Below are 72,089 nucleotides of genomic sequence, written 5' to 3'. Positions count from 1 at the left end.
TCTCAGAAAATATTGACAATGATAACTTATTATCTTCTACAGTGTTAATATCTTTACAATGCGTTGATATTCCTCGTATCATATTTATATTGTCAAATGTTTTGGAGAAACTGTAGTCTTATTGAAATCAATACTCTTTTGCTTCTACGGAAACGTGCAGTACAATACTAGGTGTTACAAAAACATTTCCAACTTTTGATCCTTACATTCATATAGTTTAATACTATACATCAGATAACACTGTCATTGATATGAGCAACAGCTAAACAGCGTACAATTTAGTTGGAGGTGATTTGAATATGAGAGCATGAATCAGTTTCGTTAAATCCGTAATTAATCTTAAAGTTAAGTTCCAGATTTTGGTCAATTTTGAACACTTTGTACCAAACTGAACTTTACACAAGGACCAATGATGTGTATGTGCGTGTGTGCTCACAATGACCCTGAACAATAGACATGAATACCATGAATACCGCCTTTTCAGAGCTCTGCTGACTAGGCTTGGACTCTTGCTTCCAGGTGCATCAATGCTGTATTAATAATTCATGATGCATTGCCCTGAGTACTGCTGGTCTGAGTTCATGGTAAAGGGTAAAATGCATGCACATGAAAAAATAAGCAAATGCTTTCATGCGCTTGCATGCACTACATTTCAGGACGAATAAAGACAAGCTGTGATATTGGAATTTCTGATGGATATGCAATAGAGCATTCCATTCCTCGTTATTGTTCAGGACCATTGTCAAGGCGTTAACCACACACTTCCATACACACCAATTGATCCCTGCAAAATCTGAAACCTATAACTTAAAAATAAATATTGAATTCAATGAAACTGATTTATGCTATCATTTTTATATTACCTCCAACAAGATTGTACACTATTCGGCTATTGCTCATATCAATGTCAGTGTTATCTGATATGTAGTTTTTGAACTATTAAGGATGAAAAGTGGGAAATGTTTTTGTAACACCTAGTACTTATTAAGGATTCACACCACTACGCACCCACCAAATCCCCATTTCACGACTTATTAACACTCTCAAAGTCATCTGTTTACACATAGGCAAAGTACAATATTGATGTACGGATATACGTGTACCTACAATCAGCTATCTGCAATGTTTGAAGATTAATTTATCTCAAACTCCAGCGTCTATTCATATCCAACCCTTCACGCAAAAAAAAAAAAAAAATCGCACAAAAGCTAAAAGACATAATAGGCGTTTTCACATCAGCCCGATAATCCAAGCTCGAGATATTTTCCTATTTCCCAAGTCAGAAAATAGCGCGCTATTTCGAAACATCGGGCTGATGTGAAAACGCCTTGTATGACCGGTTGTGTGGAACTCGAGATATGAGAATCATTGACGTAATGTTTCTCTTCAGCTGGTTTGTCAATGGAAATGAATTCAATTGAAAAGTCCTTTATTACCAATGGGACAGGAGACTAAAGGTCAAATATTGCACAAATGTACATAATCATAGAATATTTTCATTGATATAAGAAGAGAAATGTCATATACATCAATTGAAATTAACAATCAACACATTGAAAACTGCATGCAAATAATACAAATCTTATATAAAAAAAAAAACAACCTTTATTTGACACTGTATCATTCCAACAATAATCCCGGTCACTAAATTATTTCATATCTCAAATTTTTCAACTGTTTTGACTAATTTATCATATTTCAATTTCAATTTTTCAATTTCAATTTATTTTCGTATTTCTCGATGGAAAATACATGGTATATAACAAAATATAATACAGAATGTCCAGCTTGGATATATACATGAAGAAATAGGAATACAAAAGTAATACATAACGGTCGATGTGTCATTTTCAATCAAAGTAAAAGCTGCGAAGAGAAATACGATGGAACCTACTAAAAAGCAAAGCTTGTTGAGTGTAGGTCCCAACAAAAGCCTAGTAAGGGGAACAGGATGAGGAGCACGGGTACAATTAAGACCAAAAGTAATGATAAACAAAAGAGAATGACTATTACTCGGGGCTCAGAATATTCTTCTCACATGCATTTATGTGTGTGATAAAATGAGAACAAGTAACCACATGCTGCACACTATAGCAGTTGCTCTCATAGCAATTTAGACATGGGAGTGATAATGACGTGAATACTTAAGTACTATTAGGGTTTAAACATTCCGGCTTCCATAGACACGGGGAAAGATTTAAAAAATGGAGAACATGAATCAATTGCAATTCCTATATGTGATATACCAGCCAGCTGCAATGATGCATAAAAGAAAGTAAAGAAAGAAAGGAGGGGAAACTATGCGACACGACCAAGGTCTTACTAGAAGTGGAAGGAAAAACAACGATGGGAAGGAATTTGAGAGAGCATGCAACTAAAATGTGTATGCATGAGTCTGTTCACATGGCAACAACCGAGTAGTATAACAGAGCAGCCATCAGCATAATAAAAAGGAATTTTAGTGCACTTGTGTGTTGTAGCTATTCAATACATGCTGTCTGAGTTTACGCTTAAAGGATGATAATGACAAGCAGCTTTTAACCTCTGTTGGGAGATCATTCCAATATTTAGGACCTGTATACATAATTGTGTTTTTAGCGAAAACTGTTCGAGTTCGTGGAAGGTGATAAGCGTCACTCTGGCGAGTTGGATAGTGGTGGACAGAATTGTTTCTTATGAACATCTGTAAAAAGACACCAGGAAGATCTTTTGAGGAAAGTTTATACATAAAAATACCTAAATTATAACCAAACAAATCTATCAGTTTTAAAATCTTATTTTTCTGAAATAAGGCGTTAGTGTGAGATAAATACCCAGCATGGTTAATAATTCTGATCGCTCGCTTTTGAAGAAATATAGGTTCGTAGGCTCAAAAACTGAATTTGCAAGTAACATTAGTTTTGCATAATGTTGAATGTAGCTCTAAACCTTCGAGTACTGCTAACATCACCTTTTCTATTCTCTCTATTTTCTCGATCATGAAATTGTTGTGATCTTGTTGAATATCAAAACATAATTTCTATTCAAATTTTATTTCATGTTTAAAAAATTTTGTCGTATTCAGGGGGAGAAAACATTACCATAAGTAATGAATTACATTTCGTAGGAATAGTTCATACAAAAAACTCACCACGCAGTGTGCATAGTAAAGAGAACCATTTCCAGACCGGTAAGATCCCCATCTTTTTGTCCAGATAAGGTTGGCACGGAAAAGAACCACTTCACCTGTGGAATAGAACTTACTGCCGATATACGTCGATGCCAACTTTAAGCGCTTAAGGCGTGCAGGAGCAAGACTGTTTCAGACTAATGATTTACTGCATGGGTGAGGCTGGGTAGGGAAACTTTTCAACACATGGTTGCACATCATTTTAGTGGTAATGAAAAATAGTGACGGTAGACGGAAATGGCCATACCAAACTACACAGAAAGGTTCGTCATGAAAATTAACATAATTGCCTTACAAGTCAGACATGAAAAAAGAAATACATTTGCGCATGTCAACTATACCTCAGCCATTAATTTTCATATGCCAATATCAATTTAGTTAATTTCACGTGCTATTGGCTTATCGCATGGCTTGTCACATCCCAGCAGCAAATAGGTATTTCTCCTATCTTGACGAGTGCTGTTCGTTGTTCCAAAAGTTTGTTAATCCGAAAATGAAATAGGATCTGATATTCCATAGGCTCATTACTCCGAGACACACAAGTTAAGTATATCCATGTTTCGTTGTTACGGAATGAAATAAGGTTGTTTTTTTTTTTTTTAGCTGGAAAGCAAAGATGTCTGAAGAATGTCTGAATCTGAAGAATAAGTACTCTGCGGCGAAAAAGGGAGCGACGGGGGGGGGGGGGGGGGGGGTCACGGCGTATGGCTTGGAGAGGCTAATCAGGGAATAAGCAGCAGATACAAGAATGTTTTTTTTATCTGCCTTTGAGTGGCCTCCTATCATATGATAATCATTTTCAACGCCATGCGTGGCTCATCGTGATGTTGTTGAAGAGAAGCAAAGAGGAGAAATACTTTTTTTCACAAACAAATAATACAATGTCAAATTTCGATTGTAATTCACCAATAGGTGTGCATATCTCGTGCGTGCAAGTTTTTTGTTGTGTGTGTGTATGTGTTAAGGGAGTAGGTATTCATGCATCTCCCATGTCAAAAATAAACTTGTCTTCATATTCGGGATTAATAAGCCTTCGGAATAACGAACATTATTTCACTTTGGGACTAACGAACATCAAGTACATGGAATGTGTGTTTCGAAACTTAACAAGCCTTCGGAATAATAAACCTTATTTCATTTTCGGATTAATGAACCCTTTCTTAGTTTTTTTGACTTATGACCTTTACTTCATTTTCAGACTATGAACAAACCTTTGAAATGATGAACCTTATTCCATTATCGAGTGAACCTTCACGGTCTTGCTTCTTAAAAATCTACTTTGGTTCTACCTTTTGATCATCCATATTCATTCTCATTCATTCATCTCATTCATTCATCGAACAAAATCAATTACAATCAGGCTATAAGTGATAATGAGCACAGAAGTTTTTGATCGGCACGGTCAGGGTTTGTTTACATTGTAGCCAGTCGACTATCTGTGTGCATTTGATATTGTGACGTGGATAGGCCGATTTAAGACAGACCGGATTGGCTGCGTACAAAGAGAGACTAGCAAACCAATGAAAGGTCTGCTTCTCCCAAAATAAGACTATGGAGAGTAGTATTAGAAAATGTGTGTATGTAAAGAATTATCATTACATTATTTCGCTATTGACTATAATTTGCAGTATTCCCAAACTAGAAATATGCCTATTTCGGACAGACCAAAAAAGAAATAACTGTAAATATCGTATAATGATATGCACATAATTATGTTTTTTAATGCGACAAAATGGCGCCGGTTGCCTGTCTGTCCGTCATGATCATAAATTAGTCGATTTGTGGAAGACGTAACTTAAGAACTGATCCAGGTATATATCAAAATAAATTTTCTGTATGTGGTGTTGGGGTTTCAGTTGTGCATGGTACCGTCTAATAGACATGATGTAGTGTACAAATCCTAACTTCTTCAGTATATAAATTATCATGTCAGACAAACGCCTTTCTCGACAAATACGAGCTTGCCCCTAACATGGAATCTTCGTCATCGAAATCCTTTGAGCACGTTATTTTCAGGCATCCTCCATTAAGCTTAAAAACAGGTCGTATATTCGGGATTGGGTGTATGTAGAATGTTATGGTAACTTTATAAATGAAGGCTAATTGCCCAGAATTGCCAAGGTGCCAACCTACCTATAAATATACTTTTATTGCCTATACAATTCACAAATCAAAATGAATTTCTTCCAGGTAATAAATATTGATAGAATGTCACCATATATGGAACATGTACATATGCAAATATTCTCATTATGCTATCTAGAAATCTACGACAAACACACACACACACACACACACACACACATACACACACACACACACACAAACATGCACGCATTCGATGCTTATATAGCAAACTTCAAATCACAACTCAAAACACATGTTTTCATTTAACTGTCTATTTTCATTAGGTACATCAGAATATTTTGCAGTGCAGAATATTATGTTTATACGTTTTGCGCTTAATAAGTTGATATGTTATCATTATTGTTAATTATACACATTTAACATACAATGATAACGCAATTATTTTGAATAATTAGTTCCATAAGTGTATATGCATGCTTTGAGTAGATACGACCAATATGACAAAAAAAAAAAAAAAAAGAACCGTCAGAATGACTGGTCCTTGTGTATATCACTGCTCTTAGGATTGCAAATCCTAAAAAAAAGAATGCTACACGAACGGTACATGGAATATAATTGAAAAGATTAATTTTGAAGTATACTTCATAACGATATAAAATCGACGATGAATAGTCAAATTGGTACTGAGTGATGTGGTACTGGTGAGTATTTGCAATTATAACTGCAATGACACAGAGTTCTAGACAGAGTATCTATTTCATTCTGGCTCGATAAAGTTGCGTTTACAGTTGCTTTTTTGATAAGAATCCTTTTGGTGTCATATCCAAGAGGTAGGATGCAATAAGCAATTCAATTCAATTCAATTCATTTATTTTCATACTTCTCATTTATCAATATTACATCAGAAATAATAGTACAAGTTCTTTTACCTTGTCAACAATGTGCAAAAACAAACAATTGAGCATTTCAGCAGAATTGCAAGTACGAAATAAGATCTGCAGACACACAGATATCATGCCATCAAATCTGTACAATTTATAATGTAGTTTGCAAATTCTCTTCGATGCCACTCACACGTTAAAAATATACACGTAAAATTACGAATCACATCCTCTTATTGAATCTATGTAAAGACAAAATATGTAGCTCTGCCCAGGATTAGTAAATAGTCAGGAGAGCCGTCTGCCATCATTTCATCCGATTTAAAACTACCAAACATTAGACATACAGTAACACACTCTATTTGTGACAGTGCACCTCAAAACGAACATAAAGTCGCACACACTGATTTTGCGTGAGGACTAAAAATAAGTGAAATGGGTCAACCCAACCGAAATTGACTTTTTCATATTTTCTGAAAGAGCGGGTCTTCTTTTACATTATGCTAAAATTTGGGATCATAAAACGGGCAGGAAAGTGTGTTTTTTAGCAGTTTATATCGAACATTTTTGATAGAATAGTGTGATTAGGTGTGTCTTTAGAATCCCTTTTTCATTTTTGAAAAACCTTGTCCACACTCTTCACTTTTAACTCTAATAACTTTTGAAAGGATTGTGCTACTGCTTTGAAAGTTGGGATTGATTATGGACAGAATGTGTTAATGATGCATGTTTAATTTCAGTTTAATCTGATAATCCCTTCATTGTTGTTACTCTGGTAGTTTACTTCCTGTTTTTGTCCCATTCATCGCACAGCCAGCGCGGTTTGGTAAAGATTAAGCGCTTGAATAGACACTGTACTTCAGAGCCTCTTTTCTCAGTTCACACTTTTCCTGAGTTTGTGCTTTCTTTCCAATATTTAGATAGGTTAGGAGAGTCCATTTGATTTGAGTTATACATCATTTTAAAGCTTAAAGTCTGCTCTTTGAGAATATGGTCTTAACTAAAATTTCATGTCTGGCGACTTTTTGTTTGTTTTGAGGTGCAGGGTCACATTTGTTCGTGCTAAAAACAGAATGACAGCAAATAGGAACACACTGTATTTGCAATATCTAGTTACTTGTTTCGCCCATAAGACTGATAGAGATATTGAACCAAGAAGCATCTGCCTTTAACTGGCAAGCAACCAAAAATTGCCTTGTACATTCACTACAGTATGAATAACAAACAATCTCCTATTAATGAGAGCTGTACTTAACTAAAATACATTCAGTGTTTATACTAGATCAAGATTTTGGAATAGCTTCGACGACATTTCAAAAGAATCCGTTAAGTTAACTTAATTTGAATATAAACTAAGAAAAAAAAATCTTCCTTCCGCATACATCATATAATTACAATGTTGATGTTATCATTCTTAATTTTTATCAACCTGTCCTTGAGAATGAGTAGTCTCTTCACAGACCCTATTTTCTTTCTTCTTCGCTCCTCTTTCCTCGTTCTCCGTTGTGCAGTATTGCGTATTTTGTTTATGTGTGCATTTTTGTTACGTCTGTATTGTTTTTGTTGCTGCTGTTGATCTTCAGTATATTCATGGTACAACACACGGTCCAATATATAGGGTCTATGTCGAAACATATAACGCTACCTTCAGTTATTATTTCATTTGCATTCTGAAGTTACGTACTGTTAATAGTATGCTCTGTGTTATCAGCATTATCATTTTATCAATGATCAAATCATCTGATGGTACATAGACCAATTTAGCATAAACATGATGTATTCGTATATTGATGTCGTTATTTTTTTCTATGATTGATCTAAGTCCCATAAGCGTTGTTTTTTAGTGGAACACTCTTTTCGATCTCCATAATTACATTTTGCTGTTTTGATACAGTGAGAAAAGTGTGCATTTTTTTTTTGTCACTATAAAACAGGTTCAATTTATTCAATTCAATTTATACACTAACAGTATGGATGTAACATTTAGGAATGGCCATATCTCAGAATTGTTTTTATCTCCACATCCATATTTACATGCTCTTATTACAATCCTACCTTCCTCGTGTTCATAATTATCATCAGTTACCACAATCGGTTCAGCTGTCAACCTGAATGATCTAGTCTTGTAAGTTGTCAATGGTTTTTACCCACTAATTTTGTCCGTACTCAAAATAGGAGAAATGAGTTAACCATAGTCCACGAGTCAATCTAGTCAATCTTGAGTTTTTCATATGTGACTGTGTATCACAATGCCAAGAAAAAGTCGCACGCACTTATTTCCGGTTAGGACTGAAAATAAGTGAAATGGGTCAACCCAGCCAATCTTGAGTTTTTCATATTCATTTGTATTTTGAAAGATCAAGTCTAGATTATACTAAAGTTTGGGGTCATGAAATAAACAGGAACTTGTGTTTTTAGCAGTTTTTCTCGACCACGTTTTGGTGGAATAGTGTGACTAGGTGTTTCTTGCAGGGTTTTGTTTTCATTTGTTAAAAACTCTGTCCATACTCTTGCTTTGAAAGTTTGCATTAGTCATCTACAGAATGTGTGAATAAAGCATGCCCATTCAGCTTAATCTGATAATCTCTTCATTTTTGTTGCTTCGGCAGTTAACATCCTGTTTTTTGTTCCATTCATCGCACAGCGGGCACGGCTTGGTGAAGATTAAGCCCTTGAATAGACCATGTACTTCAGAGCCTCTTTTCTCATTTTACACTCTCCAGAGTGTGTACTTTCTTTTCAATAATAGGATAGTTTTGGAGAGCGCATTTTAATTTAGCGACATCATAAGAAAACTTAAAGTCTGCTCTTTCAGAATCTGCTCTTAAACTAAAAATCAATGTATGGCGACCATTTGTTGGTTTTGTGATGCAGATGCAGGGTCACATATTTTCCGAAAGAGCAATTCTTTAAAGTTTTGAGTCATAAAGCGAATGGGAATTGTGTTTTCAGCATTTTTCTTTTTGAACACTTATTTTGGAGAGTAGTTGATAAGGTATGTCTGAGAGACCCCTTTTCATTTCTTAAACAAATCCTTTAAACATACTCTTCACTTTGAAATCTAATTATAACCTTTGCAAAATAATGCTACTGCCTTGAACGTTGGTAGGCTAATAAGTTGTGGATATAATATGTTGGCAGAGCATGCCCAAGTTCAGGTCACTACAAGTATCAATCATCAGAAAGGGCTGCAGGCAAATTATTAATAGCAACGCTTAAGCTGTGGCCTTTCTGTGTTATTTGCTGTAGTTCTTATTCACGCAGGGCTGCCAACTCTCACTCATTGAGAGTGAGACTCACTCATTTTGGTCCTTTCTCACTCTCAAACTTTATTTCATTTGCATGCATTTCTATTGATCTCACTCATTTTGACTCCTAAATTAGAACATTGGCCTATGGGAGTCTCACTCTCAACTAGTTTCCAATGTTGGCAGCTCTGTTCATGTTAGTTACACAGTGTGAATCCAACGGATAAAAACATGCTTTGTAAGCACATAGATGCCAAGTTAACAAAATTTTTATGAGTGAGATTTTCATGACCCAGCATCTTTGCGCGCGCACATGTGCATGAGCGAGGGAGCGAAGCGACTGAGCAAGGGAAGGGTGTGGGAGGATGTGTCCGCCCTCCCATGGTAGGGAGCTTTTTCAATTTTTAGCTCTTAATGGTGCAAGCTGGTGCATACTTAGGAGACTATTTTTTTTTTACGTATTTTGAAAGACAAAATGGAAATATGCCTTCAATTGCAACTCTCACTTTAATCCTTTAAGCTATGCTCCCAATGCGTGAGAAAAATGGGTGTCATGCGTGAGATCGTGAGACAGACCCTAAATGCTTGAGTCTCACTCACAATACGTGAGACTTGGTAGCTCTGTAAGCATCTTATGCATATGCTACTAATATGCGTGAATGCGCAATGGTAATGCAGGGCCCAAAGAGGTGGATCTCTTTCCATCTTGCAGACACCTTCAAAACAAATATTTTATCAAATGAATTATATCAGAAGGCTTGTCTAATATCAAGTGTCCACGATGGACAGTGACCTCTACTTCTTCTTCTTCTTTTACACACATGGTCAAAAGTTGGCAAATAAAAACGATTGGTGTTCATTTCTGTGTTGTTTTAAACGTACCGAAGATGGGTTTAAGCTTATCCAGAAAAAGCAGTATGATGGCACTGTATCTGAATTTGTTTTATTTCCACTGTTATCATTATGATTGCTATCAGTAATCTTTATCATTATGATCGCGATTATCAACATTGTCATTGTTAGCATTATTTCAATTTCCATTCTTATTTTTCAATTACTAACTGTCATTATCATGTTTCGTTATCTAATTGTCAGGTAACAATGTTACCACCTCAGGATGATCGGAAACATTCTCGAGGGAATGATAAGTGATATTGTCAAAACCTGTTCGGGGAGCCCAGCGAGCGACCCTTTTCAGAGTTGGCTCTGCCCAAACCAGCCAGCCGGACTCAAAGAACATGCTGAAGGGTGTGACATCGAGAGCAATTGGTACGTCGACCTCTTGACTCGTTCCTTCGATGTTGATCATCTTCAACATTCCAACGCCGACGGAGAAGAAAAGCGTTCTACCTGTACAGATGACACGAAACAAAAACAATTACGATCATTATGTTACGTCACTAAATACTAGTAAGTGAACCAATTAGTAATACTAAATACTAGTAAGTGAACCAATTGAACCTTAAAGGGGAAGGCTAGTAACTGATCAGTGGGAATCAGTGGAAATGCTGGGAGATGATTGTTCCAATCCTTATGGGATTCATTCAAGAGTTCATTGTATATCTATTGTTGTGTGAAAATGATTTGCTTCAGAATGGTCTCATATTCAAGTAATGTGAAGTTTAATGCTTCCAGGTTAGCGTCCCTGGTCAGTGACGGAGCATTAATCTGCACAATACTTGAATATGAGACCGTTCTGAAGCGAATCATTTTCACGCAACAATAGATATACAATGAACTCTTGAATGAATCCCATAAGGATTGGAACAATCATCTCCCAGCATTTCCACTGATTCCCACTGATCAGTTACTTGCCTTCCCCTTTAAGTTCGATTCAATTCACTTCAAAGCAAGTCAAACCACTGCCAGTTTCAAAGTTGGTGCTGCAGTATGCGGGGCAATAAAAAGGGGAGGTGTCAAGGGCCAATACATAATGCTTATAATGTTATATATATGGCATAGTGCACAATACAATGGAATATTGCACATTCTTCTAAATCAGCATTTCCGTTTTTAACATAATTATGTTATGCTTGGTGACATGACGCTATGTAGTCCAATCAGCGAACAGAGCAGATTATCATTAGCAAGGAGTATTGTACAGATCGTCTTTAAGAGGAATCCAGTAAAACAACTTGATCAATATAATTGTTGTATTACTGTCTGGCAGCAAGCTGATAATGCTGATAACGTCAGAGGCAAAGATCTGGAGGCCTTGGCGAACCTGGATTATCGGGTAAGGAGTTCCAGACATAAGGTCCATGATATCTTAAAGATCTTTGTTCCAGGACAATTCTTGGATTTGCTGAATGATAGTCAGGCAAACGGCGAGTTGGGTCGTAAGATAATAATGTATGAGTTTGACTTACCCACTTCGTCCAGTGCAAGTCCCCGGACAGAGGATCGACTGTGTGGGTCTGCGAAGGCATGTAAGACTCTCTCGGACTGACGTGGAAGATCCCCGGTGACGATACCGGTCTTTCTCAGGATGTAATATGTCCTGCAAGATGAAAATACTTATATAATATTGACTGGCCTTGAGGGAGATACCAGAAAATATTGGCCAAACTAAAAGAATATTGCCCGAGTCGAAGATCGTAATTAATACCTATCCCCCAGGTAAATTAGGAAAATATGTGAATACAGCTATACACTATAATATAGATCAAGCCACTTTTATTTTGACTACCTGTCGATCATCACCAACATGTAGAATAATTGCAAAATCGTTCATCAATGTACATATTCAACTTCAACTTCCAAGATACATTATGTAGTTGTAGCAGGCGAATTTCAATTATCTGAACGTATTTACACTTTGTGTTTGCTTCTGTTTATATTTGGAGAGTTGTAATAACTGATGGCCACTGTGCAGTTATTGAGCACAAATGGACTGTAGTCATTGTTTGACACGTAGTGCTGCTGGAAGTGGTCGACCTTGTATGAGTTGATTTATTAGCGTTCTACTGCGGTGCGTGTGTCCCGGATTTGTGAATGTCTCCTCCTTGTAATTGACCGGAATGTTTACACGTAAGGTGAATGGCGAGACCTGGATGGAGGGTGATACGCACTAATATCGCCCGCTGACCTCGACGACCGGTCAAAATACCAACTCCAATTGCCCCGCAAAACTACCTCATATAGGTAATAATACGTAATATCAATCTCTTTTACTGAAAATACATTCTCACTAATTCACGTATATAATGCATTCTCCTCATTCGATGCGAATGTTTCGCTGTGTGTGTGTGTTTTTTTTAAGGTGAAAAAAAAAATCAGTCATGGTATGCTAACAAATATGTTAAGAGCCAACCTTCTGCTCTGATTGTTTTTTTTTTTTTTGTTGCACGTAATAGACTACTATAAAATCTTCTAGAAAGATATTTCTTGGGGCATGATTTGTTCTGTAATTCAATATCTCTCCAACATATGTATTATTATCATATTTCATGGCATATGTCAATGATTGACCAACAAGTCTTTGAAATTCATCATAAAAATTCCCACCTCTGAGACTGACGAATAACTAGGCTCCTTGGATATACAGTTTGGTTGTAGTTATGTAAGAGCTCCTTCCCACTTCCTAGCTTAGGGTCTCGCCGGTAGAAATTCCCATTGCTAGCGGTCCAATAGGCATACCCGTCTGTCTCATCCACTGCCAAGGAATTGTACCCTGGAGAGAGAAAATGAACACACACACACACACACACACACACACTGTAACTGTTTGTATGTTTGTCTGTGTATAAGAGCTCTTTGGATTAATTCGACATCTACCACAAACCTCTGGAAACATTTTCAAGAAAACAACAAATCAGGTACACAAATGCACACACTACCTCGTACTTATGCGTGTATAATTATCAATTGGCCAAGAAATCACTTGACATATACTTGATTTATTACCTTTACGTATAATTTTTAACTACATTATGATAAAAGGGCGATGCTGAAGTGATGGCGATGCGTTTAGTTCACATTTTATCATTCACAAGAAACCATTTCCTCCATAGCAATACTTTAATAATGCAAGCCACATTCAACAAGCTTGACTGAGAAAAACAAAGCAAAAACAAAAACGTGGAACATCGAAAAACAGAAAAGCTGCGGATGATGTTTAATTGTTTGTACGTGTGTTTATATGTATTTGTGTGTGTGTGTGTGTGTGTGTGTGTGTGTGTGTGTGTGTCTGTATAAGTTGATTGTTAGATTTCTGAAACATTCTACTTAACTTGTGAAGGAGAGAACAGAACAAGGCCTTTTATTTATCGATCGATATATCGCGTTACAATCAAAGTCGTTATAATCACAGACGGCTTGTATCTTTTGTGATACCTACCAATTTCACTTTGATATAAGATGGAAAACATGTGAAAATCATATTTTTAATTTCTGTATCTCTGTGTGAAAATTCAATACAATTTTTTGTCAACGCTATGTTGAACAATTGATTGGTAATAATATTTTCAGTTATTAACGTCAAAGTTTGATCCACTGGTCTCAGGCGTTTCCATTTCCCTTCCCCTGCCCTTCCTCCTCCCCCCCCCCCCCCCCCCCCACCCCGGAACTCTTTAGTCATAATTTTCTCACTTCCCTCCAACAACGGAATTACTATAGAACAATGTAATGCGATATTCCTTTGTTTCTCCAAAGAATGGAAATATTGAATATATCAACATTCATACATATCAAATATTGAACTAAAGAAATGTATCATGCTGTTTATACCACGGGGAATTTGACGAAAATACAGATTTTCTGGCTCCCTACCCTTTGTAAAAATGATTTTAATTCCGAGGGAACAATGGCAGGTCTATTCGCTTTACCAAGGACGCGCGCTTAAACGCACAGATGCTTTGTTGTTGTTATTATTATCATTTTTTTTTCTTCTTCTCTTTTTTGTTGTTGTTTAGTTTATGCCATGATGTTGCTGCAAAATACGAGCTCCTGCAAGGAAGAGTGCTCCTACCTTGTATGGTTGCGTGTATAATACCCATTATCCACACCAGCACTGAAACGAAAATCGTGTTGTCGCACGTCTGAATACCGCGGATTACGATCCATGATGATCATAATAAATTTATCCGTGGACGTGTAAAAGGGGCTTAAGAGGCTTAAAGGCATAATTCATCATTTGCAGATAAAGCAAAAACCCAACATTAGTGCTTCAAAATGGTACTAAAATGTGACTTAGGGATAGAAACAACCAATGTAAGAATTTGAATCAGTATAATCAATGTTAACTATGGTGAAATATACAAAATGTGAACAATAGTTATAATAAAAAAAGATTAATGCTTCAGGACTAAACCCTCTAGAGTTTTGGTAAATTAATAGAATAAAAAGTGATATCTTCTCAAATCTTATAATATATTGCGGAAATATGAGGTAGGATGTTTTGTGATACAGTTTACTGGCCTACACATACAGTTGTATGTAACAAATGTGATATCTTGAACATTTTCTAAATCACTGCTCCATAAGGTAAACAGGACCTTTAAATGTGAAACCCTCTTAATTTCAATACACACACACATGCACACACACACACACACACACACACACACACACACAGTTGACGAGTGTTTTTGTGACGAGATAGACTACCTTCTTACCGTTGCAGATCGGGAAATGGACAACGCCTTCCACCTATTACTTCCAAGTTCGCGTCGAAAAACTCTGCACTTGCTGCCAGTTCCTACTTTTGCCAAAGCGTAGAGCCAACCTCGCACTGAGTCAAAGTCGACAGAATACACCTTGCCCTCTATGGATCCAAATGTCTCAAAGCTGTTCTTGGACACTTCAGAGATGAATAATGAAGATTCGGTGCCAATTCTCTCAGCAACAAGAATTCGTCCTTTATAATAAAAAAAGAAAACAAATTATAACGTAAACACACATTTCACTTTTGAATGAGAATTCCGGTCTCTGGTCAAAAAGATAAGAAAGTTGATTCGGACAGAATGGTAGACACTTAATCAGATCGGACCAGAAGTGAGAAGCTTCCTAATGTTTGGCTTTGGCTTTTTTTTTTTTCGTCGTTAAGTAGGTCTACGATAGGTCACAACCAACAATACCAAGTTTCCCAAAGGTAGCCAGTACCTTTCCTCTAGTCAAAGGTTGTTAAGAATTTAAGTGTTCATCTTTGCATTTTGTTTCTTTGGTTGAATGGATGGGAAAGCTTTCTTTAGTTGGGGCAACGTATGTTCTTTGCTTTTCGTCTGTGTTTCGATTTGTCTGTCTGTCTGTCTGTCTCTTTTTTGTGGGGGGGGGGGGGGGGGAGGTTGTATACGATCAGCGATTGTGATCGATATCACTATTTTAGGAAAAGGCATGAAAATTCAAAGTTCCACATTATATTGAACACTAGGCCTACTTCAATGCCGGTTACGTGGTTGATATGTAGCAATGGAAATATAGACTTAACATTATTTCATTTTATGGATCTTTTTCCATATCTCAATCGTAAAAATTACAAGCAGAGTACCAGAAATGATTTGCTAAATATAGGGTGAAATGCCACAAAGTAATTACGAATGCAAACAATGACGTTATGTAAGTACAATACTTTTTGCAGCTGCACCTACAAACACAATAGACACACGTGATTTATATCATGAGTTCACTGTGAGTTGAAAATTATAGGATAAAAAGGTGAAATTCTTGAAAACTATGCCGAATTTCAGAAAAAAAAAAACTAGTAGTAAATGTAAGCTGAGAAACGATGAAATGACTGAACCTTTGAGATCGCACACCACCCCTGCGTCTTGGCCGTGATCACAGGAGTTCACACCGATCGGACTTTTGCGGCATCTGTAGAGGGACTCCTCGGCGCCCGAGCACACGGTATTGTCAAGCCAGATCCGCCCCGTGCCCTCCTCGTACATCAATGCACTCGGCCAAGCTACAGCCTTGGCGTGGCCAAGCTCCTTGCAAACAATTTGGGCAGCCTTTCATTCCGAATTGTACAGATTTGAGGGAGTAAAAACGCTTATAAACTGCTATCAACTATGATTGCAATATGTATGTAGTATATCATTATGTCACAAACGAAACAATAATTGGTTGTTAAAGGGATTGTATAGTTTTGGTTGAGACCTAATTTCAGGTTTCTAACATTGTTTGGTGAGATAATGAGAAACCTCTTATGAAATGTGAAAGAGCATGTAATTCTATGAGGAATTCAACGCTTATTTGATGAAAATTGGTTTTGAAATGGCTGAGATATCCAAAAAAGAGCGATTCTAATAAAGTGTGGGACCCACACTTTATTACGATCGCTTTGTTTTACTTTGTTTTTGGATGTATCAGTCATTCCAAACGCGATTTTCATCAAATAAACTTTGAATTTCTCTTAAAATGGTATGCTCTGTACTATTTCATAAGTGTTTGCTTGGTATCTCGCAAAAAGTTAAAAGCCCAATTGTCATCTCCACCAATACTGTACCACCCCTTTAACTATCAAGCTATATCTTCAAAGCGCCTACTTTTTGCAAAATCGATTGATGCATAACTTTGACTTGAACCAAATTGATGATAATAAGTGTTTGTCACATGAGTTCTACTTTCTTGTTAGTTAGTCAGCGAGTCTACGAAAAGTGGTTATGCAGACATCGAACCTTATCTGCTTAATGTCACTGATACAATTAGACAATCAAGGCATTAAAACAAAAATCGCCAGCTAGTTGAATGCCACTGGTTAGAAAAAGAAAACATATACCTATTCAGCTTAATGAGCCTAGATTGATATAGTTACATGCTCCCCGATTAATTTCAAAACATAGAATGCCGATCGCTAGCTTGCCACAGAGCAAGAAAAACATTATCCCTACATTCAGCTTAGAGGGCTTAGATTTGTATACTTGCGCTGGACTGTAATACTCCATAAACTATTTTAAGTCTTCCGAATCCCCCCCCCCCAAAAAAAAAAAAAAATAAATAAATAAATAAATAAATAAACAAATAAATGAAAATAAAATAAAAATTGAATTTGATAATAATACGAATAGAGATCCACTCGACTATTTGATTTCATTGAAAGTAACAGAGAAATGATGATATTCGACAAGTTTCAAAAGTTTTCACCAGGCCTAAGCTTTGACAACAATAACACATGCAATAATGTCATGAATGTGACGATGTTATATCGCCAGTTTCCGAGCTGAATACTATTCTCTGTAGTCCCTTTGAAAGAATTTTTATTGGCAAAATGTACATTTCGCAACAGATCTAAAGAAGTCATACCTCCAAATCAAGAAGAAGAATTTTGAATTTGTTGATTTGTTGACAAACTGGAAAATTCCTTTTCTTTTATTTGGAAGTTAGTAATTGTAAAGAAACGCCGCAAAATTCTAATAGTGCCTAATTTGTGTCCTGCTTACTAAAGTATAACTCCTTTTCTTGCCTGCTTTTTGTTGTCAACTGGAATACAGAATGGGGAATCTTTTAGCGCCTAAAAAAATAGAACTTATCATAGATGACTTACATTACTATTCCATGAGGTGTTACACACGGTGCCCCATTCCTTGAAGTAGTAGATTTCAACTCTTCTTTCTCCATTTGAAGATAGTCGAACAGCTAAAATGGAAAATTGATATAAGTACATATCTCCTTCTTCCATTGCATATTTTTTCTTAACACTGGAAACAAACAAGTATAGATTATCAAGTCACACTCACGTAAACACGCCTACGAATACCTACAGTAACGTGTACTTACATTGATATGCAGCAGAGGATATATTATGCAGTAATGACACCGTTGTATGCATTGGTGAATGAGAGTGTTTGTTTAAAAGGGCATTGTACCGGTTTTTTATTTCTTTATATGTTGTTCTTTTAATTCTAAAAGACCCAGCGGTGCAAACAGAATCAGAATTTCATAACGATTTAGTCCGTAATTTCATGTTGAAAATGGAATTTTTTTGGCGAGAATTATGCTAATGAGCTGACGAACCCGGATGTCGTGATGTCACAGGTGCCAAATGTTTCACTGATTACAAGCCCTCGCATACGCGTGCGTTAAATCGTGCCGAGTAGCAGACGACGCTTAGGCCCAATTTAGCTAGGAGGCGGCACTTGTGTACTGTCCTATCCATGCAGCTGTCTCAAATTTCGCTGAACCAAATCGCACCAAAATTACAGGATATACTTCTAAGCATATTTCAAAATACCGTATTATATTTGATTGAAATCGGTAATCGAGAAGTATCAATATTGACGCCGAATTTCAAGTTGTCACTAAAAAAAACCTCACACTTCGCGAGAGATCTTGGTAAACGCGATATGCACAATCTAGAACTGAAGTTAGCCGACTAGTGCTGTGCGAACGGGGAATTTACGCGGGAACTAGATTTAAAAATGTCATGATTTTAGCGATTTATGTGATTTACGAACTTTATTTTTCATTCAACTTAGCTCAAATAATTTATAAATTGATTTCTTGCTCCCGATTACTTGAAAGATTTGTCTCATGATATTAGATGGCTAACTTCAGTCTGTGCGTGCGCAGGCAAGTAGGGCTACTACGCCGCGATCACTCTTGTTTAGTCGTACAGAGCAGATTGTTTTTAGCGACGACAGGAAAGTCGACAACTTCACTTACGCTTCTCAACTTGCGATTTGGTTCCAATTAGCTTGAGCAAGTGGACATGAGTCATAAAATACTTCTTGTGATTTTGGTGCAATTTGGTTGGGTGAATTTTGAGATATCTACATGGATACGGAAGTACTCTAGTACTTCTATGCCTACACCAGCGTTTGGATCGCGAAGCGGTGGCACTGTTTGTATCTACGTGGTCGGGCCACTCTTCCGAGGTATGGGTCCTACTAAAACTAGATCTAAGTTAGTCCTTGGTGTTAATACGACCACCATGAGATTTATCTCGACCACAAAAACATTGAAAATCCATAAAGCAGATACCTTACCTGCAAAATTCAGCACAGAAACAACAGGGCCTGCAGCACAAGGGCCTCTAGCGGCAACGCTAGACCTTGGAGTCTGGACTTTCGTCTGGACTTTCTTCAAGTTCTGGCAGCAGGGCCATTCGGGGTATGTATTGCATACAAATTGCATACGAGGCGTTCACGCTGTGCCTATTATTAGCGCTGTGCACGTACAGCTGTCGACGGAGCGGCGAGAGTAGAATCTTCTCGGTCCTTGACTGCTCACTAGTCCTAGTCCTAGTTCTAGTCTAGAGTCTATATGTAGTGAGTGCCGTTTTCTTCTAACTAGGCGTAAACCGTGATTGCTGTTGACTATTTTTTTTTTTGATTTAGATTTTAAGAATCACTCAGTCCTCATCTTCGTTAGATAGTTTGAACTGTGATGTCGAACCATTATCGCTCATCATCAATGCATAGTTAGTGCAACGTTACTTTTTTTTACACATAGTTTTCTATGGGCAGCACGTTCGGACAATGATGCCAATTTCATTTTGCATATCTGGAATATTCCCCACAAATTTGGTCTAAATAAAAAGCTTTTGAAGAGATTCCTTTTAAAAATTAATAAATATTGTTTAACATGTTTATTTCAGCTCCATATTGCAATTTTACTAAATAACAGTTTTTGCAGTACTTCGTGTGAGATTTCATCAGTAAATTGACATGGTGTAGAACCTTTCTAGGTCGTTTTGCTAAATTCGGAGGTTGGCACCTGTGACGTATGCCAAATTGTGTGGATCGTTCCTTGGCTTGCTCGTTTCCATTTTTTTCAAAAATCATTACAGGCTTATCCTGGGTTTCAGAATCCTCTCTTTCCCCTTGTAGGCATCAAAAAATGTAGATTAGAATTATCAGACAAGTAGAAAATGTCAGTACAGGTTTCTTTTAAGGCTTCTGACTGTCTTTAATTCCCATTACACATATTATTTCTTCACTCCCCAAATCCCTCTCTCCACTTATCCAAATCATCAACAGATATGAGTGAGTGACTATCAAGTGAGGGTTTTGAAGCAAATTACTTACTTACATGTGTAGCAACATTTACATGACAGTCCGAAGATATTCTTAATTATTATTATATTAAGAATTATAATTGTTGCATATGATTATAGCTGTTGTTTTGTATGCTGAATGAACATGGATTAAAAAAGAAGAAGCAAAAAACTACATAGCACTTCAGAGTAAGCTTGTAATTACCGTACGAGTGGGTAAATAATTACCTGAGATATACCACAAATATGTTTTGCTTCAATAGTTTACCAAGACCCTGTTTACAGCCCGACCTCAATTGCGCGACCGAGCCCCGTAATTTTGTCCGTTTACACTGCTGGGCTCGGCCGCGCTTTCGATTCAAACCTTTCAATATTTTGTCGTAGTGGCGCTCTGCTTGTAAACAAATGCAATTTGGTATTGTCTGGTTTTCAGACCCTTTGCCAAATGAATTCCGTGGCGACGAAGTCGCCGTTCGGGCAAAGGCCTTTGCCGAAGGAAAGAATGCTTTGCAGGACAAAACCACCTTAAAGGTATTAGCCCACATGTGTAAACCTGCAGCAATTGGTCTCATAGTTAGCATGGAGTTTGGGTATGATTGCAGTAACACCTGTGCAAAATTTCGTTTCAATTAGTCCATTACTTTCATAAAAATAAATGAAAATACACCGTATGCATGCGTATAACGCTCGCTAGCTCCGGTCCACGTACGTACTACTTGCATGCGATACAAGTGTAAGTTACATGTACGAACTAGTAGCTAGCCCCGGAGACCGCGCCGCAAGGCGCGGTCTTGGCGGCTACCTCGCAGCTGAGCGGGAGCAAAAATCACTGCCACATTTACGGCGACTTCACAAATAAAGCACGGCTAAATTTCTATCATAAACACAGTGACAATTAATACATTACCTTTTCGACTTGGTTTTTCTCACCCATTTATCTAGAAACTGCAAAATTTTCTACATATTTTTAGGAGTAATAAGCGGCCTACCCTAGTGCAACAGTGGAGAAGACTGCTGCTATATCCATTAGTACGCATTACGCATGCTCTCAATGCACTGCACTGCATGCATGCTGTGCGCCTGTGCAAGTGATTGTGAGTTTCAGTGAGCATCGGTGAGCTGAAGATATTCGCGTTATAAGACAAAATTTTCTGCATCATAAGCAATGAAATGCATCAAACAGTCGCCGAAATTAATCATTTAGGTTTAATCGACCCATGTAAGTATTCCTAGTAGTTTTTGTTGAAAAATTAAGGAAATATAGCGCCGAAACGGCACCCGTTTTGTACAACTCCTCGATCTGAATGCGAAAACGGCACAGCCCCAACGCTGCACGTTGGGGCTGGTCGCAGTTAGTACGTAGCTAGCCCGCGCTCGTAATTCGATTTTGGGTCGGGTTGACCCGGTTTGAAAATTGATTTTAAAACGATGATTTTCTCTCTTTTATCGAATGGTATAGACAAAGAGCAACAGGTAAGGTATGTTACTGTTATAACTTGTACTTGAAGTCATATTGGACCTGTTTTATGCAGTTTTGATTTTCGTGGGTTTGCAAATGTGGGCTAGTACCTTTAAACTATACTAGTTTTCGACGTTGAGGGGGTTAATATCCTGAATAGCGAAAGATACAGGCAGAGGGTTTGGAAGCCAGACTAAAATTGGCCGCGCAATTGGCCGCGCATTTGGCCCAGTTTGCGTTTACACCAAAGAGATTATACCTATAAGCCGGGTTCACACGTGCACCAATTAGCGGGATACAAATCTCGAGATTTGCATCGCGATCGTCATCCCGAGTTTTTTGCACGTGTGGACAGAAAAAACCCGAAAATTAGCGGGATAAGCATCGCGATGCTAATCCCAAGAAATCTTGCGCTGGTTCGTCAATTAGCGGGATAATTGGCCCCGCGCTGGTACGTGTGAACGGTCGGGATTAGAATCTCGAGTTTTTACATCCCATCATGCAATGCGCACATCACAACAGCGAGGCCCCTGCGAAGAGGTCCTTCACCTCTTTGGAACACAACAACAACAGCGCGCGAACCACACCACTGACGCGTAAAAGACAATGGACAAAGGTAAGTGCGCGCAGGCAGTGATAGAGAAGGGCGCTGTGTGACCCAGTTTGCAGGCTTTGCTGTTATCTCTATCGGCAATTAGCGGGATAATTCGGTACGTGTGGACGCTCGCCAAATTAGCGGGATACCGATCGCGATCGCTATCCCGTTAATTTGGTACGTGTGGACGCTCGCAAAAAAACTCGGGATGTGCATCGCGATCGTCATCCCGCTATTTTGTACGAGTGAACCCGGCTATAGAGTAGCCGGGTTCACACGCAATTTGGTATTGTCTGGTTTTCAGACCCTTTGCCAAATGAATTCCATGGCGACGAAGTCGCCGTTCGGGCAAAGACCTTCGCCGAAGGAAAGAATCCTTTGCAGGACTACCACCTTAAACTATACTAGTTTTCGACGTTGAGGGGGTTAATATTCTGAATAGCAAAAGATACAGGCAGAGGGTTTGGAAGCCAGACTATAATTGGCCGCGCAATTGGCCGCGCATTTGGCCCAGTTTGCGTTTACACCAAGAAAAGGCCGAGACCACGTCCAGAGCGAGGCCAAATGCGAGGCCAATTTGGGCCTCGCATTTGGCCTTTTGCGCGTTTTCACTGAAGCGGGGCTGGGCACGGCCGCGAAAACGCGCAAAAGGCCAAATGCGAGGCCCAAATTGGCCTCGCATTTGGCCTCGCTCTGGAGGTGGTCTCGGCCACGGCCGAGCCCGGCCTTTTCTTGGTGTAAACGCAAACTGGGCCAAATGCGCGGCCAATTGCGCGGCCAATTTTAGTCTGGCTTCCAAACCCTCTGCCTGTATCTTTCGCTATTCAGGATATTGACCCCCCTCAACGTCGAAAACTAGTATAGTTTAAGGTGGTTTTGTCCTGCAAAGGAATAGACATTTTGATCGAAATGAAAAAAAAAAAATCAAAAGTGGACTCAAAGGGCGAAAAAATGCACGATACAAAACAAAATAAAGACCCTTCGTGAACAGGGAGCCCCTGTTTAATGTTTTTTCTCTATTAGCATGTTATTATCAATAACTATTATCATTGATTCATTGCACTTCCGTAATAAATCGGGAAAAGTGGATCAAAAGTGCTTAGAAAGTAGCATCAGAGCTATGTGTGTATATTTGTGTATGAGTGAGTGTGTGTGTGCGTGTGTGTGTGTGTGTGTGTGTGTGAATGAGTGTGTGTGTGTGTCATTTTGTCACATTGCTTTACTTGTACCTCTTCTTTTTACTTTTGCATCGTAATGTCACTCGTTTATGTACGCACGTTTGCCAAGGAAGCCTTCTCAATTTCTCGAACCCGAAAAGGTCGAGATGACGAGATCTCACAAGCCACCTCCTTGCCTTCTCAAACCAGTCCTGTAAAGGTCAACATGACTCGTACCTCGTAGAAGTTAAAAAGACAACATCTCAGATTTTGCCGAGATGAGCAGAAGAGGTCGAAATGACGAGATCAAACAAATCGACCTCTTGCCTTCTCGAACCCAAAAAGGTCGAAATGACGACATAACTCACAAACCACTTCCTTGCTTTCTCGAACACAAACAGGTCGAAATGACGATATATAACAAATCGCCCTCTCGCCTTCTCGATTCCGAAAAGGTCGGAATGACGAGATTTCACAACTTGCCACTCGTTCATGTCGTTTACTTGGACCTGACAAGTTAAAAAAAAAAACAACATCTCGGATTTTGCCGAGATTTTTTTAATCGATACTTTTTAATTCACGTTCCATATTCCACATTTCGTACAAGTTTTATATTCCATTTGATTTGAAGCAGAAATGTTTTTCACACAATGGTCAGTTTGAACCAATAATGCACAAATGTATAAGGACATATAATTAACGTGTAATATGAGGAACCCACTAAAAAGCAAAGCTTGTAGGATGTGGGTTCCAAAAATATAACATAGGGTTTTAGTACAGTATATCAAAGTCAGAAGTGACGTAACATGCAAAATTCAAAATATCGAGAATATTACAATGTTTACGGGATGTACAAAGTATAGCATATAATGTTTTATGATTAACTTCTGGTATAAATGCTTAAAAAAGTAGCAAGTTAATCAAACTGGTGAGGTCATCCGAGCGAGGCATCATTTAAGTATATGCAAAAAAAAAAATTAAGCGATTACGGCAAAATAATTACACATAGGATTTTAGAAAATTGGCTTTGAGATTTTTCTTAAAGGAGCATAAAGAACTTGAGTGCAACCGAACCGAATCTAACTCATTCCAGAAAGAAGGGCCGGCAGATGTAATTGTCTTAAGGGCTAAAACTGTACGAACAGGAGAAAAATAATAGGATTCCCTGTGTCTTGTAGGGTAAGTATGAATATCACTGTTTTTCACAAACAATGAGGAAAATATACCAGGAAGGTCACCAGTATTCAACTTATTACATACATGAAAATTCCAACATGATATAAATACAAATCAGAAATTTTTAACAATTTACTTGAAACAAACAATTCATCAGTATGATCAAAAAATTGTGCTCGATTTATAATCCGCAAGACCTTTTTCTGAACCAAAAATAACGAATCAATTTTAGTCTTTGAGCAATTCCCCTAGGCTAATATTCCGTAATTCAAGTAAGGTAATAATAAAGTTGTATAAAGAGAATGCAATATTGGCTTTGGGAAGAGATATTTCAGTTTGTGAATAATTCCAACATTCTTGCACAACAATTTACATAAATAATCAACATGTACCTTCCATGAAAGGTTACTGTCAATATAAATACCTAAAAATTGTGTTGAATCTATTTGATTTAACTGTAAACCGTTCATTAAAACTAAACCTGGAAGAGATTTTATTGTGTTACTGAAAACCATATAATTGGTCTTATTTATGTTAAGCGACAATTTATTTGCCTGAATCCACTCAAACACCAACTTAAGTTCATTATTTAGAGAATCGAGCAAAACATAAGGATCTGAGTGAGAATAAAAGAGACTTGTATCATCTGCGAACAGAAGAAAAGACAGCAGAGAGGATGAGTTACGGAAGTCATTGATGTATAAATGAATAAAAGAGGACCTAAGAGGGAGCCCTGTGGAACACGACAACAAATCGAGTTTATATCAGATTCAGGATGTTATTTACGGAAACAAATTGAGATCGACCGGTAAGATAACTTCTGAACTACTCCAAGGCCTTTCCACGAATACCGTAATGATTTAGTTTATACAAAAGAATTTCGTGATCTATTGTGTCAAAGGCCTTGGAGTAGTCCAGAAACAGACCGACTGTATGCGACTTTGTGTCTATAGCTCTTACAACTTTCTCAACCAGTAGTAATATAGCATGGGTGGTTGCATGTTTTTTCCGGAACCCGAATTGATTATCAGCTAAAATATCACAATCGTTTACAAATTTGATTAAACGATTATAAATCACCTTCTCAAGTTATTTAGAAAAGGATGACAGAAGCGATATTGGTCGATAATTTCCTAACTCATCCTCTCTGCCTTTCTTATAGACTGGGATAACTTTAGCAATTTTCATTTTAATTGGCACAATACCAGTCAATAAAGATAAATTCAAAATGTGAACTAAGGGTGATAGTATTTCGTTTACAATACATTTCATGAGGTGATTAGAAATCCCATCATGACCTGTACTCTTCTTGGGCTAAAAGAATTGACAATATCTACGACCTCTGCTTCAAGTACTGGGAGAAAAAATAAGGACTGTTGAATTGACCGAAAAGGTCGAAATGACGAGATCTCACAAGTCACTCACTTACCTAAACTTAAACCTGAAAAAGTCGACATGACGACATCTCACAAGGTTAGTCACCCCCTTACCTTCTCGAACCTGAAGAGGTCGAAATGATGAGATCGAAAAAAAAAATCGCCCTCTCGCCTTCTCATCGAAATGTTGAGATCTCACAAGTAACTTACTTGCCTTCTCGGATCCAAGAAGTTAAAAAGACAAGATCCTTTCCCCTTCTCGCCTTCTCGAGCCCGAACTATGAAGATTACGAGGTCTCATATTTCAACTGCTCGGACCAGAGAAGCCGAGATGATGAGATCTCGGATTTCGTTTTCGAGGAGAGGAAGTAATCTCGTCTTCTATCGGCCCTTGAACTTATCTGCGTCCGTATTTACAAGAGCTTGGATGGTCAAAATCTTATGGTGTTATATTTTACCTTCACGAGGTCTCACACACTGCCAGTGGGTCAAGCTGCTGGGAATCCCGAATTCTTCAAGGGACTTGATTGGCGGTCGCTCTATTTGCTGCAGTTCCAGTTGGATTTCGTCTCCAGCGACTTCGTCCCGCATGGTCGGACACATAAAGGCAGGACAATTGGAGCCAGCACAGACACCTTCGGATCCCGCCGAAAGGGGCAATACTGTCGGTAGAAGGCACAGAAAGATTATAAATGTATAGCATCTGCACAATACTAGTGTCCATTCTTGTTTCTTCTTAATCTCTAACACCTACCTGATCTTGATATCATCTTTAGATCTCTTTTGAATCTATTACATCCAGCGCAAGATTGCTTGATGATCCCGAGTGTTTATTTTTGTCTTTTCAAATTCTTCCAAACTACCCTATTTTTTTTTTTTTTTGGTTTCACCACTGAATTGACCCCCGTTTACCGCCTCTACATAACTATAACGCTGCCACTGAACATTGTGGGCTCTGCAATGGAATACTTCAACTCTAATGTTCACAATCAAAGTCTTATTCTTTACTGTACTATTTCGTGATTCGTGTTCACTTTTCAACTGTTGAGGAATGAATTGATGGGATATGCGTTCCATATTTCTTTTTTTGTTTGTTTCGCTGCTGACTGTAGATTTAGTCAAAAACAAGTTACACCTTTTTCTTTCTATAATACCAAGGAGGTTCAAGAGATGGAGTAACAACAGTGTTATTCCCTTTTATCCCATGTTTGATGCCGCCACTAAGAAATATTTGAAGTATGTGCTGAACCGGAGCTGCCTCACAGATAGGAAGACAATTGATTCATGTGGCATTGCATCATGGACTCGTCACTCTCAATGGAAGATATGTCTTTATGATGGTAATTACTTTTCGCTGTTCCTTCTTATGAAACATGAGCAGTACATAAATGTACAGACATAGGGATGCGCGAATAAAAATTCCACAAAAATTGATGAAATAAGAATTAAAATTACCAAACTTTACATGTTTTTATACTAATCTAACATAAGTATAACTTAATCAAGAACTACACTTGAAGATTATACCATACCAGTTTCATTTGTCGGAAGTGATCGGAAAGATGATAAAATCGACTTTCCAGTAAGGGTGCAGTTCAAATATTTTCACAACGTACGGCTCAGATTTATACTTTTTGACATAATCCTGGACAGGAGTTACTTTCTTTTTCATATGTCTTATCATTAGCTGAAATTTAATTTCTCTTCATACAAAAACAAACAAAATGTGACCGTTCACCTCAAAACGAACATAAAGTCGCACACACTGATTTCGCGTGAGGACTGAAAATAAGTGAAATGGGTCAACCTAGCCGAACTTGACTTTTTCATATTTTCTGAAAGAGCGGATCTTCTTTTACATTATGCTCAAATTTGGTATCATAAAACGGGCAGGAAAGTGTGTTTTTTAGCAGTTTATCTCGAACATTCTTGGAAGAATAGTGTGATTAGGTGTGTCTTTAGAATCCCTTTTTCATTTCTGAAAAACCTTGTCCACATGCACTCTTCACTTTCAACTCCAATAACTTTTGAAAAGATAATGCTACTGCTTTGAAAGTTGGCATTAATTATGGAGAGAATGTGTTAATGAGGCAATCCTAATTTCAGTTCAATCAGATTATCCCTTCATTGTTGTTACTGTGGTGGTTTACTTCCTGTTTTTTGTCCCATTCATCGCACAGCCAGCACGGACTGGTAAAGATTAAGCACTTGAATAGACACTGTACTTCAGAGCCTCTTTTCTCAGTTCACACTTTTCCTGAGTTTGTGCTTTCTTTCCAATATTTAGATAGGTTAGGAGAGTCCATTTGATTTGGGTTATACATAATCTTAAAGCTTAAAGTCTGCTCTTTCAGAATATGGTCTTAACTAAAAATTCATGTCTGGCGACTTTTTGTTTGTTTTGAGGTGCAGGGTCACAAATATAGCCAACATTATGTTAGCGTTTCAAATGAATCATCTCTTTGCTCGGAAAGACGGCGACATTGACCCCCGATCATCAAAGTCACAAATGCACCAGTGCAATTCCTTTGAAAAGAAAAAAGAAAACTGACAGCTGTTTGAATGTTTAAAGCCAGTTGGAACTCCATTTTTCAAACCTCCTTGATAATACCTAACCCGGCTGTTTTGCCATTTGCAGCAGAAGAACGTTACTTTAATGCAGGTTCTATATGTTTGTCTATTCAAAATGTTAATTAATAGTAACATTGCAGTTGACCTTATTGGTTGCTATTTAAAAAAGACGTATATCTCATTTGTTTACCTCCTAATTGGTTTTCTGGTTTTTTTTCGTAACAAACACAAATAAATAGAGCGAAAATGTTCGTCATAAGTATTGAATCTTTTCGTATGGAAAAGAGCGAATGGAATAGCTCATAACAAGGACTCACCGCGCACTGCACATAGTAAAAAGAACAATTTCAAGACCGGTAGGATCCCCATTCTTCTTTTCGAGACAATGTTAGTACAGAAGAGTACAACTTCACCCTGTGAACACACTGCAATATGCCGCTGCCAACTTCACAGAGCTTTATGAAGGCATCAGTGACGGGAGCAAACGTGAGTTGTCAAGGTGGCGCGTTCATTCAAACTAATACTTTACCACTGATACACCTTTTCAGTGTGCGTGGTTGCACATTTATTGAGGCCATCCTACGAGCCCGTCACCCACGAGTCATACAGCTCACAAGCTCGAAATTGAAAAAAAAAGTTACATGAATCATACAGCCCGTGAGCTCGACACTATGGGCAAATCATGCCCATGAGTTCGACAATAGGCAAAAGGGCCCATAAGTCCGACAACAGACAAACAAGTCCCACGAGCAAGGGAGAAAAGCCACATTATCAGTGAGTGGGACACACCCGCAGCTGCAATCCCGTTAGACGTATAAGATGTTGAATACCCTCACGATTCTAGTGTTAGTATGCTGACCAGGCATGAGCACAGGGAGCTGAGAACTGCCGCATTTTTATTCCAGGGCCCTTAGGAAATCAAGTTGTGAGGGGATGACATCATCGTTTCACTATTTCCATATTTCTATTGAATGGTCAAGAGCTCTTTCATGAAGATTAGCGACACTTCAAATTTTGTAAGTTCTATGATTTTTATCCGATTTTGCTTGAAATGTTTAATCTTGTGCTTTTGAAATATTATTTCATTTTCATTTCAAGCTACCTTTCAGCTGCTTCGGAATTTCCCTTTAACTCATTCGACTGAATAATTCAGCACTGATTAGTTAGACTCGTCTATCAGCCGTCATTACGAAAATTAATGTATTATGCGTGAGCTTCTTGGCATATCGGTCTGCTGATTGGTTGGTATTTTCGCAAGCAAACACTGGTAGCGAAATTCACTAGTAAATTCAAAGTCGTCCCGTAATGATTGGCACTGATATCTTCCATGAAGCCATTAGTGCATTATAGTGATGACGTGAACAAAGAAAGTTATTAATAATTGGTAACTTATTATGGGTAGAGTGTAGATTCCCGTGTACTCTTCTGTTTGATAGATTTTTCAAGCTTTAATTATGTGAGCCTCGCCGTCGAAAGGGAGCGATTATGACCTTCAAAGTCAGAAGGCTTTTGATTTCAATCTATCTCTCTATCTCTGTTTCCCCAGAGACTCTAGCGCAGAAATCAAACACTGTTTATTTACATGTACCTATGAGCACGAACAGACACATAAGCCGACGTTTACAACATTTTTGATTTGGCGGCCAACGACAAGTCAGGTGTACACTAACAACTTTGATCTTTGCAACTGATTGTGACAAATTGTCAGGGCCGGCGCAGCGTTTTCAAAGGTGTGGGGGCCCACTTCCGGGTTTCATGAGCTAACAAGCCAAAAAAAAAAAAAAAAAAAAAAAAAAAAAATCCTCAGCTCATTCTCTCCCCTTCCATTTTCCGGGTGTTTTTACCTGACAAGCAAAAAAAAAAAAAAAACAAAAAAAAAACAAAAAAAAAAAACAAAAAAAAAAAACAAAAAAGAGTGTTCAGAGAAAAAATATAACCTTACCGCTGCCATACTTCAAGATCTCCATCTATTTCTATTTTAGTGCCACTTACAACGTACTTCCGGGTTAAAAAAAGTGTGGGGGCCCAAAGTGATGACACCTTATGTGTTCCTTTGTATGGTGCACAAAAAGTGTGGGGACCCGAGCCCCCACGGCCCCCATGGCTGCGCCGGCCATGGCCCTGCATAGACGGAAATTTACATTTACGTCGATGTAGGGCACATTGTACGTGGATGTAAATGTAAATGTAAATTTAAAATTATATACGTCGTTAATTCGTCCTAAACGCTGAAATTGACTTAAATATACGTCGTTAATACGTCGCTTATATTATCATGAATACGTCGGAAAAACTGACGTAAACTTCACGGTATCAATACGTCAGGTAAATGACATCTAATAAAACTGGTAAATATCTACAGGTAATACCATAAAATTAATATTACCTAACTTACCCTATACTCGTCATGTCCTAAATCTTATAAGCGCAATTTGTCAATCAGTTGCAATGAAAACATCTCCAAGGAAGAATTTCATGCAATTCAATAACTTCGATCCTAACAGCAGAAATGTGTTTTCTTCCTTAGGTGCAGTACAGGGTTCTTACATCAAGCTCCCTCTTTTCCCGTCAACAAGGAGATAAGATAACGGTAAGATTAGGTAATGTCCTAAATCCTATATACCTATACGTTTACCACCTCTTCCTATATAGTTGCTAGATTCTTCTATCACGTTTTTGGTACTACGAGCAAAACGTTATAAGAAGTACAATGGTTTATGAAATGGTTACTAAACTAGGTCACATTATATCAGCGCAATAGTTAATATGAAAATATGTTTTCATAAGACAAGTTGGAAAGTTGAATAACATAAGAATAGAGTGTACAATTTCTGACACGTTATACTTATGACGAGAAACTACTTTTTTTTTAGACGTCAACAACGACCGTCTGTGACCTCGCTTTCAGTTCCTTTCAGAATAAATCTTAATTATGTCTTGTACTGTAGCATGCACTTAAGACTTTTGTGAGTAACGGTATTTTTCATAATTCTTTATTCGAATTTCGTTCAATTTCATATATACAGCACACCCACATACAAACACACACACACACACACACACACACACACACACCACACACACACACACACATATACAATGTATATAGGGCCTACACACACACAAAGTACATAGAAGGTGCAATCATTGCACTGTCAGGCGTCGACAGACGAAGCTGGAACATTGCTCATGATAAATTCCCTACTTTTGTCTAGGCTTGATATGGAGCTAGAGCACCATATGACTATAATACTGATCATAATTCAAATATGCAGTGATGTGTCAGTTTCATATGAACGCATGTATAATAACTCGTCAGATGCATTTGTCACTCTGATGTGATGCTCGAAGCTCCAACTTTATGAAAAGATCTTGAATTTCGCTAATATCGTGTAAATTTCTGTTGGTTATGTATTCTAATAAATGAAATCATCTTGCGCCAAATAACAAAAAGTGATAAAACGCCAGATCGCTTCAAATCGCTTCCATAAATGTGCGTTAATTGGGAATCAGAGCTATCGGTTGCATTAATTTTTTTTTGTTTTTGTTTTTGTTTTCTCCCTCATGGTAGACACATGGTAATGCTGATTATAGTGAAGTTCATACGGGTGAACTGCTAGCATAGCTCCATCGTCTCAAAACTTTCTATGCGTATACGCTATTCTTTTGTGTGTGTTTTTACGATACTGCTCGGACTTCGAGACAAGAAATCACCCATGACTTCCTTTCTTGGAACAGTCGACAACGAAAATAATAGTTTGTACACATTTGTACACAAATCAATGAACATAACTGGAAAACTGATATCACTTAATTTTCAAAAAAAAGCGACAATATTATAGGCATACTCTCTCTCTCAAAAAAAAAATTGAAATTGGAGTGAATTTTGTCTTTTTAGTTTCTATAGATACCTCCAGGGATCACTCCACTTTGAGTGATCCCTGAGGTCACTCCAAAACGAGTGAAAATGAACATTTTCACTCAAAATTCACTCCAATTTCACTCTAAGTTCACTCTTTTTTTTATTCACTCCTTCAAGAGTGAATATTTTCACTCGATTTTTTAGAGAGATATGAATGAAGTGTGTGAATATCTTTATTAACACCATTATTGCTATCATGAGTACTATGATTATTTCATTATTGTTATAATAACTATTATTGTTATTATTATTGCAGTAGTAGTAGTGGTGGTGGTGGCAATACTATTGTCATTGTTATTGCTATTACTGTTACTATTAACGAAAACTGCTTATTTCAAACTTTTCAAACTTTCAAACTTTATTTTCACTTTTTTTCCCAATAGAATGTTCAAGAAACATTATGATACATTTGACATGCAAGTCGTTGATAATATACATAGTCAGAATGGGATAACATGTTCATGTCTACATGTTAAGTACAAAAAGAAACATGCACTCTATTATACACTCTGTGAAAAAAAAAGTGGAGGTACCCACTCAAAAGACTATGGTTGTAACATGTGGGTACCTCTGAGGGAAAGGGGGAAAGAGGGGAAGTAAAGGGGGTGACTTGTGCGACTGATCCGCATCTGTAACCACGTACGCTGCTTAATTGCCTCCATCGATTTTGCGAACAAAGATCGTAAACGGATGTGCTGAAGTATATTAATAATTATACAAAATGTCAATATTTGCATCATATTGTTCTACAAGTACAATATTATGTAATACGTATCGGTAGCTGCAACCACCAATTGAATCTCTACATCAGGCACGCCGACGTGGTTTTTGCTCACACAACGATCCCTTGGAGATATACTATTAGTTGTTATTTAAGGCGGTGGAGATCCTAAGTTGTTATACTGTGTACTTGTACTTGGTTAAACTTGGTGGTTTGGCTTGATAGCGGCCTGCGCAGTAAAAGAAAACAACAACTAGCTGTGTCCTACAGAAAGTTGTACATAATGAATTGACTACAAATTGTATCCTGTTTAAGTTATATTTTACCAGCAAAATACCAAATGATATCAAGATAATTGTGATGGATTCGTATGCAATCTCTTCAGATGGACACGTTGTTGCAATAAAAGAACAAAGAAATCCTCGGTTTAACGTGATGTGGGTTCTTTATTCTGTTACACAGCATTATCAGCGATATGTAACTGTGCATACTGCAAACTTGCGCTTGCTAGTGTGATATATTCAACAACTGTGTTGGAATGAGTGGTTCCTGTAAGATACAAACAAGAAGAAAATTATCTATATAACACGCCATACAAATCAGTATACTCTATTTCAGCTCTACACAGAAATAGTAAGACGATAATGAATATTTTCTTTCTTTCCTGATAACGTAATTAAGGCCAGAATATTTAAACAACGTTTATATCTATTCTAACTAACTCATGAGAATAGCTGTGTTATCTATAATCATAAGTATTGCTGTTATGTATCCTGTTATGTATCTGGTGTAATCTACAAGCAGGATAAACATAATGAACTTTCAATATTCTGTCTAAGTCAAACAAATCATCGTCGGTTAATAAACCTATTTAACACAATCAATATATGTCTTGAATCTTATGATTGTAAACGCTCAATGCCACATCTCACATCAATGTCACCATACACTGTTAGAACGCTGTGTAAAATTTCGTTGTTTAAAATATTGTTGTTTAAAATTCTAAACAATGTTGTTTAAATATAGAAAATTGGAGCTTGATTGCCTTAAACAGCGGTTGTTTAAAAACAATTCGGAATGATTGTCCAAACAATTAAACATCGTTGTTTAGAAATTGATGGGCAAAAGTCATGTGATAGTCATGAACCAATCAGCGGGCTTGCATGTATATCCTTCGTTTCATCCGATCCGATCGCCGCAGCCGGTCGGGCGGCCACCGCGCCTCACACACACACGTCACGTACGTCACACGTTTATGTACGTATAGCTATGGACCGCGGCTATTCATCATGATGGACGGCGGTGACGATGACTGCAATGCAGCTATATGGAGTCACGAACATTCTCAGCGAATGGGGTCTAGCTATAGAAGAACTTTGCCAGTCATTCCAAGGTATTTATTTATTTAACTGATATAGTTACATCGCTTCATGCCCATCTGTAATTTGCATGATGTATGAATAGGGTGTCTGGAGCATTTTTGTAACTTTTGAAATTCTGTGAGAAACGAATTGTGAATTATTTCATATGAAAGAGACTTACATCATTAAGACATATTTCAAATTTCATGGCGAAATGATGTTTCTATCTTGAGAAATTTAACTTTGAAATCACAGCAATATCACCCCCTTTTTTTACGAGCACGCATGAAAATGTGACCCAAATCATGTTTGCAAACAACGCCGAAAAGCTGCATTCGCGTGTGGATCTCCAGCGATCAGATAATGAGCGTACAGCGGTTAGAAAATACGCGTAACAAGCGCAGAAGCCACTCCCCCTATGTCTTGTCATACCCTGTGTGCGCTGCGTGCGTACGTACGTGCTCGGTATTCAGTTTACATTCGATTCACATGTACCGTATTGAGCGCCCTACAACACGTACGAACCCCGCGTATGTATGCAGGCGCAGCTAGCTAGCAGCAGCTAGGCAGCTAGCGCAGCCCCGCCGGTAAAGTTCGGGGAGCCGAGCGGAGAGCATCGCGATTGTAGGCCAGGGGAGCCGGCATGGCGAGCATGGTTCGAAGAAATATGCAGTCGATTGTCGAGAGCAGGTGCACGCAGCTCGCGTGAAATGCACAAGCTACAACCTCTACAGCCACAGGCTTGGAATTGATGCCACATTACCACTATTCGTACATGCAAAAATGGCCAAATAAGAGTCTTCCGAAATCTTTTCCACGCCCTTTTTGTCGATCGGGTGTTCGTAATACACCGCTGCCGCTACCACCACAGTAACGTTAGCTAAGGCCTACTTCGTTCGCACTTGGCTAAGCGGACATGATTGTATTCACAACCGATTTCTCGGCTTAGTGCCAGTGACTCGAGCATTGCGAGTGCACTTTCGAAATATAAATGAACAACGATAAGATCATAACCAATCCACAAGTAAACTAATAGTAGTAGACAGAAATTTAGTAGAGTCTGGTTGTTTTGCAAGACGTACGTGATTTGTGAGCGTGACTGTATTCGATATGTACAGTACAGAGTGCATGCTATGTGATGCGTGTTGTAGGAGCTATCGCAAGCGACAGCCCAGTTTCCTGCCTCGTGATATGCACATCATACACAACACATACACACACAAACGTAGTGACACACACACAGTGGTAGCTCTCTAGCTCTGCTGGCAGCATCTGGCGCGCGCCGCATGCACACGCAATCCATCCCCATACAACCGTAGAGGCCATATGGTTTTAGACGGCGATGCGTAATCAAATTTACATATGCATTAGCCCCTTCGCGCGAAGTTACTATGGATTCTTGCATACGAAGCCCCGCCTAAAACGTTCGCTGTGACCAAAAAATTATTGCAAGGGGTATCTTCAAGGCGATATCCCCACACCTAGGCGTGGAGCTAGCGAAAAACTAGCGGCACCATGGGATTCAGCATGTCCTCAACTACTAGTATGTCTCACGGCAATACAAATACCGAAGCAGACGCTGAGATATGGGGATAGATGTGCTTCTATCGATTTTTACATCAATTTATCGTCGGATTCATGTACCGCCGTTCTGATAGGATATGGAGAAAAACTTCCTCTTTCATATGATACCAAATTTGTTAGGATTCGTTAATGGCATGGTCTGGGGATTTGGCAATAAAGGCGAAATTTTGCTCAAAAATGCTGGGTCAAAACGGCGTAGGCGCGCGGCTCCATTGCATTCTATGGGACTTGCGTGTTATGAGATAGGGGCGCGTTTTGGTCGAGGGTTAGCAGTGCGCGATCAGACACCCTAGTATGAAGCTAGTCACGGCTCACGCTTTGGGTTCTTGGCCGGGCTGCGCTACGCCTCGCCTTCATGCATGTAACGTTAGATCTATGCAAACTGGCACGTTAAGTTTAAGGTCGTCTGTACCGGTACGTACATTATGTTTTTCAACCAACTCGTGCTTGTATAAACACTTGCATAATTCAATCCTTACATACATTTTCAAAACTTCACATAAAATACGAATTTCTTTTACAAAAACTAATCATCTAAATCAGCGTACGGAATATTCCCATAGTTGACACAGTACAGTAACCTATTCGTTTCTAATCTAAGTTGTAACAGTAAGACTATACAGGCACCGTATCACATCATGCACAATATAGGCGCAGTGTCCGAGTTCGATGATGTAGAAATCTACATGTAACAAGTTAGTTAGGCATAGGGTCTAACGTGACGGTTAGGGCCTAGCTAGGCAATGCTAGGGCCTAGTCTAGTCAAGGGCTAGGGCCTATATTTTAGACTGCTAATGCTAGCTAAGTTCAATTACACAATGACCTGTCTCGATCATTTCCTACCTCATAATTTAGAACTTATGGTCGGCTGTATGATAGCCCTACTACATCGACTACCCTCTTGTAATAAGCCGACCGTGTATTAATTGGCGCACTGAACGCTTAGGGTTAGTACGCACTTCACTGCACGCAAAGCACATAAAAATGGATTGGCTTTGACTGTTGATGAGGATGGTGTGGGAAAACGCGAAAATTCACCGTTCATTAACAAAGTTAATGGTTTTAATGAAGGACAAAATTTCGAATGAATATTTTCACCGAATCGTAATATAATGTCTATGGAAGTTTCTAAAAAGCTTCGTACAACACGGTGTTCAATACAACTCGGTTTGCGTGCATTGTCAATGCAAAAACAGCGGTCGATCTCAATAAGGAGCGTTACTGCGGGGAGCTGAAACGAGGCCACGCAAGTTCGACGGCAATATTTTTGCACTGAAACTTCGAATCGAAAAGGGAACAAAGGCATTTGATAGCCTAGCTCTGGATTTTCTCAATCACGCAGGTCAAGTTTTTTGCATGAATTTCAGTGTTAAATATTCTTATCAAGCAAATAAACATTGGGCGGTCGATGAGTAGTAGTCCAACCGTACAACCAAAATCCAATACTAAAGTGCAAGTTAAGTTCTGCTACTTTTACTGGAGCAATTCATTCTTTACTGAGCATCATTGCCATCAATGATGCTCGATGAATTAAGGTCTACGTAAGCTTCCAGTAGAAAAAAAAGGCCTAGAACCCCTATAGAAAATGAAGATAAAGACAGAAAACAGATTGTGGTGTTTTTAACGCACAATATAGTCTATGCACCACACGTAAACTTAATGCCTGTAGTAATAATATACTGGTACCTTAGTAGAGTTCTATTTGTTTCGTATAGGTAGGTGGTTTGGGACCAATTTTTGGCACTTTTGTCACTTTCGAATAAGTTTCTATGCAAAGTTAAAGGAGCTTTCTTCTGTCAAGATTTCCATGCCAAACGAAGCACATTGTGCAAATTCACACAAACTTGTGAGAAAAATGTTTATAGAATGAACATTTTTGCAGAAGCTAATGATCATGCATAATTCACTCCGTCATTTATGTTTTTGTTATTAACTTGAGTATTATATTTTTTTCCATTTGGTTTAAATAGCATTCTTTCTGGGCCACCCTTAATATGATTACAAATGCAATCTTGTTCCCTAATTTGTACAGATCAAGCAAGACTTCAGCCAGGAGATCATGGCTGAAGACAGGATGTTTGCAGCATGGCCATGTATGCTGACAAAGTACTCTAGTATGGGGAATCAAGATGTCCATCGTAGCAAACGCTGCTTATTCGTCACACGGGTGACACCGATGGCCTTTCCCAAGGTACAGTATTGCTCTGTGTAGAGATTCTAATCTACAGCCCCAGTACCACCCTTTCCTTTTTTGCGTTTAAGTTGAGGTGAATTTATTAACAGCATTAACAAAATACTTACAGTATGTACATGACTATAAAAAAAAAAATTGTTAGACCGAGAAATTCATTCAATGCATGTTAATTAATTTCTAAGACTTTCGCAAAAACCTGCAAAAACTGAAGTGGATCTGTAATTTCAAAGCCAATATCAAAGAGATCATCCGGGCTCTTGATGACTCAGCTTTGTCCATCATTCAACTTGCATGTCATGTTCCCGTATTTGGTTTTGTTGCCGATTCGACATCATGAGCTTCCTTGGCATTTATCATGCACTGATCGAGTGACACATAGCATGCCTTTAGATCTTCATTGATGTACACACTTTTCATATTCTCTTTTCCTTTCAGACTAGAATGCCCAGAATACAGTTTGTTCCTTTTGTTTGCAATAAAGTGGACTTTGATCTGCCTGCTCTTTCCTTCTTGCCTTTTCCCCAAGATGAGGACAAGATCACGAAGATGAGATGTTCTCTTTCCAAATGTCTAAGCCAACTTCCTTGGCAACATTTGACTCGCCCTCAGTAAGCTCTTCCTCTGTCTCCTCAGCCCCCTCTGGCAGGCCAGTCAGGCAGAGATTGTCCCTCCTTAGCTCATGTTGGACCTCGTCCTGCTGGAACTGAATCCTCAAGAGATGACATGTGGATTCAGAACATCTTTAATTGTGCTCATACAAGCTTCTTTTGCTCCTTGTATCACATGCGGTAGTGCAGCTTTAATGACTGTAACTACAGCTTGGACAATTATTTGGGAGAGGCTGTCTCCTGCCCCTCTCTCACATTATAGCACCCCACGGCCACACAGTTCATGTACACTGAAACTTCTGGACGGTTTGTCCTTGCCTCCTTCATCTACCATTCCCCTTTTCTTCTCCACTGCCTGATCAACTCACATGATAATCAAGCTTTTGTCATTATAGGATAACATTAACAGAGAAGTCTTTTATGAACTATTAAAGTTTTTGCTTTCTTTTTCCTACTACAATACTTGGAATAAAAATCACTGGACCTTGAACATCCCTTGCTCTTGCTAATCTAATTAAGATATATGCGTATTAACTGATCTTGCTTTATGCAATGCCAGAATATGACATGAACCTCCTGCAAAAGCCCAAATGTCATTCATATTGCAATAGTCTTTGTTAAGCACTTAACAGTAGTGCAAGATTATTCTTATTAAGGCACTGGCTGTCAACACCATTCAACTTTCTTTCATCCAAGTTCATGGTAACTCTGATTGCTGCTTTGTAGAATAGCATAATGATTATTACAGCATTATAATTCTAATGCTTGGCCTTACAAGTTTGGCTCTACTCATCCACAATTACTTGCCCGTCTTGGTAGTAAATGCCGTTGCCAGAATCAGTCCCTCATTCAAAATGTGTAGTATTTTCTACAATACCCTCCAAACAACTTTAAAACAGCCCCCCCCCCCCCCCCCCTCCTCACAGTTAGTAATCCTGGTTGCAATCAAGTACAATATAAGTACATAAGCTAGCATCTGAATATGAGCTGATACTTGTCAGCATTTCTCTTTATCAGCCTTGATTGTGTTAATATTTTTAAAGGGTATATTTGTACTTATCATTCAAAATACTCCCCCTGTGTCATACATTTTGCTCCAAAGAGGAAAAAGAGACGCTTGCATTCAGCATGCTGCCGCTAGTTTGCCGAGGCTGGACTGCGAGGGTGTGGGGCAAGTGCTCCTTTCAGGAGTCGTTGGAGTTATTCTACGACTTTCAACCTGTAAGTACCTAACTGTTTGGAGGCTAATCTTCTAAAACAAGTGATGTATTGCCCTCTTATTAAAATGATGAGATGGACTTTGACATTGCAGTACAAAATATAAAAATCATCAAGCTGTGGTCCATAGTTACAGAAATTCCCAGTTTATGATGTTTCATTTGTTAGTTTAGTCTATGGATTCTACATATTTATGCAAATTTACTATGTTGCTAATGTATGCTGTGAATCACAATAATTTTTTTTTATGAAAAAAAATCTTATATTACATAGTCAACATACATATTTATTTTATTTTGTGTTTGACTGCTCAATCACACACTTGTCCAATTATGTCCTTTTCATTTTGATAAAAAGGGGAAAAAATTCGCATGAAAAGCAAAATTGGTCCCAAATGTCGCCAACAAGGAATATTCCATTCATCAATAAATATTGCACTTGACCTATGGTATCATTATATTCAGCAAGATGCTGGAAATATATCACATACCACTCATATACATCCAATGTGATACAGGGTGTCCCCCCCCCCCCCCCCCCCATACCAAAAAGAAAAAAGACCTCGCATACTCCTTAATGTTCCTACAATGTAAGTGGACAAAATTGTTATACTACTAGTATTGGAAAGAGTAACTTACCCAAAATAATGAAATGCAATTCAGAAGTAGTTTTTGTTTGATAATACTTTTTGCCTGGGCTTGCCAGCAATAAAATTAATTGCCTTTCAGAAGTTCCCATAGGCCACACAGTTGAAAATTCATTCAACCAGGTCATGGTTAGCCCTTGCAAGAATAGAAAATGTAATACATGGATGTTATATACTACATAAAATACCCAATTTAGGGTATATGTTTGCAAATGAAATGTTGCAGAATTTGGCCAGGCACTTTATTATGAACTCTACCTTGAACATTGGAGAGGTGTGGGAAATATATCTGTTCTGATGGACTTCATTATACCAATGCCTCAACCCAACACTTCTGCGTAGATTATTTCAAGATTTTATCGAGATGTATATGCATGTTTCTTTTCCACTTCCATTTCATTTTACAGGAGGGCACAAACCTGGCTTTCTACATTGGACAAATTGACAGGAAGCAGAGACCACAGCCCTTCATCTTGCTGATGGGAGGATCCTGGAAGAAGCCACTGCAAACCTTTGTCATTAGGAAGTTTTCGCTACACGACGCGAAGACCGAGAATACGAGGAAGCGATCACTTGTGACAGTCCCCGTACTCTGACTCCCATCCACATATCTATGCAGTTTCGCTTTCCTGTACAGGACGGAGGCATGGGGACAAGATCGCTGATTGGTTGGCTGACTGGCTGGCTCACTCCTGCCCAGCATCGGGTCCGAACGCTATTTTGGCCAAGTACCGTACTCGTTTTCCCCCGGACGGGACGTTCCTCGGATTTGATCATGTGCAGAAGCAAATTTCGCACACGACACGCTTAACTCCCGGCCGCGTTGTGCTTGTGAAAACTCCCTATTGTAGAGAGACAGGGATTCTTGTTTCCAACTTTGACAAAGGCTGTGGACTGTGCATTCAAAGTGCATTATGTCCTAGATGTAGAGTACCAGGCTCAATGTTTTGCTGCCTGGCAGTTCTTGGAGACAGTTGTGTACAAAACGACTGGTAAAGTGACGTCCAATTCTGTGAGAGAGATCAGGACATACCTGAACTCTTCAAATCAGGAAGATTAGATGCGTAGAATGAGATTTTCATGGTCATCAGAAGTTTAATTGACAAAGTTGACTTTTAGGTCATTCGTCAAAGCAAAGGTTTGGTATCTATGTTTTATTTGTTTATAACTCAATAAGTAATGGATACATGTCACATGGAAAGATCAAAGGTCATGAGAAGATTGTTCTATTAGTGGGTAATGTTGGCCCTTGAAAACTTGTGGTAAAGATAGGTTAGAAATGAATTAAAAAGGGTATTTTGCATAGTAGTGACTTAATGAAATATTGGGAAAGATCTTCACAGGTTTATACTGAAGCATGACAGTCAATTTTCAGAAATATAGCAATTTTGAAATTAAAACCTCATATCTGTTGAGCATCATGGAGGTCACACTCTGTACTGAATGTGGCCTTCATAAAATTCAAGATGAACTGTTTCGTAGAATGTATATTTCCATTATGAATTTATTTCATTGTATATAGAGTAATCTTCATTATTGCCATCTCTATCACAGGAGTGACAGAGATGATCTTTGCTGGACAGATGTGCTGTACTTGGCACATCCCAGTTATGAAAAAAAAAAAAAAAACTGTATGTGTTGGTAGCAGGTATGACTTCTCAAATTACACTAGTAAACAGGAGTAAGTTTCATTATAATTACAATGTACTGTATATGTTATTTGGTCTGTTCAGATATGCTGAATATAGGTATGGAGTAGAATTTTCACAAGAGATAAAACTTATTTCTTAATGTGAATGGTTTCTCCATCTGCAGTATATTTACAGTCATCATTGTACTGTCAAGGAAATATAATCTAATAACCCCTGACTTACTATTGCAGATGTTCCCCAAAAGCATTGCGACTGAAATGATTCAAAATATTGTTACATCAAATTGAACATTGTTAAAAATGATCTAGTTAATAGAGAAGCTGTGTAGTGCAATACCTTCAGTAATATTTTCTTAGTGGGGCAACAAAGTACAATATTGGGACAGAAAAGCAAATCCTTAGAGGGCCATTCCCTTAAGCTTCGCTTATGAGATTTCCAAGCGCATGTAATAGTGACAAACACTTCAAGAACAAAGTCAGTGGTTCTAAGAAAATCAGATAATTATTCCAGGAAATAAGACTCATTCAGGATTTATCTTGTCTTGTCAGGGTATGATCACTATAAAACTGGATAATGTGTCTGTAAGGTGTGCATTGGACTGTAAAAGCATTCTGAAAAATTACATTCTCTGTGTACTGTTCATTCAGTTAGCCCTTTTGGACCCATCTGAGGGCAACTGATGGTCCCCATGCACCCACACAATATGAGAAATGAAGCAACAAAATATTCAATGTGGCACAGGTATAGATAATCTCAAGCTGAACACATCCATGTTATGCATAATGATTAATTCTTTAATTATTGCATGTTTCAAATTCAATTTGCCATTGCAGTTTAGTTGAAATATTGTGAAATTTGATTTTTACGGCGTTAAGCGCCCCATTTGTATGTAAGTGGAATCAAAATGTACATTTGACAATACACTAAGCTTTAAATGAGTCGAGGTCAATTCAGCTGGAAAATCACTTAACTCAAGCATAACAAAAGCTCGTGATTTTTCCTCTGCAGTCAAACTGCATATTTTTACTAAATCCGCGCAAGTCAACACATTTTTCTCGGTTTTCGAGAACTTCGACTTATCAAAGGTTAACTGTAAAAGAAGAATTGTTACTCTGTATATATTCTGAAAATGGATGAGACAATTCTTGATTGGCTCAATTTGTTATTTGTAATATGTTTGCACATCGATGGACAGATTGACCGATTGAAGGTTTTCTAATGATATGCTGTCAGTGATATAGACAGTGAAAATGTGCTGAAATATATAATCGGCCAAAAAATAAACATTTGTGTTATTGTGCTTATATACAAGTGAGTTGTACAGTAATATGGGATTAAGAAGTGTTTAAATTCTAAACATGAATATTTAATATTTGCTTTAAACAACCCAGTTGTATAAAATTACTTTTAAACAACCCGGTTGTATAAAATGACTTTTAAACAACAGTTGTTTAGAGTTTTAAACAACTTTTTTTAAACAACTCAGTTGTATAAAATTACATTTAAACAACAGTTGTTTAGAGTTTTAAACAACTTTTTTTAAACAACCCAGTTGTATAAAATGACTTTTAAACAACAGTTGTTTAAATTTTTAAACAACTTTTTTAAACAACCCAGTTGTTTAAATTTCTTTTAAACAACAGTTGTTTAGAATTTTTAAACAACAAAGGGTTAAAAGTTTAAACAACTACGTGTTGTTTAATTTTTAAACAACAGTTGAGCGATTCACCGGTTAACTTGTGGTTGTTTAAAATTTTAAACAACCTTGTTGATTTTTTTCTAACAGTGTAAGACGTCCTGTCGCAAATTGTGCACTGATAACAACGAGCATTAGATTCTCCCTAGCAACCCTTTTTGTGGTCTTAAATGAGACTATCAAAGAATCTACAGCTAGACATATCACTATAACTTCAACTTTAATATCCCTCCGCGTGCATGAACTTCGTGCGTGGAGCGTTCCTAACACAAATACCTTAATGATATACATACGAGAAAAGATATAATCCAACTTTTACGTTTTAACGTGAGCAATACATAATATAAGAAAATCCGTTTGAAACTCCACGGATTCACATTCACAATACTATCATTTCGGACCGTTCTCCGATAGGGAGAGGTCTTTACAAAGACCGTCCAAAACGTTCAACGTATTCTCCTTAACACTTTCCACACCGCGGACCATGCACCACGCACGCTACACTGAACGTTAATGCAATTGAACAATGCACGGAACAATAGACGCTAATACGTAGTACAGCGTATACGGCGATGACCTTGACCTTGACCTTGAACATACATAACCTTATATCTCATTCACGGTTTTTCCTCTTATAGTCTTAACTCCCTGACCATGGAAGCTTTGTTTGTTCCTTAAATGATGCACAAATCATAAAAGAACGATTTATGACATACCTTGGATTGTTGGACTTCATCACATTGTCCAAGAAACCCAAACTGTAAGCAAACTGCTGTGGCCAACTGCTGAGCAAACTGCTGCTCTTGTGGAACGACTGACCGGAACTCTTTGCTAACAGTCTATAATTCAGACCCTAATTTTGAGACTCATTCTATATTGTATCATTCCATGACATCCTGCCCCCTTGAACGTGACGGAAGTCACTATACAAACACTCAAAACGTGTACAATAATGCGATTATTTACACAACAATGAACAGATAACCGCTCAAAAGTCGAGACCTAAATAGATCTAAAGGTGAAATTCAAACCAGTTGACAAACGAACACTCAAATAGAATGCTTTCTAAAGTCCAAGCAGAGTAAATTTAAGTTTCACCATCTCCATTAGGGCAAGAAATTGCTTGTTTGAGTTGATAACCAAATTCAAGAACTTAGTCGCCCAAAATGTTCAGAGCTGACGATGAAAAAACAAAGGCTACAGTGAATCCTTTCTTTTAAAAAAACGCGATTATTTACTCAGTTCTTCAGTTACACCTTGAAGGTCTACTCTCTCTGTCCCCTTCATGAGAAGAATCAGCTTGGTCACAGGTCTCTTTGCGACTGACTTGTCTGCGTAACGGAGCTCGACGACGCGAACCAGCCCATCGTCTCCAGGGAAGGTCTGCAGGATTTCAGCCATTCGCCAAACGCCGCGCCTCTTGTCTTCTCCGATGACGAGCACAACATCACCCGCTTGTAGGTTCTCTGCTGCACGTTGGTTTTTCGAGCGCGGTGAGAGCTTTTGTATGCAGTCTATCCAACGTGCCCAGAACTTGTCGACCATTGCGTTGCACAGCTCTCTCCGCTTCCTGAAGTCTCCGTTGTACTGCGCACAGGGGACATCAGGGCTCGGAAGATCTCCTCTCCCGATGAGGAAATGGTTCGGAGCAAGAGGGGGATGGTCGAGGGGTGAAGATGACACAGCTGTAATCGGTCGACTGTTGATCAACCCTGAAATCTGGCTGAAGACTGTTTCCCATTCAGGGAAGGGCAAACGATCAGCTTTCACGAGATGCTTCATGGCTTTCTTGACCTCTTGCACCATGCGTTCGACAGCGCCCTGATGGTGAGGTCCACCAGGAGGCCCAAATTTCCACTGCACCTTGAAGCTACTACAGTGTTCCCTCAGTTCTGTCTGGTCCAGTCGTAGGTTGAGCGTGTTGATCGTGTTGTAAGCACCACGGAAGCAGGTCCCATTATCACTGATGATGGTGGCTGGTGCGCCCCTGATGCTGATGAAGCGATCCAGGGCTTGCAGGAAAGCTTGTGTCGAAAGGTCTTGGACACAAGTGAGATGAACAGCCCTGGTAGCCGCACATGTGAACACAGCACAGTAACCCTTGGCAGTAATGTTGCGGCTTACCTTCACGTTTATCGGCCCGAGATAATCCACCAGCGTTGTCTGAAATGGCGGTGAGAAGGGCTTCACACGACACTCTGGGAGGTCCGCCATTTTCTGTTCGACTGGTCTCCCTCTATGCCTACGGCACACGATGCATTCCTTCACCACGCGTTTGGAGAGTCTCGTGTCACCGACAACCCAATACCTTCTCCTCACTTCCGCCGCTGTCCTGAGTTGTCCTCCATGAAGAGCAAGGGAGTGTCCATCTCTGACAATCAGTAAACTGATGTGGCTTTCCCTTGGGAGGAGATAGGGATGACGAGTGTCGTATGATATCGGAGCACGGCGAATGCGACCTCCAACGCGATACACTTTTTCTCCTTCGTCGAAGAACGGATCGAGGCGCATTATGTTGACATCTTGAAAGTTGATTTCCTTCTGCGCTTGACGTATCCAGTACAACTCGGCCTCTTTCAGGAGTTTGGCAGACGGCCACTGCGAAATCTGCTGGGTAAGCTTCTTGAGCCACTCTTTCTTTGGAACATCTCTCACAGATAACACTCGAGCTGTGACCATCTTCAGCCTTTGCCAATTCGAGAAGCTGGTGGGATCAACGATTGCGGTAGAGTGAGCCACTGCATTGACTTTCAGCGCTAGTGTCTTCGCATTTCGAACGTGGAATTTCTTCCTCTCTGGATCCGAAGTGTCTTCCTGGATGTTCTGCGGTGTCTTTGGCCAGGACTCAGGTGGTTGCTTCAGGTAAGTTGGTCCCTTGATGACCTCAAGCATTCCTTCCGCGGTGGTGCCTCTAGAGACGACGTCAATGACATTCTGATCGGTCGGCACGTAGGCAATGTCCTGGTGAGGGTCGAACTCTGAGGTGATTTCGCCCACTCTGTATGCGACAAACGAGCGAAAGGACTTGGACTGTCCCCGCAGCCACCTTACTACAGTCAAACTATCCGTCCACATCTTCGAATAGGAGATGTTGAAACGAAGGGCATCTTTCAGAGCAACCATCAGTCTTGACAGTAGGAGAATGGCCTGAAGCTCCTTCCTTGGCATACTCGTTTGTTTGAGTGGAGTGAGTCGGGCTCTTGCAGCGATGAAGGACAACTGTACTTCCGTTTGTTCAGTCTCTGACCACCTCAACCAGACGCCGATGCCCATGGCATCTTCAGACGCATCACTGGCTCCGTGTAGAGAAACCTCTGGCAATGGCCTTTTCCCTCGCAATGTCTCAGGAATGAGACATCGTGGGATCTCTATGGTAGACGCTGCTTCCAAATCCACCTTGATCTCACTGACGATTCGACAGAGCTCAGGTCTGTCGTTGAGTGGCGTGTCCCAGTCGACATTTAACTGCCATAGTTGCTGGAGTAGAATCTTCGGCCGGATCAACAATCCAGAAAGCATACCAAACACATCATAGTATGATGCCGTGTGAGCCAACAACTTGCGTTTGGTTAGGAGAGCATCTTCCATGGGCTTGACTTCTTTTACACTAAGTGTGTCAGTCGAGAGGTTCCATTTTGTTCCTAGCACAGATGCGGTCTGAGTGTCCTCCTCAGAGTCGCACACTTCCTGTACGTTCGACTGCCACTTGCGAATGTCAAACTTGCCCTTAGCTAGCGTTTCTACAAGCTTGGCTTTCAGATTGACGGCTTCCTCGACATTGGTGACCAATTCACTCAGATCGTCCATATAGAATTGATCGGTAACGACTTTCTTCAGGTGCTCATCATCGGGTGCGTGTCGATCTATGACATGCGTGAGTGTCACAATTGCTGCCGTTGGAGAAGGCCTGTCTCCGAATGTCACAGTAGTGAGTTCATAGACCTGAATGGGTTGGTTCGGGTTTTCTCGAAAGACGTACCGATGGAACCTTGCATCTTCCGGGCTGATCTTGATTGCCTGAAACATTTTTCTGATATCAGCGATGACGCCTACTTCGTTCTCTCTGAAACGCAGACCCACGTTGAACAGATCAGCATTAAGGTCTTCACCCTTCACGAGGTACTCGTTCAAAGAATGACCTTGGAATCTTGCCTTGGCGTCGTAGACGATCCTGACTGGGGTGGTAGGCGAATCTTTCTTTACCGCAAAATGTGGCAAGAACCACATTTTTCTCCCAGATTCTCTGTCCTGTCTAATTTCTGTGTCACTGACACGACGTGAGACACCTCTGTGTTGCAAGTCCCTCATCTGCTTGCAGTATACGTCCCACTCCTCAGGCCTATCTCTGAATTGACTCTCTAAGCCATGCAACCTCTTAACGGCGTAGTTGTAGTTGTCTGGCAAACTGTCAGGAGACTTCTTCCACGGCAGTCTGACTTCATACGAGCCGTCCTGACGCTGAGAAACACTTTGCTCCATGGTTTTGGTTGCCCCTCTGTTCAAGATCTCTGTTGAGCACTTACATCGTCTCGGTTGCAAAGCTGCTGTCTCGAGGCCGAGGAACTCCTCTAGGGGACCGATTGCCGATACGTTGACGTAATTAAGCAGAGCTGTAGGGCCTCCTGAACGTCCTCCTTGGATAAACCATCCCAAGGGGCATCTCGCCGCCACTGGCTCGTCAGGTTTTTCCCCAAGGATGTACTCCTCCCATACCATCAAGTGCGTGTTGTCAACGCCAAGCAACATGTCGACAGTTTCAGACGAGGCGGCGTGAATATCCACTTCCCTTAGATGGTGATACTGCTGGAGGTCTTCTGCTTCCACGACAGGGGCTTCTCCACAAGGCTTGTCTATTTCTGTGACGGAAACTGGGTACGACAAGTTTCCCCCGATGTCTTCGATGAAACAATCTAATAGTCGAAGCTTTCGTCTGATCCTGGTACCGCCAACCAGACTCAGATCGTGATCCTGGTAGATGTCTTCCTCGGTCTTGGAGAAGATGCCCTCTCTTACCAGGGTGGCCTGACTCCCACCATCTAAGAGAATCCGCACCAGCTGACGATTATTTCCGTGTCGCAAATATCCCATCACAGTGGGGAGGACACTCTGCAGTGCGCCTGTGTCCTTGTTTGCGACAGTCTTCACACTCGCTGAAGTGGTGTGTGGACGTGTAGGTGGCACATTGAGATCCTGCGGAGATGACGAGCCTTGATATTTCCCTCCATATACAACAGGGCAGATAGCAGAGAAGTGTGAATCATCTCCACAACTCTGAACCTTGCATGGCGACGCAAACTGACATAGCCTGTGGTCGTATGGGGATTTCCCTGCAGGACAGTTGTCATGACCACATCTGCTACAGATGTCATTCTTTTTCATGACGTCATACTTTTCCTTTAGACTGAGGTTCCTGAACTTGATGCACATTTTCAGGAAGTGCGTATTCGAGTTGACATGAAGAGGACACTTGGGAACCCCGGAACGCTTCCCCTCTTTAGATTGGATCTGTTTAGGTGGATTCCGCGCTGCTGCATTTGAAGACTTGCTTCCTCTGTTTTGACTCATCTCACAGGTACTCGTCTTCTCTGGGAATGGTGACTTCGCCTTCTCTTGGAGTAGGAGCTGTCTATGTAGCCATTTGACCAATCCTCCAAGGGAGTCACTGATGTGCTCGTCTCTGACATCTCTGTAGTAAGCGATGCGATGTCCCTCAGGCATCTTTTGCTTGATCTGACTTAGCATGATTTTACTATTCAGCTCTCCAGAGAGGCCGATTGTTTCGGCCTGCATCTCAAATACCTGCAAGGTTTGAACAAATCCAGTCATGGCATTTAGACTAATCTTGCCCTTGATTTCGTACGGCTTCAGGTTTTCCAAGTCACGGAGTAGACTGTCGACAACTCTGTCTTGGTCTCCGTACTTCTCATCAAGTACCTGCCAAGCCCTCTGCACATTAATGCAACCCTTTATCATGTTTCGTTCGCGAGCATTAATCATGGCTTGAGTGAGTTGGTAGAAACACTCTATCTCTGTGAGGTCAGCAGCACAATGTTGAAACAAGGTACGGAAACGCTGGTAGTCCTTGATGTCACCGTTGAAAGTGGGGAATTTCATCTTCTGCATCTTAGGTGTGCAAGATGAATGTCGATGCATCGGAGAGGGCGGAGTTAAGGGAGCAATCGGTTCTGGACTTGTAGATCGAGGTTGCCATGACGCAGCCTCGGCTTGCGGTGCCGGATCTTGAACAACAGATGGTGTAGAAGTAGGGGGAGTTGACGGCGTCACGGGCTGGGAGGTAGGCGGCTCACCACAGCTTGCGGACCCAATGGACTTCCTCGCACGTACAATGGTCTCCACAAACCTACTCTCACACTCTCCCATCCAGGTCTCCTCTTCTTCGAATGTCGCCTCATCTGTTATATTTTCGACCAGCTCCGCATGCTTGCTTTCACCTTGTTTGAATTGACTTTCCGCCTTGGCTATGTACCCCTTTAAGGTGTCGACCTCACCAAAGGTGTCCTTTAATAGCCTGTCGATTGAGTTTAAGGTGCGTGTCAATCCCCCTTTGGTGTTTCTCCTGATCAACTTTAACTTCTCTACATCAGCCATGGTATGGTTCTGGAATCACAGCCTCTTGATGGCGAGTAAGTTGTTATAGCACGATAAACATCAATTGTGTAAGTGGCATCCTGAATCCAATATACAAGAGTTGTTGAAGCTGTGATGGATTCGTATGCAATCTCTTCAGATGGACACGTTGTTGCAATAAAAGAACAAAGAAATCCTCGGTTTAACGTGATGTGGGTTCTTTATTCTGTTACACAGCATTATCAGCGATATGTAACTGTGCATACTGCAAACTTGCGCTTGCTAGTGTGATATATTCAACAACTGTGTTGGAATGAGTGGTTCCTGTAAGATACAAACAAGAAGAAAATTATCTATATAACACGCCATACAAATCAGTATACTCTATTTCAGCTCTACACAGAAATAGTAAGACGATAATGAATATTTTCTTTCTTTCCTGATAACGTAATTAAGGCCAGAATATTTAAACAACGTTTATATCTATTCTAACTAACTCATGAGAATAGCTGTGTTATCTATATAATCATAAGTATTGCTGTTATGTATCCTGTTATGTATCTGGTGTAATCTACAAGCAGGATAAACATAATGAACTTTCAATATTCTGTCTAAGTCAAACAAATCATCGTCGGTTAATAAACCTATTTAACACAATCAATATATGTCTTGAATCTTATGATTGTAAACGCTCAATGCCACATCTCACATCAATGTCACCATAAGACGTCCTGTCGCAAATTGTGCACTGATAACAACGAGCATTAGATTCTCCCTAGCAACCCTTTTTGTGGTCTTAAATGAGACTATCAAAGAATCTACAGCTAGACATATCACTATAACTTCAACTTTAATATCCCTCCGCGTGCATGAACTTCGTGCGTGGAGCGTTCCTAACACAAATACCTTAATGATATACATACGAGAAAAGATATAATCCAACTTTTACGTTTTAACGTGAGCAATACATAATATAAGAAAATCCGTTTGAAACTCCACGGATTCACATTCACAATACTATCATTTCGGACCGTTCTCCGATAGGGAGAGGTCTTTACAAAGACCGTCCAAAACGTTCAACGTATTCTCCTTAACACTTTCCACACCGCGGACCATGCACCACGCACGCTACACTGAACGTTAATGCAATTGAACAATGCACGGAACAATAGACGCTAATACGTAGTACAGCGTATACGGCGATGACCTTGACCTTGACCTTGAACATACATAACCTTATATCTCATTCACGGTTTTTCCTCTTATAGTCTTAACTCCCTGACCATGGAAGCTTTGTTTGTTCCTTAAATGATGCACAAATCATAAAAGAACGATTTATGACATACCTTGGATTGTTGGACTTCATCACATTGTCCAAGAAACCCAAACTGTAAGCAAACTGCTGTGGCCAACTGCTGAGCAAACTGCTGCTCTTGTGGAACGACTGACCGGAACTCTTTGCTAACAGTCTATAATTCAGACCCTAATTTTGAGACTCATTCTATATTGTATCATTCCATGACAATAATAATCATAACAATTTTGTACCAATGCAGTTTATAATACGCAAAGCATGGAAATAGGCTAACTCAATGTTGTTAAGAGGCACGATGGCGTCTGCTCCGCTACCACCAAACGTTCCCAACGTCGTGTTTGTCATAGTAGTCATTCTCAGTTGTTTCCTGAGTATTTGTCAGGGCATAGAAGACGTTTACCCGTATGAGTACATAGTGGAGGTATCGACAGATTACAGACTTCCAAATCTACCATTTGATTACGGAGACTTAGAGCCTTACATCGATGAAGACACAGTAATCGCACATCACCAGGGTCATCACGCTGCTTATACACGTAAGCTCAACGCGGCATTAGCACAGTGGAAAAATGAGGTATGAGTATTTGAATGCATTATAACTGGGCTACTGCCATGCCATAACACGTCTGGGTTTTATATCAGTGTCCCGCGTTTACATAGTGTTCAGATCACCGGATCAGATCCACACAGATATGGTGCATGCATTCACGTGCTGTGTTAAAGATCCCCTTGCCTTCTTGATGCATGAAATATTGCTGCAATTAATAATAGCACTGCAGTTATCACTCACGTATACTGTTCGTGTTATAGTGTTGACAATGTTATCTCTCCAATACAAAGTTTATTATACTATTACTAATTCATGATAGAGCTCTTCACAAATAAACTTGATGTATGCCACCACTTGTTACAGTAACTGTAGTGTCCTAGTGAATCATGTACTCTGTGGTATAACTATGAGGTCCATCCCTATGTTATAAGCTGGTGGTTGCAAGCATGGATTGATTGTGATTTTAGACGATAACTAGATCTCAATACATGTAGTATAAATTGTAATTACAATATTGGAAGTATTGAATGGTATGATCTGTGTTGCCAATTTTCTGTGATTGATTTAGAATTTTTGTTAGTACAGCTGTAATAACATCAATACCATCATGTACACAATGTCAAGAAAAAACATACTGTAGGCCCTACAAACATTTCACATTCAAAGATGGTTATGATACGCATTACTGTATTCACTGCTTTGTATCATGTCTACCAAACATCTTGATTATGAGCGGATAAACTGAATTGTCCTTGCTTTCTTCCCATCAGTATCATAATAAAATGTGACCGTGCACCTCAAAACGAACATAAAGTCGCACACACTGATTTTGAATGAGGACTGAAAATAAGTGAAATGGGTCAACCTAGCCGAACTTGACTTTTTCATATTTTCTGAAAGAGCGGGTCTTCTTTTACATTATGCTAAAATTTGGTATCATAAAACGGGCAGGAAAGTGCGTTTTTTAGCAGTTTATCTCGAACATTTTTGGTAGAATAGTGTGATTAGGTGTGTCTTTAGAATCCCTTTTTCATTTCTGAAAAACTTTGTCCACACTCTTCACTTTCAACTCTAATAACTGTTGAAAGAATAGCGCTCCTGCTTTGAAAGTTGGCATTGATTATGGACAGAATGTGTTAATGAGGCATGCTTAATTTCAGTTTAATCTGGTAATCCCTTCATTGTTGTTACTCTGGTGGTTTACTTCCTGTTTTTTGTCCCATTCATCGCACAGCCAGCACGGTTTGGTAAAGATTATTAAAGCGCTTGAATAGACACTGTACTTCAGAGCCTCTTTTCTCAGTTCACACTTTTCCTGAGTTTGTGCTTTCTTTCCAATATTTAGATAGGTTAGGAGAGTCCATTTGATTTGAGTTATATATCATTTTAAAGCTTAAAGTCTGCTCTTTAAGAATATGGTCTTAACTAAAAATTCATGTCTGGCGACTATTTGTTTGTCTTGAGGTGAAGGGTCACATATATTCATTTGTTTGATTTCACTCCAATTTAGGATCCAGACACGTACATCGCTACCTCCATCCTGAAACATCTGGAGAACCTTGATGATGTTCCGATCCGATATCGTCAAGGGATACGCAACAATGGAGGAGGGTAGGTACAAAATTTGCCCCTCACTGATCACCATATGTTTTGTTTTGTTTTGTTTTTTTTTGTTTTGCTTTTGTTTTGCTTTTATTTTTGTTAGGAAGGTGTTAGAAATTTTGCAAGGCTTAGGCTACAGGTAAAGCTGTTCAAATTCTCGTCAACTTGAAAAAAGTAATGAAATGAATGGAAAATCTGATGCAGAAGGGAATTCGCCTTTTAAGAGGAAGTTGATAGATATATTGTTGTTTTGTTGTGTTTTATGGAAATACTTGGCATTTGATAACATGGTATAGTGTACTTCATTAATGAGCATTTTGGTGGAAGCTGTAAAAAATGCTGAACAGTTGTACTAAGCATGATAGAGAGGAATGCCCAGTACCAGGTGGCTATTTGAAATCCTGTTTAAAAATTTAAACTTACCGTACCTTATACTTCACTCACATTCACAGGTCCACAATTCTGTTGGCACATTTTTTAATTATTATGTTTTTTTTTTTTTTATATATATTCAGTTGTAGATCTGTGAGTACATCACTCTGAGTTTCATATCTTTTGAAGATGAATACACGCTGTCATTTGTATGGTCAATTTCAATTTAAAATGCCAAACAGACAATTTCTATGAGGGGAATATTTGAGGAGAGTTTGGCAAAGTTCAGATGTGAAATGAATTATTATGATTGATAAAATTATCATTATTGTTGTTAAATCACCACTATTTCTAATTTATGAAAGTCATGTCAACCTTATCAGGTCCCATCTTTTGGAAAGAATAAAACTTATTCATGGGCTAATGTGCTGTTTTGTGTAACTGAGACTTAAAGAACCTAGAATGCTTCACTTACCTCACTCTGTTTTTTTTCTACAACAGGTATGTTAATCACAACCTATACTGGTCAACCATGGCAGCTAACAGAGAAAATGTCACCAACCAGCCCACCGGGCATCTTCTTGACGAGATCAACAAGTCTTTTGGGAGTTTCAATGACTTCCAGAAGGAGTTCACAGAAAAAGCCCTCACTCTGTTTGGTTCTGGTATGTATTTTGTTTGTTTGTGGGTTTTTTTTTTTCCAATGCTTTGTTGACTATCAGATTTCCTGGTTTGATCCATGTTTACTGTGCTGCTTTTCAGTTGCAGTCACACAACAGCATGAAACTTTGGTTTATTTGTGCCTTAAAGGACAAGTCCACCTTCATATACATGTAGATTGGGTGAATGCAACAATATTAGTAGAGCACATCAGTGAAAGTTTGGGGAAAATCTGACAATTCATTTAAAAGTTATGAATTTTTTTAGATATCTATGCTGTCACTGCTGTATAAGAAGACTACTACAGGTTTTGATATCACATGCGTAGAACGATGTAAGGAAAATATAAAGAGAATTTCACAAAATTTTATTTTTTTGAAAAAAAAAACCCACATAAAATTATTTCCTCGACTTGTCACTGTTAAAAGTGTAGTGTTATTCTCTCTACCTTCTGAAAGAGGCAGGTCAAGTGTTCTATTATTATGCAAGAAAAGTGGAAATATGTTGAGTTTTCTTCATATTATTTTCTGTTTATCGTTCTGCACATGTGACATTGCAAGCTGTAGTAGTCTTTTTATCCAGCCATGACTGAACACAAATTTCAAAAATTTATAAATCTTGAATGGATTGTCCAATTTTCCTCAAACTCTCACTGATGAGTTCTTCTAATATTGCTGCATTCACTCATTTCACTTGTGTATGAAGGTGGACTTGTCCTTTAAAAAAGAACATTCATCTCCAAATCTCAATTTATGTTGCGTGTGTGTTAAATGTCCTCTCTTCTCTTTTGCTTCACCATACTTATGTATTTCTCTCCTTAATTTGCTTCATGTGAAGTCATGTACTGCCCTATAGGCTAATATGAAAACAGACAGGCAAAATTGTCCTTTTCACAAGGTATGGTATTATACTCCAGTAATGTGAAGGGATGTTGTGGATCCCATCTGCAGGTAATTTTTGATGAAATGATCAGAGTAGGTGACATATAAACCTTAATATGAGCATTGATATTGGTCTCAAGAGAAGGAAATCATATTGAGCGATTGCAGTTGTCATCGATGGCAAGTGTGCTTCATTACTTTTAAATATTATCAGAAAATTATCTCTGCAAAGGAGTCCTAGTGTTTGAGAACCTGTTACATTGGTGGTGCTGTCATGTTTCCTGCAATAATGAACATAGAGGTTTGGTTTCTGATTTATTCTGCAGTATGTTGTTTTGACATGCATTTTCCATGAGGCAGGGGATAGAGAGAGATTTAACCCAAGTCAACCCTGTCTTTGAATGATATGAAGTAGCACTGGATTGTGCACTGCACAGTCGATAAGAAGGTCTCAGGTTCAGACTCTACTATGACATGATTATGTGTGTCTACAGAAAGACTTCATCCTCCCTCAATGCCCCCTGTTTAGACTTGGGTATAATTGGTCTCGTGGTTAGCAGGTGTAGGTTATAAGGGCTGGGGTTAGCATACACTGTGTGCTGGAAATGAGCGTGACACTCTCTTGAATTTATTTTTAGATGAAGTGGCTGCAGCAGGTGTATGGGATGCAGTTATTGTAATTATTTCTCCTTCCAAGAGGGGTAATTTGTTGCAAATCACTTTCACTAATGGAATATGGTGGAAAGGCACTCGGAAAGAATATGATGATGGTTGTGATATCAATGCTGTTATTATTGCTGGTATAATACTGACGGAAATACTACTATTATCATCATCTGCTTCATCACCATCATGAAATGAATCTGAGAATCAGGTAGTAATGTAATGCACCATTTTTTTATCTGGCAGACTTTTCAAGGGATTATGATTATAATCATCAGTTTCTTCATGATTATGATAATGAATTATGATCATGATTATTGTTATTCATTGCAGGCTACGTATGGTTGAGTCGAAGGCCAGGCTATGAGTCAAAGGATGTCGATGAGGACCACGACCACGATCACAGCCTGGTCATCACCATGACAACCAACCAGGACACGCCCATCTCAGAGGGCCTCCTGCCAATTCTGGTCCTGGATGTCTGGGAGCATGCCTACTACCTGAAGCACCAGTACCGACGGGCTGCCTACGTGTCCCAGTGGTGGCGGGTAGTGAATTGGTACGCAGTGGAAGAGCTGGCGGATTGGTGGACAGGAAGAAAAGAGGGGCACGATGAACTGTAGGTTAAACTGGAAATTAAAAAAAAAAATCATGGAGAAGATGATGTGAAATGGAGAACTTAAACAATGGTAACATGTGCCTTCAATATCTGAGCTGACAGCTTTTTTCTTTTGTTTTGCAGTATGAAACTTTCATAAATTGCCATTAGCATTCAATACAATATGTAGACAAAAGTTGTTTGTGTATGTGTGCCTTTTACTTGTGCAAATCTTGGCTCCTTGCAAAATTCTTGAACATTTCATGCACATGTAATTTTCTTGATTCACACCGCTCCATTATTTTCAATGGAAGTGAGCACATCATCCTTTGAACTTTGAAATATCTGTGTCAATCATGCAATTGATACTTCACTGCAAAGGGCTGCCACTTTATTAGCCAAAGGAAGATTATTTCTGAATTTTTTGAAGATAATTATGCATATTTTTTTCTTCAAAAATAGAATGTCAATGCTTGCCTTTCACTGTTTGAAGGAACTATGTATACATTTTGCATGTTTGTGATTTGATTAGAGCAGAGTCACAGTAAAAATATTCCCTCCAAGAAACAATAAAATGAGTAGAATTTCATCTGAATGACAATGAGAAGTGCTGTTCATATGGCAGATAGTATCACAGTTTTAGGTGACTTGGCAAACTTTAACCGCCTTTGGGATTTCATAAGCTGTGTTCAGACGGAGGCAGTTTTGGTCGGAGTAACTTCGAAGGAAGGGTCGGAGTAACTTCGGAGGATAGGTCTGAGTAGTGCCCGTCTGGACAAGGTCGTGGTAACTTCCTCCAATCGGAGGAACTTACCACGACCTCTTCCTCCGACGAGATACTCCTGAGTTTTCTCAGGAGTATCTCGCTACCACTACTAGCCGGTCGGAGTAAATTGCCCGTGCGGACAAGCCCTCGGAGTATCTATGAACTTACATACCTTACGACCTAAGTAAAACTTCCTAGGTCAAATCGCAATGTTGACATTTTGCGAGTACACGTGCAATTTTAACCTAGTCGATCGCGCTACTACTTCCGGAAGTTACACCGACCCTCGCACATAAATTGGTCGGAGTTTCTTCCCACGACTGTCGTGTGGACACAAGGGTTGTGGTAGGATATGCATTAATTTGAATATTAATTACCGTGCCATAAATTTTTACTCTGACTAGAAATATGTCTGAACATGGCTTTAGTGAATGATTGACTCCTATTCATGCAGGCAGTCAAAGGAATTCCACTACAAGCGCAGTCACACTACACAAAAGTATGCATAGTTTCACCACCCAGAATTTTGCTTCTTAAGCTGTGTTCAGCCGGAGGCAGTTTTGGTCGGAGTAACTTCGGAGGATAGGTCAAAGTAGTGCCCATCTGAACAAGGTCGTGGTAACTTCCTCCGATCGGAGGAACTTACCACGACCTCTTCCTCCGAACGAGATACTCCTGAGTTTTCTCAGGAGTATCTCGCTACCACGACTAGCCGGTCGGAGTAAATTGCCCATGCGGACAAGCCCTCGGAGTATCTATGAACTTACATACCTTACGACCTAGGTAAAACTTCCTGGGTCAAATCGCAATGTTGACATTTTGCGAGTACACGTGCAATTTTAACCTAGTCGATCGCGACGAAGAAGCTAGCGCTCATGAGAAATTTCCATCAACAAGAATGGTGAAGACAAATGCCACTGGTAAAAAAACAATTGCATTATGGTCAACGTGCGCGGTGCTACTACTTCCGGAAGTTACACCAACCCTCGCACATAAATTGGTCGGAGTTTATTCCCACGACCGTCGTGTAGACACAAGGGTCATGGTAGGATATGCATTAATTTGAATATTAGTTACTGTGCCATAAATTTTTACTCCGACTAGAAATATGTCTGAACATGGCTTTAGTGAATGATTGACTCCTATTCATGCAGGCAGTAAAAGGAATTCCACTACAAGCGCAGTCACACTACACAAAAGTATGCATAGTTTCACCACCCGGAATTTTGCTTCAGTATAAGGGCCATACGTGCGACTGCTGCTTCCAGATAAATTCCCTGCGTACACGTGGGAAGTTCCTTACTTCTTGGCAAATTATGAATACATGTGGTTTTGTGCAGTGTGACAGCGCCTAGCTTAACATGCGAGAAGTTTGTGAAATGACAAGGGGGGGGGGGGGGGGGTGAGGGAGAAGGTGGGTACTGAATGATGATTTGCAATCACTGTCCCCAAAGCCAGAACTGCCAGAGCAAAGCTAATAGTCTGAGAGCTGGCTGCTGGTCAATTTACCCCATCAAGCCCAAAAGGTTTGACCCCTCAGAGTTGCTGGGGCCACCCTCCTCATTAAAAAAAAATGCCCGTCAGCCTGGTCCCTGAGGGCGGGTTCGGCCCCCAGGGACCCCCCGAAAAGGCCCTCCGGCGGGTGTAATTTACCCCATGGAGCCCATGGACCAAACTTGGCCTATATGAATGTCCTATGGGTGTACATAATCAAAATATAAAAAACTGACAAAATACCTGGTCGGGAAAGGGGTTGCCAGACCGCTTGTTTGCAGGCATAAAACCTTGATTTTGGTCAAGGAGTCTGCGCCAAGACTACACTGTCCCATAGGCCCTGTACTGTAGCGTCTCCCAACAGGCTGACAGACAGTGCCAGTTAGTGCATAGTAGTCTTGGCGCAGACTCCTTTACGCGCAACAAGGGTTATTGCCTGCAAACTACCTGTTATACACTGGGACCCAGGGTAGTTTGCATGCATAAATTGACCACACACACACCCACCCCCCCCCCCCCACACACACACACACATACACACACACACACACACACACACACACACACACGCACACACACACATACACACACATATGTTTACACATGACTCTATGTACAACTGTATATACCATAACACTAAACATGTTACAATTAATAGGTTTCTCATTAATGCAGCCATAATACCTTGCACATAATAAATGTCAAACCTATAAGATGTTCATACCTTTTGAATGTTTTACATGGATACTATCAATACACCTTTAAGGAACACTGAAGAAATTTGGAATTTGTGTGAAGTTGTATTAGGTTTTATTGGCCACACAGCCTACTCTTTCTGTATGATGTATTCACCTTATGAGACTCAAATAGAGCTTTTCAGAAAATGCTGAAAAACCTTTGTTGTGAGTAAACTTCAGTTTAAGACCAACCACAACAGCACTAAAGGCCAGTTGTATAACACATTTAAGTAAACATTTTCATCAACCGTGCATTAAACATAACTTTAATAAAGTTTATGTCAACAAGTGGGATGTAGCTTGGATTACTTCTTTTTTTCCTGCTTGATATCCTCTTTTAGATACAAATGACAAGTCTCAATCCTAATATAAGATTCCTTTGAAAACCTCAAACTAATAACTTTTTGTGTTTTTGGCTGATAAAAACCACCCTTTGATGTATAAAATAGGCAAGGATTACAGCATCCATGCCAACATTTCCTTTATTTGACTCTAATAAATTCCAAATCAGAATAAACTGCATAACATAAGGAAGGAGCTTAATGGTTTTGGAAATGATATTGATCAATTTTCATACTCAGTAGTGCATGTCACCTCATAGTTTTGGGCAAATATCTGCATATCTATAATACTAATGAACATGTAATTACGGTGTTCTATATACATGTATTTCTTCCTTGGAACCTCAAATAACAAGCTTCACAATAGAATGCTAACTTTCTGTAATGGAAATAAACAGGCCAAGAGCATTTACTTTGATCTTGTGTTCTCTTCATCTCTTCAGCGCTTTTTTTTTTTTTTTTTGGTCATCTTCTTATTTCTGGAGATATATTTTATTTATAATAGCTCCCAGCCCCACACAAATGGTGTCACATACTGCAAACACTGCCAATGACCGTGACCAGTACACACCAAGTTGAAACATAATAGCTCTCTTTTTATATAGCATATAGGCTGAAAGTATTAACTTGGTCTTGTGGTCTCTTTATATCAGCAGTTTTGTCAACTCCTTATTTCTGGAGATACACTGTACTTCATCTTCAGTTCCCCAGCCCCACACAAACAAAACTCAACCTACGGTGTCACACACTGCAAAGAGCGCATCATAGTATATGATTGCCGTTAACCCGGGACATATACACACAACGTGAAACATAAAATTACCAGCTAAATGAAATGTTAGCTTAATTTCTTTTCTTTAACAATAACATGCACGTTGAGAGCATTTACATGTTGTGTTCTCTTTTATATTAGAATTTTTGTCAACTCCTCATTGAGATACTTTGTCTACCCCCCTCCCCCCCCCCCCCCCAAAAAAAAAGAAGATAATACTTCCAGGGTGTATACTTCCAGGGTGTCACATACCATATACAGTTACAATGCAGGTCCTAGTTCATATTTATGATTTAGTTGCCATTCAAAACCATGGCAATTACACATCAAACCATGCATCACACTCTATGGAAGACTAAAGCTTACATAAATTACGTATAATGTAGGCCTATGATAAGCATTGCACATGTTTCAGTTGCAGTCTTATGATTCCTGAACTGACCAGTATTTGGCATGAATTTATTTCATATAATATAAAACATAATTTCACATTTTAGTCTATCATACAGTATAATGCATGATTTGAGAAACTGAAGTCTACTCACAACAAAGGGTTTATTTCAGCATTTTCCAAATATATATATATGTATGTATATATATTTGTCTCATATGGTGGATACATAATAAAGGGTAAGCAGGTTGTGTGGCCAGTAAAACAGAATACAATTTCACACAAATTTCAAAATCTCTTCAGTGTTCCTGCTTGAAGGTTCACTGATAGTATCGATGTAAAACATTCAAAACTTATGAACATAATAATTATAGGTATGTGCAAGGTATCATGGCTGTATGGAGAAACCACTGGTCATGTTTTGTGTTACGGTATTCTTAGTATACATAGAGTCATGTGTGAATGTGTGTGTGTGTGTGTGTGGTGTGTGTGTGTGTGTGTGTGTGTGGGTGTGGGTGTGTGTGTGGTCAATTTGTGCATGCAAACTACCCTGGGTCCCAGGGTATAACGGGTAGTTTGCAGGCACAAACCCTTGTTGGGCGTAAAGGAGTCTGCGCCAAGACTACTACATGCACTAACTGGCACTGTCCGTCAGCCTGTTGTGAGACGCTACAGTACAGGGCCTATGGGACAGTGTAGTCTTGGCGCAGACTCCTTGACCAAAAACAAGGTTTTTATGCCTGCAAACAAGCGGTCTGGCAACCCCTTTCCCGACCAGATATTTTGTCAGTTTTTATATTTTGATTATGTACACCCATAGGACATTCATATAGGCCAAGTTTGGTCCATGGGCTCTATGGGGTAAATTACACCCGCCGGAGGGCCTTTTCGGGGGGTCCCTGGGGCCGAACCCGCCCTCAGGGACCAGGCTGACGGGCATTTTTTTAATGAGGAGGGTGGCCCCAGCAACTCTGAGGGGTCAAACCTTATGGGCTTGATGGGGTAAATTGACCAGCAGCCAGCTCTCAGACTATAAGTTTATATGATAATAATAATGAGTACAGCATTTGTAATGCGCCATCGATCTAATAGCCTATTCTGAGGTGCAGAGGGACATAATCATAATTGTACATAATAATGAAGTTTGAAGAAGAAGAAAGAGATAGAAATATATACCCGATGAGCAATTCAATGAATATTCAACCAAAACAAGATGTGAACATATATGACTTCAGAAGCTCTGTAAATGTTTCAGTGGTTTCTGCTGATCAGATCCTCAGTGGAAGAGCGTTCCAGAGAGATGGGGCTGCAGAAACAAAGACTTTTTCTCTGAACGTCGAGATATATGACAGTGCCTTGACAGGTGAAAAGTTGTTTGTGTGTTGCTCCTCAATTGGCTTAGTTTATGAGAGAGGTCAGAATTACCAAAAGAAATAGTGTTGGTCACCAGGGAGAAAATATTTTTTTTTTCTTCATCTTCTTGGAATGGATCACTATTCTTTCTTTCTTGAGCAAACACTACAGAAAATATCACTGGAATGGTGTGATTTTGATATCTTTCAACAAATGCATTGTGCCAAATGTGAGAAGAGGTTTTAACCCCAATGTCAAACACTTGACTTGTTTTTGTCTTCTTCTCTGTCTAGAGATGTTTAACTCTGTTATTACCTTTAGGGGACTGTTTCTGTGCAATGGTAGTTGCATCACAGACTACGGAGAATCAGACTAAGTCTATGTAGTTTGTTAGTGCCTATGGGGATGAAGAATTACATTTTGCCCATGGTTGGAAGAGTGCAATGATGCTCTGTGATCATGTTACCCTTCATAAACTGTGTTGCAAAAAGTAGGGGGAAAAGGTAAAGTATCCATATTTCTATGTCATTAAAAATTAAGTAAAAATTGATAAAAGAGTCACATTTTCACAAAATTGTGAAATTGGATGCAACCACATGTATCCATGGGAGGAAGAAGTGATTACTGCTTCTAACAACTCTTCTTGTAATTGCTTATAACTGCCTATTTAAACACATTCTAGTTCAATGTTATTAATATTGTTATTCCCCTTTAAAGTCATTGCTGTAGAGTTATCACACACAGCAATAATTTTGTACAAAGAATACACGTTTTAATGGCATATAAAAAGCAACATATAAAAGGCAAGAAATTTAATGAAAGTTATACAGTTACTCTTGATCCTTATCAAATAAAATAAAAGAAATGAAAAAAGATGTTTGAAAAAAAGCACACAAAAATGATGGGACTTAACAGCAGTTCCTTTGACCCTTGACCCAACTGTGAGGGCTACCCTTGCCCCCTCCCCCCGCCCCAAACACACACACTTAAAAACATTCCACTGCCCCTGTTATAGGCAGGTCACTTGCAGGGAGACTTGTGAAGTAATTACTTCGGCATTTGAGGTTATAACTAATATCTCTGTTACGTGACAAGATTTAACATTGATATCCCAATGCTTTCCTAGTCTTATTTTCAATTTTACCCATTACCATCAATTTTTACCTTTTAGTAAAAACCTATTTGAACGTGGAGTTTAACTTCAGTCGCTTATGTTGAATATGAAACCCATAGGTTCCTTCTTGATTGCTCTATGTGCATGAATCGAAGTTATCAATGGGTTAAACATGTCCACTTACCTTGTAACATCATTGCCACACTTGACGGCAAGCCGACGATCGTTCTAGTATTCGTAAGTTCCCTTTAGCGGGCGCTGTTTCAACTTTGCATCACACGACAACGTTGATCGCTGCGGTATCCAACCCTTCCTGTTTGACAGTACAGGTGTAACGTATATGTTTTTTTGAAGACTTGGAGTAGAATAATTGAATATTTTATAAAGTAGAGGTAAATAAAACCGAACACAAATGCACGGCACTTAATTCAGCACGGATATTGTCATGACGTTTGGATTTTCCTTGAATTGATATTTAGTTAAACTTAAAGTATACATAAAGCATATTTTTCGATTGCCATTATTTCATTAACCTATTCTCAGCTTTTATGCTACCTTTCTTTGTCGCGCTCTACGTGGCGTTTGGATTTTCATTGAATTGATATTTAAGTTAAATTAAAGAATACATTATATACATTTTTCGATTGCCATTATTTCACTGACCGATTCTCAGCATTTGTTCGACCTTCCTGTGTCGCGCTCTATAATTATGAGAACTTAAACAAAACAAAACATGCAGTTGTAGTTATAAAATCATCTAGACAGGAAGGAACATATCTGCAAGTGAGTGTGTTTGTATGTACCAAGGAGGTAATAAGTGAGGCTAGTAGCCTACCACCTTGACCATTGACTACGTCTAATATTTCTGTACAAATGTGTAGCGCTGTATAAACAGTAAAATTATAGTGTGACAATGAAAAGTGATATAATAATAATAATAATAAAAATAATAATAATAATAATATGGTCTTATTTACCCAGGGTAGCCTCTTCAGTGTTGCCACTGTTCTACCAGAGGGCCCTGCTATTATATATAAAGTTTGAACAACCATTTACAATTGTAGTCGCTTTAATATAAGACGATGGATTACATGTACTTTCTATCGGGTCCACGACCATAGATATGGACGAACGCTGCTTGAAGCAGGATTGAATTTCCATGTAGCATTTGATGCAATTTTTAAATTTCTTACAAATCTTTTACTGGTAAATGAATACCTATGGAGGGTTAAATAACGTTTCTCTACCTGAGATGATTCCCATGTCTCGATAACTACATACGCCTTTTCCTGGAGGATCTCCCCGGAAGGGACTTTCATCATGGTTGTAAGTAATAATTGTGTGTGTGAAATATCTTTATTAAAGGAGTTGCTTAAATGGAATTGTCTTGACATGATTGTCCTTTTATTCGACAGTGAAATAAGATTAGTTATTGCGAATGTTCGTTAATGCGAAGACGAAATAAGGTGTGTAATTCCGAAGGTTTGTTAGTGAGCATCTTCTTTTCACTTCCGAATTAACGAACCTTATTTCATTGTCGGTTCAACGAATATGCAGAGCAACGAACATTAAAGGGACTGGGGATGAGTGTTCGGTTGTGCAAAACATGCGAAAGAGAAGGTGTTTTGGGTATAAAATGAAAGGTAGATATGTAACTTAACATGTGTGAAAATATCTTGGAAATCGGTATCTTCTCAAATGTTTTAAAAAGCGAAAAACATTAAAACATACTTTTCTGGAAAAAGACCCTTCGATACGATGGCAATACGTATTTGAATTGCGGAATACTGCTTGTTGACTGCCAACATCAAGCCAACTTACAGCGAAATCAAGCCAACATGCCGAGTGAGCTGCGGAACTACTAGTAGTTATACGTAGAGAAATTGTGGCTAGCTCTACGGCTGGCTGTGCCTATGGGCGCGGCGAGCGCTGGCCGCACTTCACTTGCCATAACTCGCATCATACACAGTGTCCAGTGCTAGTGCTTCTAAGCTCGAGCTGCTGTACGATCTTGCGTGTTTTCATTTGATGAGAGCGCTAACCTAAAATCAAAGGACTCCTCCTTTTCTGATTCACTTCCAAGATATTATGAGAGCTAGTTCTATCGTCGGAAGACTCGGTAGGCTACGTATCCTAAAAGCCATCAAACTCCATTTATTACAAGATTCTTCGTTGAGAAGTACCGAAAGCGGGATAGGTGAATGCGGTACAGTAATACGTAGACCGACCAGACGCCGGGCGGGCTACTATATATGTACAGCGACTGGGCTGTGCGTGTACGTACGTAGAAACTTTTCCGGGTAAGGACGGACGACACAGCCGGCCCAGCGCTAGGTACCATGTACGCAGTAACTGCCGTGCTTCGCACGGCGTCTGGTCGGGCTACGTAGAAAAAAAAAATCAACGAAATCTCAATTTACAATAATTTACGATTCATGTAATTATTACATGAAACACAAACGGGTTGTGTTATTACATGTACATGCAATTCAATGCAATCTTCATGGCAAACCCATTTTTTTTTTTCTTCAAAGATTTGAAACACAAGTACCGAGTAGACCAGTACATTGTATCCGGTACAATGTTATATCTAAACTTGCATTGGAACTAACCAATAGTTCATTTTTATTACCGGTACAACTTGTCATGTATTCGTAATTTTATGTGACTTTAATGGTTGTAACATTTATTGTGGATGATTTTCTTCACAATTGACACATGCACATACTAGGTTAGAAATGAACGTGAGGGTTCGGAAGCGTCGTCAATTGTTCGCGAATGTCGTTTTTACTTCGGCGAGAATTTCAAAAAAGTTTGAAATTTTTTGTGAACCTATTTTCTGTATAAATAGGGTTAATTGGAATTATTTCACAGATACACACAAAAATGTTGGGAATCAGATCATTTTCAGTCTTCTAGACTGAATAATGTGACACCTGTAATAGTCTAATAACCAATCCAATAATTTCTGAGGCTATCTTATACATTTTCTTATTTATCATACACATTGTACAATGCAACCATGCATGATGCAATGTCTTGTTCACCTATACAAGGAGAAAATCAAGACACAAGAAATAATCTGTTCAAGTCAATTATTTCCACATAGGTCAACAACATTCACTCAGTTTTTATCTAGAACCCTGATTAGGTTTCTATCATCCAAACACATTTTTTTCTCATTGGTAAATTGATGCTTAACAATTAGGCCTGTATACACAGGTAATATCTTGTTCTGATATTTCAGTGAATTTAAATCTAACACATTACTTATGTAGGGCTAGGGTTCACTTAGCTCTCTAGCACTCATCACACTAAAAGCAAACTAGGGCAGCACACATGTGTTACTTGGAAGGAGTCCCCTGGCTAACTAACTTGTAGCCAGTTTATTCTTCACATAATTTGGCATGGGTTTACATGTAAATGTGGGTTGTTACATAAATATGCATACACAAAATCAACATAACAAAACATGCAAATAAAGAAACAAAGGTTAAAACTAAATATTCATAATAATATGTAAATGATGTGTAGGCTTGGGTGATTTAGGCATGATTTCAGTATTACAGGGAACAATGGGTGAGAAGTGAAAGAGTGGAAAATGTCATGTGATATGTGGTGTGTCTGTGATACAATTGTAGGTGGGGTGTGTGGATGCATGTGGATGTGAATACAGTACTACTGTATGTGTGGGTTGACGTATTTATGTGTAGAGGGGTAGTACCTGTAATAACAGAAGGGGGGATACACTTATAATAAATGGTTCAAAATAAATCCCTACACTTACGTTATACTACCATGCATAAATACAAATTTCATGTGCACATATAAATTGCATGTGTACATGGGACCTACATTAGAAGTTGTGTGTACCAGGGTACACTGACCTTACATTTTCTTTTATCTTTGCATGTATATTTGCATTTGGTGTTGCATCATGAGCACAGGTTCTAATTGCAAATGTGCTACATGTATTTAGAAACTGCTCTCACAGTAATGTGATGTGATATACAATGTAGAGATAACAAATCTGTGCTGGCTACTTGCATGTAGGCCTATATCTTTTAAATATAAAATGTCATAATAGAAATAGTTGTAAAGCAAAGATTGCCAATTAACACAGGTAAGGTAATCATTTGCAGAAAAAAAAAGAAACTGCTCAGCATTCTGTCATTAGTCAATTTTGGCATCTACACATTATACTCCTATCATATTGAACAATTATGATAATAATACTATAACATGTAAATTAAAAGAACCTTACATATGCAACCACTTTCAAATAACTTGCACATTTGCAGGGAAAAAATATTGAAGTGAAAGTCCAAGAATCAATGTCACAGGGTTAATGACTTCAAGTACAAAGAACACTATACTATTTCAGTGTGGAGACCTTCTACATATTGCATTGTCAAAACACAATCGGTTTAGGGTTTGAGCATATACAATTATATCAGTAGAACATCATGTAGGGACATACCAAAATGTATATTACAATGTATTTTTATATCTATGTGAATGAAAACTGAACATCTTGTTTGAAGCACTTCCAACACATTTGTTTATCAAAATTCATACTTTTTTTTTTGGCCACAAAATATAGATGCAATGAATATTACAAGGGCACAAACTCCATTTACCACAAAAATATTGTCCTCATAATAATGTGATTTGATAGAGTTATCACAAAATTTTGTGCTGAAAAAGTGTCTTCCAAAATGCTGATGGACAATGCTACTGTGTAGGACCTGCTGTGCCACTTGAATGTAACACATGGCATGATATCAGTGATCACATAAATGATGAGGATAATAATCATTATGAAGATGATGATAGTAATAAAAAATTAGCAACAACAACAATAGTAGTAGTAATAATAATAATAATAACAATTAGAGCAATAATGAAATGTGTGAAAGGCCCTTCAGTGATGTACACTGTTGTGCATGACAGCCCTGCTTAAGTTCACTTTAAAACACTGATGCAATATTTTATCGTAACGGAGTAATTTAAGTTTTTCACCACTGAAACACCTGGGAAACACAGGGGGAAAAAAGACCAAATGAAAAAAAAAAGGACAAAACACTTTGTGCCTGGATATTGCAGCCCTTTCAGTTTCCAGTAACAGTTTAACGCACATGCAGTTTAGGAGTTTACAGGATTTATTTTCCCTACTAGCTACATGGGGCAAGAACAAATTTTCCAGGCAATCAATTCACTGTTTCATTCTGATTCACACATTTGAGTACTAACATGTTTGTTGTTACCTCACAGGAAAGACAGAAATAGAGAGTTCAGAGATATAAATGTAGTGTCATATCAGTTATCACTGCCATCACATGAATGTAGTCTATGATTGGAATTGATGTTATTCATGTTCAATGTGCATTTATCAGAATCCCCAACAATCCTGGTACAAAGGTGCAGCTTTTTCATTACTAACATGTCTTTTGCTATAATACACAATGAAGGCATAAATTGACAGTAGGCCTACAGGAAGAACTGGTGTCAGAGCTATTATCATTGCCATCACTTGGATGCACTCAACATAATTATGATATTGAAGTCATCCAAGTTCAGTTTTCAAACATTTGCCAGCCACAAAGAAGAACATGAGAGGGGATGTCACTGGCTTCATGGAGCTAAGTAGTTGGTAGGGCTGGTTCTGATTGATGAGAGGGGATGTCACTGGATTCACTGAGCTTGGTGGCAGAGAGGGCTGGTTTCCACTGGCGAGATAGATGTCACAGGTCTCACCGAGCTGCGTAGCCTAGAAGAGGCAGTCTTATTTGGCGAGAGGGGGTGTCACTGGCTTCAACAACCTGGATATCTGTGATGGCACTTGGATGTGATGCTAGCTGTTCCACTGCAATAGAGGCCAACAAGCACATTCTATTGATCTCTCATCTAATGACTGAATGTTGGTAATAAAGTAACTACTACACATTTACAATGAAAAATTATTTTACTACTCATATAGACTCAATTAACTATTCAGTAATACACATAGTAAATATTCTCTTTAAAGACTATCATTCAAGCAATGACAAGTTTAGTACTGATGAAAGTAATTATGTTATATGCTGAAAGTCCAATGAAAATAGCTCACTTTATTTATGATATTTACATAAAAATTCCCTAATATGCATGCCAAAGGGACGTCTTCATCATCTACTGTAAAAGTGGAAATTTCTTGCGGTGTTGGTTGAAATTTTCACGCATTTCGCGCAAGCCGAAACTAGCGCGAAAATAAAAGCATGCGAATATTTTTGCTCGCCATTTGTTCAAGTAGTTGATGTCTTGATTCCGCGGAACTATAAACATGCGAAACTCTTCTTACCCCGCCGACCGCAAAAAATTAGTCGCGCTAAAATATCCACTTTTACAGTAACCTGTTATCTCCTTACATCTGCCCAGGCTCTGATAAAATCAATATCTGTCAGCACTCTCACCAGGTTTTGATCCACTTCAATTTGACCCAAGTCCTTTCCTCAGAGTAGCATTTTCCTCCACAACTAATTGGAGAAGGCAACGGCATTCATGAACTTGTCCTTTTTCCATTTCACAGGGGCATCTGGACTGGAGTTCATCTGTATATCAGACACAATGAAAGGCATTAACACTGACTTACAATTAGGATAGTCCCGTTAGTTCTTCACCAATCTGTAAATTTAGTCACAGAACTTGCTATCCCATGTATTTCAGTGTAGAGTCTACCAAGTAGCTTTATCTTGTAGTGCTCACATACATGCAACAGAGAAAACTCCATGAAATATGTTAGAAATAGACTGTCTACTGTAGAACTTAAATAGCAAAAAGGATAAATAAGACCTACAGAGACCCTAGCCAAATTTTTGATGAGTTGACACTGCACATGACGTCGGGATGACCTCAGCCTCTCATTGTGCATCTGGGTAATTCTGTGAAGTTGGGGCACGAAGTGTGACATTTTAGCATAACTCAATACTAATTATGCTATACATGTATTGTTTATAGGCTTTGCAGTTGTATTGAGACCATACATTTTCCTGGAAATTTTGTGCCATTCCGACTCAATTTTGATGAAATTATTAAAACGATATGTAATGGTGTCCTGTAGCATCGTGACGTGTCCATGTAGCATCGTGATAGTAAACATTTGGTCCTAAAAGACAAATTAAGGCAATTAGCTTGACCAAAATTTGAAATATGCATAATTACTAGATTAGTCAGAGAGCTAAATATCTTAACTCTCCTTTCCACAGTTTTACACAAAAAAGGACACCGCATAGATTGTGATACATTTTGTAATTTTCTTTTTAAATTGAAACTGTGTACAGGAAATTTGAGATATTTAGCTATCTTATTCATACCTTGTAAATATGCATATTGCATCAAATTTTGGTCAAGCTCATTGCCATAATTTGTCTCTTAGGACCAAATTTTAAAATATCACGATGCTACGTGGACACGTCACGATGCTACAGGACACAGTGTTACATATTGTTTAATAACTTCATTAAAATTGAGTCTGAATGGCACAAAATTTCCAGGAAAATGTGTGGCCTCAATGCAAATGTAAAGCCTACAAACAATAAATGTATAGCATAATTGATATTGAGTTATGCTGACATGTATTTTTTCAATATCACGAT

At 39.0% G+C, this 72,089-nt stretch overlaps 2 protein-coding genes and 1 long non-coding RNA gene across 3 annotated transcripts in view; 1 reads left to right on the top strand and 2 right to left on the bottom strand.

Moving 5' to 3' along the window:
* Positions 1-45,488: 45,488 nt before the first annotated feature.
* Positions 45,489-50,867, bottom strand: LOC139729568 (uncharacterized). The gene has a single exon (XM_071640492.1). The coding sequence runs from the start codon at positions 50,865-50,867 to the stop codon at positions 45,489-45,491; it is 5,379 nt and encodes a 1,792-aa protein (XP_071496593.1).
* Positions 50,868-52,456: 1,589 nt separating this feature from the next.
* On the top strand, positions 52,457-57,512 carry LOC139729567 (superoxide dismutase [Mn/Fe]-like). Its single transcript, XM_071640491.1, has 4 exons — positions 52,457-52,735; positions 54,222-54,322; positions 55,187-55,350; positions 57,223-57,512. Exons 1-4 carry the CDS (start codon positions 52,457-52,459, stop codon positions 57,510-57,512), a joined length of 834 nt encoding a protein of 277 aa, XP_071496592.1.
* Positions 57,513-68,619: 11,107 nt separating this feature from the next.
* The window catches only part of LOC139729561 (uncharacterized), a 4,570-nt gene continuing 1,100 nt past the window's right edge, over positions 68,620-72,089 (bottom strand). Inside the window, exons 2-3 of the long non-coding RNA XR_011710876.1 lie at positions 70,908-71,045; positions 68,620-70,321 (exon numbers count right to left, since the gene is read on the bottom strand). This is a non-coding gene — a long non-coding RNA (uncharacterized lncRNA). The remainder of the gene's footprint in view (positions 70,322-70,907; positions 71,046-72,089) is intronic.

This window comes from Diadema antillarum, unplaced genomic scaffold (genome assembly GCF_040938485.1).
Source record: "Diadema antillarum isolate AM-2024a unplaced genomic scaffold, OU_Dant_1.0 seq00000246_RagTag, whole genome shotgun sequence".
In the NCBI taxonomy this organism is placed as follows: domain Eukaryota; kingdom Metazoa; phylum Echinodermata; class Echinoidea; order Diadematoida; family Diadematidae; genus Diadema; species Diadema antillarum.
The sequence above is the reverse complement of the archived record's forward strand: the minus strand, read 5'-3'. Positions and strand labels throughout refer to the sequence as shown.

Excerpts from the sequence above, each read along its gene's own strand:
- LOC139729568 (XM_071640492.1), bottom strand. The coding sequence starts at position 50,867 with ATGGCTGATGTAGAGAAGTTAAAGTTGATCAGGAGAAACACCAAAGGG.
- LOC139729567 (XM_071640491.1), top strand. The coding sequence starts at position 52,457 with ATGGCGTCTGCTCCGCTACCACCAAACGTTCCCAACGTCGTGTTTGTC. Across the intron at positions 52,736-54,221 it reads TAGCACAGTGGAAAAATGAG|GATCCAGACACGTACATCGC; the intron begins GTATGAGTATTT and ends ACTCCAATTTAG. Across the intron at positions 55,351-57,222 it reads CCTCACTCTGTTTGGTTCTG|GCTACGTATGGTTGAGTCGA; the intron begins GTATGTATTTTG and ends TATTCATTGCAG.